Source organism: Vipera ursinii (genome assembly GCF_947247035.1).
Source record: "Vipera ursinii genome assembly, chromosome: 7".
NCBI lineage: Eukaryota > Metazoa > Chordata > Lepidosauria > Squamata > Viperidae > Vipera > Vipera ursinii.
The window spans coordinates 67,703,471-67,775,253 of NC_139521.1; the positions used below are offsets into that span (position 1 = coordinate 67,703,471).

Genomic DNA, 71,783 nt, shown 5'->3' on the forward strand with positions numbered 1-71,783 from the left:
ATACATACTGTAGAATGAAGGCTACTGCTAAGCTTGTAAGCCGCCCTGAGTCTTTGGAGAAGGGCGGGATATAAATGGAATTAAAATAAAAAATAAAATAAATAAAAATTAATAAGACCACACCTGGAATAGTGTATCCAGTTTTGTTCACCCCCATTACAAAAACAGATGTTGAGACTTGGGGGGGAAGCATGAAGAAGAGCAGTTAAGATGAGTAAGGCTATGGAGACAAAAAAAATATATGAAGGAGGGTTGCAGTTTAAAGAAAAAGGACTAGGGGTGACATGATAGTAGTATTTTAGTATTTGAGAGGTTGCCACAAAGAGGAGGGGGGTCAATTTATTTTCCAAAGCACTGGAAGGCAAGACAAGAAACAATGGACGGAAACTAATCCAAGGAGTGAAGTAACCTGGAATTAAGGACAAACTTCCTAACGGTGAGGACGATTAACCAGTGGAACAGCCTGACTTCCGAAGTTATGGGTGCTTCACCACTGGAGGTTCTTAAGAAAAGATTGGATGGCCACCTGTCTGAAATGGTATAGGACAGGGGTAGGCAACCTCGGCTCTTTTATGACTGAGGGACTTCAACTGGCTCAGGAATTCTGGGAGTTGAAGTCCATGAGTCATAAAAGAGCCGAGGTTGCCTACCCTTGGTATAGGACAGGGGTCGGCAACCTAAAAAAGAAAAAGAGCCACTGGGAACCGGTTCCATCACAAATTAAAAAAAGAGGGAGCCGCGTGCGTGTGTCCATGCACGCGCATGCGCAAAAAGGTTTTTTGCGCATGCGCGGACGCACGCGGCTGCCATTTTTTAAAAAATGAGATGGAACCGGTTCCCGGTTGCCCGATGGCGACGGCCCGTCTGCAAAGCTGCCGCTTTCGGCAGCTTTGCAGACGGGCCGTGGCAGCTTCCGCAAAGAGCGGCGCCCCTGCCCATTCCGAGAGGTGCGCGCGCACCTCTCCGAACGACCGGAGGTGCGCGCGTACCTCCGCGCGAATGGGCAGCGGTGCCGCTCTTTCAGGAAGCCCGCCGCGGCCCGTCTGTGAAGCTGCCGAAAGTGGCAGCTTAGCAAACGGGCTGCGGCAGCTTCCGCAAAGAGCGGCGCCCCTGCCCATTCCGAGAGGTGCGCGCGCACCTCTCCGAACGACCGGAGGTGCACGTGTACCTCCGCGCGAATGGGCAGCGGTGCCGCTCTTTCAGCTTCCGCAAAGAGCGGCGCCCCTGCCCATTCCGAGAGGTGCGCGCGCACCTCTCCGAACGACCGGAGTTGCGCGCGCACCTCCCCAAACCTTTGGGGAGGTGCGCGCGTACCTCCGTGCGAAGGGGCAGCGGCGCCGCTCTTTCAGGAAGCTGCCGAAAGCGAAGGGGCAGCGGCGCCGCTCTTTCAGGAAGCTGCCCGTTCGCGCGGAGGTACGCGCGCACCTCCCCTCCGGTCGTTCGGAGAGGTGCGCGCGCACCTCTCGGAATGGGCAGGGGCGCCGCTCTTTGCGGAAGCTGCCGCGGCCCGTCTGCTAAGCTGCCGCTTTCGGCAGCTTCACAGACGGGCCGCGGCGGGCTTCCTGAAAGAGCGGCACCGCTGCCCATTCGCGCGGAGGTACGCGCGCACCTCTCCAAAGGTTTGGGGAGGTGCGCGCGCACCTCCGCCCATTCGGGGAGGTGCGCGTGCACCTCTCCAAACGGGCGGTGCCACTCTCCATTTGGAGAGGTGCGCGCGCACCACTGCCCGTTGGAAGAGGTGCGCGCGCACCGGGCTGGGAGCCGCAAGAGACGGCTCAAAGAGCCGCATGCGGCTCCGGAGCCGCAGGTTGCCGACCTGTGGTATAGGATCTCCTGCTTGAGCAGGGGGTTGGACTAGCAGACCTCCAAGGTCCCTTCCAGCTCTATTCTGATTGATTAAATGAGCCAAGGTTGAGAAACACGAGCCTTGTGCAAATCCCTTGCAGCAGGCATCGCGTATTTCAACAGGTACAGAAGCCTGGCTGAAACCCCAAGCCCGTTTTGCTGCATTTCCCCACTTTTGCAGAAGCAAGGCTTAGACAAGCCCACTCTCGTCTACGTCTATGGCAGGGGTCAGCAACCTGAAACAGGGAAAGAGCCACTCGGAACCTGTTCCCTCACAAAAGGGAAAACTGGGAGCCGCAAAAAATGTGTGCGCATGCGCGTACATGCACACATGCACAGAACAGGGTTTGACTGAAGAGTGGAGCCAAGGCAAGATATGCACCTACCCTGCCCCCTCTGCTCTCATTCACTCACGTTTTGTTTGGAAAAGCTTCTCTCTCGCTCTCATTCACTCGAAAGGCCAGCCGCGGCGCCTCCATTGACTTCCATGGGGACGCTTGGCAATGAAGGGGCCGATTGAAACAGCTCCCGTTAGTGCTGCTACTGCTAAATTTTCCACTTGCTGCTTGGTTCTGATGAAACCGGAAAACCTCCGGATGCCACTGCTGGGGGTGGAAGAGGCTGCCCGGGTTCGGCCGTAGCGGAAGCCGACAGTAGCGGTGGAGGTGGCAGCAAGAGAGACGCTGGAGGTCTGCCGCATCTCCATCAGCCTCTGCCTCCCCCGCAGAAACAAATTCCTGGGCCGATCCCCCATGGTAGCAGGGTACCCCAAAGATGAGCAATCATTTCGGCGATGGTTGCTGCTGTTGGGGTAGCCTAGTGCACTCGCTGAGAGATGCTGGAGGTGCACTCCTCCTCCCCGGCACGCCCCATCTGACCGACCCACTCACCTTTCCAGCAGTCCTCCTGTCTCTTCCTCCTCTGGCGCCATGTGCAGTCCGAGGAAGAAAAGAGGTTCGTGGGCAGTCCCACAAACCAAATAACTTCAACCAATCAATTCAAGGTTTCGCAAGGTGTTTTTTTTTCCCATGAGAAGTTTGAATTGATTGGTTGAACTTTTTTAGTCCCACTTTTTTTTTTGTTTTTGGACTACACATGGCAGAGGACTGGGAGCCGCAAGAGATGGTTGAAAGAGCCGCATGCGGCTCCGGAGCCACGGCTTGCAGACCTGTGGTCTATGGAGATGCTCAGTCATCCAGGTCATAGTGAGGAGGACCCAGATTGTTGGGGGCAATTAAGCTGACTTTGTAATAATGCCGCTTGGGGTGTGTGTGAAAGCCCTAATAAGCAGGCATATACATAGAATGAAGGCTACTGCTAAGCTTGTAAGCCACCCTGAGTCTTCAGAGAAGGGCGGGATATAAATGGAATTAAAATAAATAAATAAATAAATAGTGGTCCCAAAAGGTGCTTTTTCACCAGGCAACCGGACTTTCTTGGTTTCTTTTTTCCCCCCACTTTGAAGACGTTTCGCTTCTCATCCAAGAAGCTTCTTCAGCTCTAACTGGATGGTGGGGAAAGGCAAGAACCACCCAGTCAGAGCTGAAGAAGTCTTCAAAGAGAAAACAAACAAACAAACCAGAAAGTCCGGTTGCCTCGTGGAAAAGCACCTTCGAGACGCTCTCTCCTAATCGGCACGTTCCCTCCGCCTCGCTTCTCAGCCTCCTCGCAAGCCGGAGAACGCATTTGCGCCAAACTCTCCCAGCGCAGCAGAACCCGAAGGCGGCGCGGAGCCGGAGCTCAAGGGTGCGCCTTTCTTCTCGTCTCTCTAGGGCAGGTCCTAACATCAGGAACCGACGCTTCCGATTGGCTCTCGCTGGAGGAAACTCCCCCGGTGACGTCACGGCAGGGTGTGGGAGGGGGGAGAATCCGGGCCCGCCATGGGGTTCGCGCGTCTGCTCGGCCGGGCAGCCCGGCCGCTTTGCTATTTCAAAGCCCCTTTGCCCGGCCCGGGAGGGGCGGGGTTGCTTTGCCCCGCGGCCGCGCTCCGGACCGTGTCGGGCCCCACTTCGAGCTGGGAGCCGCCGCGGCCCCCGGGTTCGAGGACCAGCCTGGCCGGGACGCTTTCCTCGGCGGCTTTGGTGCAAAAAGCTCCGCTGTGGCTCCAGCCTTACCTCCGTCTCATGCGGCTGGATAAACCCATTGGTGAGTTTGCCTGCAGGGGTGGAGCGAAGCATCCCTCCTCTTTTTCCTTGAGAATGAGAAGAGGAGAAAAAGGAAGCCGCTTGGGTGTATTTGGAGTAAACCGGATTAGATTGGGGGTTTAGTCGCTAACAACAACAACAATAATTGGAAGGGACCTTGAAGATCTTCTAGTTCAACCCCCTGCTCAGGCAGGACACCTGGTATAGGGCCTATCCCATTTCAGACAAATGGCTGTCCAGTGTCTTCTTAAAAACTTCCAGTGTTGGAGCATTCACAACTTCTGGAGGCAAGTCGTTCCACTGATTAATAGAATAGAATGAATAGAATAGAATAGAATAGAATAGAATAGAATAGAATAGAATAGAATAGAATAGAAGAATAGAATAGAATAGAATAGAATAGAATAGAATAGAATAGAAAATTATTAGGAATAGAGTAGAATAGAATAGAATTAGAATAGAATAGAATAATAACTTTATTGTCACTGAATGTACACTAATCGGCATACATTAAAATGAAATTTCTCACTGTCAGGATGTTTCTCCTTAGTTCTAGGTTGCTTCTCTCCTTGTTTAGTTTCCATCTGTTGCTTCTTGTCCTGCATTCAGGTGCTTTGGAGAATAGCTTGACTCCCTCTTCTTTGTGGCAACCCCGGTCCCACCACCGATGATTTCCTATCCCCTGCACAGCCCAGATATGAACCAAATGCGGATTTACTTGGCGCGTAGGACAGCAGAGGTAGTCCTTGATTTACAACCATTCGTTTAGTGAGTGTTCAAAATCACAATAGCACTGAAAAAAGTGTTTTCACATTTAACAAATTGTTGCAGCCTCCCCATGGTCATGGTCACGGTCAAGTCACTCAGAAGCTGGCATGTGTTTATGACGGTCGCACAGTCCTGGGATGGGATCCCCATTTGTAATCTACCCAGCCATCTTCGAACAAACAAGTTAGTGAGGGGAAGATTTTAAGATTTGCTTAATGACCACATGATTCACTGAACAATGGCTGGGATTCATTTAACAACTGTGGCCAAAAAAGGGGTTGTAAAATGGGGCAAAACTCTCTTTGACAAGTGCCTTATTTAGCAACAGAAATTTGGGGCTCAGTTGTGGTTGTAAATTGAGGACTATCTGTATATCGCGTGGTTTATTTTTTTAAAAAAAATTATTAGAATTTTTCCACACAATAAAAATATAGAAAATAAAAAATAAAAGTATCAAAAAAATTAAAGAAAAAAAGTAGAAAAAAAGAAAGCCACACTCAACTCTTGCTAATAAGTGAGATTTTTTATATTAATCCTTCCTTCTGTGTCCCTCTCTCATGCAAACGGCCATAAAGGCGGGCAGGTTGCTGAATCAGAATTTTACGTCCAGGTCAAAAGTAGCTTTTGTGGGGGGCATCATAACTTTCAATGGTTGCTAAGCAACCAGGCATAAATTGAGGGCTATATGTAGTTCCATAATCCCTCAGTATTAACAGCAATGGCTGAACCTCACAGCAAAAAACAGCTTTAGGGCACTACCCTCAGTTTAAAATAATTAAACCAAGAGAAATACAGGTTTGTTCTTAAACTTTCAGAGACTCCAAAGCTCAGAAGTGTGGTATTAGTCTGAGAAAGCCTGGAAACAATAGAAATGTGATAGAAAATAAGTTTTCTGTGATGATTTTATTTCATTTTTCTAATGCTTGTGGTATGTCCCTAATGTATAATTATGAAATATTTCTGAAAATGTAACCACATCAAGTAAGGAAACTTTAATCTCTTGCAACTGGATAGATGAAGCTTTGGATATTGAAAATATCTCATTCCCAGTGTTTTGTTTTGGTATTTCTTTGATTTATCTGGAGATTATATTTATTGTAGGCCTGTTACTGAAGTTGTATGACTTAATTTGGCCTCCAGAGGGAGTAAAATACTGTAATTGTCAAACTAACAGCTGATAGATAAATCCTGAACAATTTTTCTGGACCTGCTGGCACTTTTCTCTTTACCTATGTTAGTCTTCTCAAATGAAGCATCCACTCTATTGTGTTTCACAGTGAGATTGGTATAACGTTTTTCTCCATAGGAAAAATGCCATTAAAAAAAAGGTGAAAAGAATATTGAAGAATTAAACTAGCTTAAGACTTAGACGTGGTGGCTCAGTGAGTTAGGACGCTGAGCTTGTCGATCAGAAGGTCGGCAGTTTGGCGGGTCGAATCCCGAGTGCCGCATAGCAGAGTGAGCGCCTGTTACTCGTCCCAGCTTCTGCCAACCTAGCAGTTCAAAAGCACGTAAAAATGCAAGTAGAAAAATAGGGACCACTGTGGTGGGAAGGTAACAGCGTTCCGTGCGCCTTTGGCGTCCAGTCATGCCAGCCACATGACCACGGAGACGTCCTCGGACAAGCGCTGGGTATTCGGCTTTGAAACGGAGATGAGCACCGGCCCCTAGAGTCGGAAATGACTAGCACGCATGTGCGGTGGAACCTTTACCTTTACCTAAGACTTAGACTAAGGAGCTGGTTAAATGCATTCATTGGTATAAATTCTGCATCTCTTTTTCTCTGTTCCTTGTCTGACTTTTTATTTTTAGGGATTTGGCTGGTGTATCTTCCCTGTACCTGGAGTATATCCTTGGCAGCTGAACCAGGCTGTTGGCCATCCTGGGATCTGCTGTTACTTTTTGGTGCTGGCTCAGTTCTGATGCGTGGTGCTGGCTGCATTATAAATGACATGTGGGACGTGGACTATGATAAAAAGGTAGAAAAGATTCAGAGCTCATCCTATTTGCTAAGTAAATGATCGTTATAGAGTAAGTAAGTTCCTGTTCTTCCTCCCTCTTTCCCTCTCTAGAAATTCTCAAAGAGGTAAAAGTCTAGTAGCTAAGGCACTAGAGGCCACATAGTGAGAGATTTGGGGTTCAAGTCCCACACCAACTAAGTGACTTTGAGCCAATCACGAGGAGACTGTGAGTTCTAATCCTGCCTTAATTAAGCATGAAAGCTGGTTGGGTGACTGAGCCAATCACGAGGAGACTGTGAGTTCTAGTCCTGCCTTAATTAAGCATGAAAGCTGGTTGGGTGACTTTGTGCCAATCACCGGGAGACTGTGAGTTCTAGCCCCACCTTAATCATGAAAGCCAGCTGACTGGGCCACTCACTTTAACTCAGTCCAACCTTCCTCACAGAGTTGTAGGCAAAACAGGAGGAAGAAGTTTGTTGGTTATGTTCGTCACCTTGCGCTGCCAGTATTTGTACAACTAATAAGGGAAGGATGTAAATAAATTGAAGTATCTATAGTCACATCAGAGGCTTGAATAACCTTTGCCTTGAATAACCTTCCAATGCCAGCTACAGCTCTATTTTTAAGTGTCTATACAGTATCATTAAGGGACGCGGTGGCTCAGTGGGTTAGGACGCTGAGCTTGTCGATCAGAAGGTCGGCAGTTTGGCGGGTCGAATCCCAAGTGCCGCATAACAGAGTAAGCGCCTGTTACTCGTCCCAGCTTCTGCCAACCTAGCAGTTCGAAAGCATGTAAAAAGGCAAGTAGAGAAATAGGGACCGCTACGGTGGGAAGGTAACAGCATTCTGTGCGCCTTTGGCGTCTAATTATGCCGGCCACATGACCACGGAGACATCCTCGGACAAGCGCTGGCTCTTCGGCTTTGAAATGGAGATGAGCACCGGCCCCTAGAGTTGGAAACGACTAGCACGCATGTGCGGGGGAACCTTTACAGTATCATTAAGGTTGCTAAAGAAAAAATGCCTAGAATTTAACATCTCTCCGACATCTTTACATTGATTTACTCCAGCCCTGAATCCTTGTCTTTAAAGGTTCATTTTGAATGTTGAAATATATGATACAGCTAAAAAAATCTTGCAAATGGAAGCTTAGGTCTCTTATTTTATCACTTTCTCCCAACCTTTAAATATCTAGAGTGAAGAAACAACTCTGATCTAAAGTGTCCATGCCAGATCAAATTTCCAGCATCCTGTTCTTGGAAAAGATAATAGTCCTGGGTGGAAATTCACAAACAGTCATAAGTGTTCTTGCACTCTGTGTTTCCAAGCAATTAGCATCTGTATTTCTGGACACCTATAATCATCCTGACTCAATAGATAATTTGTTTATTTCACTTCTGATAGTTGCTGTCTTCAGGAGAAACTATATTGGTTTATTTAACTTGTTGTTTATTTAATAAACCATAGTTAAATAAAGCTTACATAGTTTCTCCTGAAGTCATCTAAAAACATATTTGAAATTTAAGCGATGTGAGTTAGAAAGATATAAAGACACAGTATCCTTCTATCATATTGGTTCAGCTTAACTTTGGTGAAAACAACCAAGGTTCAAAAACCATGATTTATCATTTTCTCTGGGTTTGGGCGTCACACAAGTTGTAGCTTTTTTGAAATAACAACATGTATTTGAATTATTTCCAATAACTGTATAGAATGAAAAAGGTAAAGGTGAAAATAGAAGCTTGATCCATATAATATGCTGTTTTGCAAAAACATTTTAACCATTTACTCACAATACAACGCCACAATGTTCTTTGTGTGCTTTGGATTATCTGAGTGTAAGCATACCTCGCATTATACACAAATTACATCACTGTAGGATTGCTCAGCTAACCATGGTTTTAAATATCCTAGTTTAAAATATTTAAATAGTCCATTTCCTGAGGAGAAAGAACACCATACACTCAAAAGCCAGGAAAAAAACATTACTGTAAATATGAAGGACCCTATAATGCTAGCTGCCAAAATGTATACCAAAAATTGGGTTTGTCTTATCTGCAAGTCTATACAATAATACTTTTTTAAAGTATTTAAACCCATATACCATACATGCTAGTATACAAACATAACCACAGATAAGCCCAACCCTTGAATTTTTAACCAAAATACTATGAAAAATGTATAAGTATAAGCCAGTTCTGAAAATGAAAACATACACATTTTCAAGAGTCAGCTTATCTGCAGGTGGCATATTTTTCACAGTATTTTAGTTAAAAATGTGAAAGCTGACTTATCTGCAGATGGGTTTTATAGGAGAGCATGTACTGTATGCATGAGCTATAGAATGAGTTGATCCTATAACTGGTAGATGTGCATGGTCAGTGATGGAATGCAGCCTCTGAAATAATTATTTTCATTTTAGGTGGTGAGAACTGCAAATCGGCCGCTGGCAGCTGGAGAGCTAACACATTTTCAAGCCCTTGTTTTTCTTGGTTCACAGCTTAGCTTGGCTTTGTGGGTCTTGCTATGTTTAAATTATTACAGGTAAGTTAATTATTTATTTATTTATTTATTTATTTATTTATTTATTTATTTATTCGGTTTATATACCGCCCTACTCCCAAAGGACTCAGGGCGGTTTACAAGGCAAAATTTAAAAACAATCCAATATAAAATTTAAATTAAATTAAATTAAGTCTAGCCGCAAAAATTAAAATCACAATTTGAAAACATTAAACCCCTCAGTCCAGACCAGATAGCTCAAAGAGCCAGGTTTTTAGGTCCCGGCGAAATGAACGAAGGTCGGGGGCAGTCCGGAGTTCCGTTGGCAGTTGATTCCATAGGGCAGGCGCGCCCACAGAGAACGCCGTCCCCCTGGGGATCGCCCGTCGGCAATCCTTGACCGGTGGTACCCTGAGGAGGCCCTCCCTGTGGGAGCGCACAGGACGATGGGAAATTGACGCTGGCAGCAGGTGCTCCCTTAGATAATCCGGCCCCATGCCATTTAGGGCTTTATAGGTCATCACCAGCACCTTGAATCTCACCCGGAGGGCAACTGGAAGCCAATGCAGCTCGCGGAGAAGAAGTGTTACATGAGAGTATCAGGAGACTCCCATCACAACTCGCGCGGCTGCATTCTGCACCAGCTGAAGCCTCCGAGTGGTCCTCAGGGACAGCCCCATGTAGAGAGCATTGCCGGGAGGTCACTAGCGCATGGGTGACTGTGCATAGGGCATCTCGGTCCAGATAGGGCCGTAACTGGCGCACCAGGCGAACCTGGGCAAAAGCCCCCCTGGCCACGGCTCCTATATGATCTTCCAAACTGAGCCGTGAATCCAGGAGGACGCCCAAGTTGCGGGCCCTATCAACGGGGGGTAACACCTCACCCCCCATAGTTAACGATGGAAAAGATTGGTTAGTCTGAGATGCCGGTATGCACAGCCACTCAGTCTTGGCAGGATTGAGACCAAGCCTGTTTCTCCCCATCCAAACCCGGACCGCCTCCAGGCAACGGGACATCATGTCGAGGGCATCACTGGGTTGGTTCGGGGTGGAAAGAAAAAGCTGGGTATCATCAGCATACTGATGATACCCTACCCCGAAACCACGAATGAGCTCACCCAGCGGCTTCATATAGATGTTGAACAAGAGGGGAGAGAGGACCGACCCCTGAGGAACTCCACAAACGAGAGGCCTCAGGGCGGACCTCTGCCCTCCTGTCAACACCGACTGCGAGCGGCCCAGGAGGTAGGAGGAGAACCACTGTAAAACAGTGCCGCCCACTCCCAATCCCCTGAGACGCCGCAGTAGGATACCATGGTCGATGGTATCAAAAGCCGCTGAGAGGTCTAATAGGACTAGGACAGAGGAACAACCCCTGTCCCGAGCCTGGCAGAGATCATTTACCAGCGCAACCAATGCCATCTCCGTGCTGTACCCGGTCCTGAAGCCCGATTGGTATGGGTCCAGATAATCAGTTTCCTCCAGGAACAAAGGGAGCTGAAGTGCCACCACGCTCTCAACCACCTTTGCAAGAAAGCAAAGGTTGGAGACCGGACGATAGTTGTTCAAAATAGCCGGGTCCAGGGCAGGCTTCTTGAGGAGGGGCCTCACCACCGCCTCCTTCAAGGTGGCAGGGAAGGTACCCTCCCTCAAAGAAGCAGTTATTACTGCCTGGAACCAGCCTCGTGTCTCCTCCCGGGCTGCATATACCAGCCAGGAGGGGCACGGGTCCAATAAACACGTGGCGGAACTCAGTCTCCTCATGATCCTGTCCACCTCATCTGGGGTCACAGGATCGAATTCACTCCAGGTAACATTCTCTAGATTCCTCAGTCTCTGCCCAGTCAGAATCCAAACCGGCTCAAATCTGAGCGATTTTGTCCGTCAGATGATGGCTAAACTCCTCGGCTCGCCCCTGCAAGGGCTCCTCCTTCACCTCCTGATTAAGGAGGGAGCGAGTCACCCTAAACAGGGCGGCCGGGTGGTTATCTGCGGACGCGATAAGGGCAGCGAAGTAATTAGACTTCGCTGTCCTCATCGCCGCGAGATAAGACCTCGTAAAGGTTCTTAACTGCAACCGGTCAGACTCAGACCGGCTGGATCTCCAACAGCTCTCTAGACCTCGTCTCCGACGCTTCATCTCCCGGATCTCCACAGAAAACCATGGAGCCCACTGGGATCTGCGCCGGGTCAGGGGTCGCAAGGGTACAACACGGTCGAGCGCCTCGGTGGCAGCCCTTTCCCAGGCATCCACCAAGGCGTCGGCCGGGCTGTGAGTGAGGGGGATAGGTATAGACCCAAGCGCCGTCTGGAACCATTCCGGATCCATTAGGCGCCTGGGGCGGAACCACCTGGTCGGTTCCACAGCCCAGCAGCGGGGGGTGGCATAGTGGAAGACCAACCGCAGGAAAGAGTTGATTGCATAGAACAGGGGTAGGCAACCTTGGCTCTTTTATGACTTGTGGATTTCAACTCCCAGAATTCCTGAGCCAGCCGTGCTAAGGGGAAAGGGAGAGTTTCCAAGCTGAGCCATGCTGGCTCAGGAATTCTGGGAACTGAAGTCCACAAGTCATAAAAGAGCCAAGGTTGCCTACCCCTGGCATAGGCCATTGATGACTATAGGGGCCTTAATTATGGTGTGTGTGTGTTTTTTGGAAAAGGTTGGGCTTTATCTTTTTCTATTTGACTGAAAGTCAGCACTGCTCTTGAGAATGTAGATTTTGAGTCAGCACAAGAGGATATTTGAGTTCTATCAGCTGGAAAGCAAATTATATTCACAACAGATGCCATCAGTTGTGACATCTTTCTGGATTACAGAAGTGCCCTAGCGGCGTTGAGGTCTCAGCAGCATCTTACAGTTTTGTTACTACAGGTAGTCCTCTATTTACGTTCACCAGTTGAGCCCAGCATTTCTATTGCTAAGCAAGACAGTAGTTAAGTGAATGTTGCCCCACTTTGTGACCTTTCTTGCCTTGGCTGTTAAGCAAATCCCTGCAGTTGCGTTAAAGTTAGTAACACGGTTGTTAAGTGAATCTGGCTTCCCCGTTGACTCTGCTTGTCAAAAGGTAATCACATGACCCTGGAACCTTCAGCCGTCATAAATACGAACCGGTTGCCAAGCATCCAGATTTTCATCACATGACCATGGGGAATGTTGCAAGAGTTGTAAGTGTGAAAAATGGTCATAAGTCGCTTTTCAGTGCCATTGTAACTTTGAGTTGTCACTAAATGAATAAGTCGAGGACCACCTGTATTAGTGAGCTGTTGCAGGGTAGATAAAGAATCTCAGTAGGCCACGAGATATTTGAGATCTATAAACTGACCTCTTCTTCAGTAGCCTTCTAGAAGTTAAAGCACTTCTAGGCAGTGTTCAATGGATAGCCACCTCCATTTTGCTTTTATCTTTGTTAGTTTACTGTACAGTTTCTTCCATCTTTTATTCTTTCATTGTAATGGTAGAAGAGAAAGACCTTTAAAAAAAGAGGGGAAGCAATGTTGCGTAGGGAACAGTCAGATACGAGAAGGTACAGCCCATAGTTGCATCACAGACAGCCAAAAAATCTCAGAAGAATCTCTTCCTAACCTCTCAGGCTGTAAAGGGAAACAGTGGGAGATTTGTACTTTCAGACTTGCAAGTCTAAAATAGCACTTAGACTTCTATACCACTTTGTAGTGCTTTACAGCAGGGCTTTTCAACCAGTGGTATGGGTACCACCTGTGGTACATTGGCACCTGGCAGGTGGTACCCGAGCATCTTAGAAAAGTGGTAGTGGGGGAGGGGAATGAGCTGAACTGGTGGCAGCACCGCACAAGCCTGAGCAAGAGATGGCTGGAGCTGCAGGGCTCAGCGGAAGCGCCAGGATCAGCACCAGGCTGCAGCTGGAGCTCGGCGTTGATCCTGGCACTTCTGCTGAGGCCAGAAGAAGCGCCGATCAGCTGGAATGTTGCAGCATCTCATTTCATTTCATTTCATTTATTATATTTGTATACCGCCCTTCTCCCGAAGGACTCAGGGCGGTGAACAGGGCACATAAAAATACAGAATACAAAAATTAAAAAAGAATTAAATAAGAGCCCGAGCTAAAAACAGTAGAGTAATAAAAATCCCCAATAAAAACCCCAGCACATCCCCCATCAGGCCAGGCCGGCTTGCTCAAATAGGTAGGTCTTCAGGCCACGTCAGAAGGAGCGAAGGTCAGGTGCCATCCGGAGCTCAACCGGCAGCTGATTCCATAAAGCCGGGGCGCCCACAGAGAAGGCCCTCCCCCTGGGGGCCACCAGCCGACATTCTCTGACCGGTGGCACCCTGAGGAGGCCCTCTCTGTGGGAACGCACAGGGCGGAGGGAAGTTGATGCCGGCAGCAGGTGATCCCCGAGGTACTCCGTACCCATGCCATGTAGGGCCTTGAAAACCATTACCAAAACCTTGAACCTCCAGGGTCTTGTGATTTACATTCAGATGCTTGGGAACTGATTCATATTTATGACAGTCACAATGTCCTAGGGTCATGTGAAGTGACCAAAACCTGCCGCAACCACCCAGCAGAGGGGGGGGGATAAAAACCAAACACCCTCCACCCCACCCCCGCTGCCAATCCTCAACAGAAATGGTTACAACAATGAAAACCTCGGACAGGAGGAAGAGCGCCGCCGGGCAGGCAGGCAGGTGTCTTGCTCGGCTGTGGCTTGGGGGGCACTTTTTACAGTGCCATTATAACTTTGAACAGTCACTAAGCGAACTGTTGTAAGTCGAGGACTACCTGTACTTTATCACTTTCCCTTTTTTTTCAAGTTTTTTTTAAAAATTCCATTTATATCCCGCCCTTCTCCGAAGACTCAGGGCGGCTTACTAGGTGACTGGTGGTACTTGGATGTTGCCATATGCACTGAGTAAAGACGTAAAGTAGAAGAAAAATGTTTCTGTTGAATGGTCAGCAAAAAAGCTAAATATGAGTAATCTATCCATTGGATTGATAGAAGTAAGTCTGTAAATAAATGTGTAAGTTTCATATTTTAGTAAGTGGTTTGTTTATGTGCTGTTCCTAAGAAAGTTAGTTCTATTCACAAAAATTCATTTACCATCTTAGTACCATCTTAGAGAACTCCAGAATGACTCAAGGTGACACCATGGTCTTCATGAATGAATGAATGAATGAGCAGGGATTTCACATTGATGGATCTGCCCAAGGAGATGTGAAGGGTACTTAATACCTATCCTGCTTCCATATTTGTTGCAAAATATGTCCTTTTCTTCTATCTCTTATAGCAGGAGTCTTCAAACTTGGCCCTTTTATGACTTGTGGACTTCAACTTCCAGAATTCCTTCAGCCAGCATGCCTGGCTGAGGAATTCTGGGAGTTGAAGTCCACAAGTCATAAAAGGGCCAAGTTTGAAGAACTCACATCTTATAGGCTACAGTAAGACATTAGGAAATATTGTATTGGAAGAAAGCAGTATATTTTTAATTTAAACTTTTCAATTTTTCACAGCATTATTTTAGGAGCTTCTTCTTTATTTCTTGTGGTGACTTATCCACTTATGAAGAGAATAACTTACTGGCCACAGTTATATTTAGGTAAGTTCAGCAATTTCCATTTTGTGTGACTGGGGTATACTGACTTAAGGTGGTTTGCTGAGAAAGTATCCATCTTTCCATCCATACATTCTTACTGAATTTTGAGTGTTTGCTCAGAAACTATTGATTTGATTTGAATGACCACCTGTCTTAAAACACCACTGTATGCAGCTCAGAAGACAAATTTGCATGAATTGAATTAACATGAGAAGTGATTTGTCATTCTTTCCTCCTCGAAGGCTACATAAGAGTTAAAAAAAAATTATTCTTGGACTATTGGCTACTTCCAAAACATTTTTATGCTGTCATATAAAGAGCCAGCTTGGTCAAGTGGTTAAAGCACCAGCCTAAAAGCCAGGACACAGTGAGTTCTAGTTCTGCTGTAGGCATGAAAACTAACTGAGTGACTTTGGGCCAATCACTACGAGACCGAGAGTTCTAGTTCCACCTTAGGCATGAATTTCTACTGGGTGACTTTGCATCTCTCTCTCTCTCTCTCTCTCTCTCTCTCTCTCTCTCTCTCTCTCTCTCTCTCTCTCTCTCTCTCTCTCTCTCTCTCAGTGAAGATATGAGGAGAAAAAAGTACTGTGTCTGTTCACTGCCTTGACTTATTTATAAAAAAGAATAAAGGTGGGATAAAAATCTAATAAGTAAATAAATAAATAAAAACAGTAGGCTGTGCCAGGCATTCTCCGGACTGCCCCCGACCTGTGCTCGTTTCGCCGGGACCTGAAAACCTGGCTTTTTGATCTATCTGGCCTGGACTGAGGGGGGTTTTAGTTTTAAATTTTAACATTGTTTTACTGTTGGGCTATTATTAATTTAATTCTTTTTAATTCTATTTTTATCTTAATTTATATTGTCTTTTAAATATTGCCCTGTAAACCGCCTTGCGTCCTTCGGGAATAGGACGGTATAGAAAACTAATTAAATAAAAAAAAATTTAAAAAAATAAATTCACAGGACGTGTCTTGCAGAGAGCATTTGGATGAATGAGACATGTCTTTTTGAAGCGGTAAGGCAACGTGTCCTCACATAATTTAGGCAGCTGCTTCTGTAGCTGCTCCCTACTGCATCTGCATGAGCAGCTATCACATACAGAAGCAACGCAGAGCTGAGAAGAAATTTCCTGATGGTTAGAACAATTAATCAGTGGAATGACTTGCCTCCAGAAGTGGTGAATGTTCCAACATTGGAAGTTTTTAAGAAGAGATCGGACAACCATTTGTCTGAAATGGTATAGGGTTTCCTGCTTGTCTCTTCCATCCTTTTCTATTCTGTTCTGTTCTGTTCTGTTCCGTTCCTATTCTGTTCTGTTTTGCTCTGTTCTGTTCCTTTTCTTTTCTATCCTATCCTATTCTACTTCTACTTCTACTTCCACTTCCACTTCCACTATTTCTATTTCTATTTCTATTTCTATTTCTATTTCTATTTCTTTCTATTTCTATTGGAAAGCAAGCCTCCCATCTCTTTGCAGTAGTGGATGGAAGACAGAAGTTGGCTGACTGTCTTCATAACAGTGTTTTGGCCAGAATGCTTTGCTGCCTTTTTTCACCCAAAGGCAGGACAAGAATCAACGGATGGAAACTAATCAAGGAGAGAAGCAACCTAGAACTAAGGAGAAACTTCCTGACAGTTAGAACAATTAATCAGTGAAACAACCTGCCTCCAGAAGCCGTGAATGCTCCAACACTGAAAGTTTTTAAGAAGAGACTGGACAGCCATTTGTGCAAAATGGTATAGGGTTTCCTGCCTGAGCAGGGGGTTGGACTAGATGACCTCCAAGGTCCCTTCCAACTTTATTATTATTATTATTATTATTATTATTATTATTATTATTATTATTATTATTATTATTATTATTATTATTACTTCTTCTCTTCAAGTCGCTGGTCAAGAGAAGTGGAATGAAAACAATTTACCTTCTGCCATGAGTCAGGCTTAGTGATGGGAGGGTCAGTACTGTACTTTGTCTATTGGAAATTACTTCCTCATTAAGTTGGACTGACTCATTTTCCTCAACAGGATGAAAGAAAATAATGCACCCTTGCATAAAATTGCAGCCTAATGTATATTCTTAATACTTCGTAAATTATGCACCTAGGAGTGCTTGAAAAATGGAAAACTCTGCTTCTTGGCTAAAGAATATTGAGTAAGCACTCGCCTAATCTTATTGATGTATAGGTAGTCCTCAACGTATCACCGTAATTGAGCCTGGGATTAATGAGCAAGGGGCGTTTGGGAGTTGTTGGAATTTTGAATCTGAGTTATAAGTAGCCCTGGGGAGGTCTGTTGTATCTTCAAAAGGTTGCTAAGCAACCAGTCACAAGTTGAGGACTACCTCTATTTGAAATCCACATCTCTACTTTGCATTAAGATGGGTGGTTATGAGATGAAAAGACTGAAACGGATATTAGAATTTGTTGAGGAATTCTGGGAGTTGAGCCTCGTTGGTGTGTGTGTGTTAGCGTGTATGTTAGCCAAAGATTCTTATGACTTGTTCTTCCTTATTTCCTTTAGGCTTGGTCTTCAATTGGGGAGCCTTACTTGGCTGGTCTGCGGTCCACGGTTCTTGCAGTTGGTCTGTTTGCTTACCCCTGTATTTGTCCAGTGTCTGTTGGACTTTGCTTTATGATACTATTTATGCACATCAGGTGACTCTTTCCCATTTGTTAATATAAAAGATGTTGAAATGAAAGAGTGCAGTTAAATTAGGTTGCTATGGCAATCTTGTTCCCGTCGAACTGGAAACACGGGCATTTGGATGGTAATCAATGCATGTTTGCAGCTGCTTTTGTTTGTTTTGGTTGGCATTGATGCCAGGAGCTACGCTAGTAGTCAAGGACTCCACCTGGACATTGGATGAACTTTGGGGTTGATTCCTGTTGATGTGCGGGAGAGATCTCATGTATGGCTCCTTCTTTATGGGATACCTAGGAGTCAGTTCTTTCTCCTGTCCTGTTTAACATCTACATGAAGCCGCTGGGCGAATGATGCAAAGATTTTCAGATGAGGTATCATCAATATGCTGACGATACCAGCTTTGTATCTCCACCCCGGGCCGCCTGCATGATGTTGTACATGCCCTGGCCTGGTGCCTGGAGGCTGCAAGGGTCTGGATAGGGTGCGATGACCTTCAGCTCAACCCAAACATATTTATAATATACACAGACTCTTATGTGATACTTTATCTCATGAGGATAAATAAAAGATGAATTAACTCCCTTAAGGACCAATATTTTACCAGAAATAATATTTAACAAAGATGAAAAGCACAGGCAGAAGTACAAGCCAAACTTCTTGTTTCTTTTCTGTCTTTTGCCTAACACAGTTTATACCGCAAAAGATGTATAGCGTTGTCTGCGGATAGCTGAGTTGTCTCTTGAGGTCATAAATACCGGATCTCACACCCTTGGGGTTAAGAAAGTAAGAACAGAAATTTGGAAAGCAAGACTTCTTGTGTAATAATATTTCCTAAGCAATCAACTGTAAATATAAACTGAACTATTTAATATTAATAAATGTAGTAATGGTGCCTTGGTATTCAAAGCCAATAGTATTACAGATAAGGCTATTTAGGCAATGCATCCCCTTTTGATTTTACTTTCTTCTCACCTTTTAAGCCTAAAAGTGCACTAAATGGTTATTCTGAATGCAAAAATGCACCAAAAATCCAATTTTGATACTGCAGAGGTGTTGTGACCTTGCAAGAGCATTTGTGAGCGGTCCTTGGCGCTCTCTGAGTTGGGTTGTTTTCTTGCAGACATTTCATTACCCAAACTATCCACTGCGATAATCAAGTTCGCAGATGATACAACTGTGGTGGGTCTTATTACAGGTGGGGATGAGACAGCATATAGGGCGGAGGTACAAAAACTATCCATATGGTGTAGTAACAACAACTTGCACCTAAACATCGGCAATACGAAAGAGATGGTGTTAGACTTCCGGAGAAAAAAGGAGGAACCTGCCCCACTTTACATCGAGGAGGACTGTGTGGAGAGAGTTTCCTCGTTTAAATTTCTGGGAGTCTACCTCTGCGAAGATCTGACCTGGAAAGTTAACACAACCCAGGTGGCTAGAAAGGCCCAACAGAGGCTTCACTTTCTTAGGGTCTTGTGGAAGAACAGGCTAGAACAACGGCTAATGACCCTCTTTTACCGGTCTACTATAGAGAACGTCCTCTCGTATGGTATTGTGGTTTGGTATGCTGGTCTGACAGCCGCGGACAGGAAAGTATTGCAGAGGGTAGTGAGCAAAGCACAAGACATTGTGGGCTGTCCCCTGACACCACTGGATGACATAGCCAGGGCTGGTTGCCTTGGAAGAGTGAGGAAAATTCTCAGGGATGACTCACACCCTGGACGGTATCTCTTTACTCTCCTACCATCGGGTAGGAGATATAGGAGTATAGCCAGCCGTACCAACAGGCTGAAAAACAGCTTTTATCCATGGGCTGTTAGGCTCTTGAACGGGAAATAATCTTATGCAGAATTGACTTGGGAGGCCGGTGTGTGGTGTAGTTGGTTCACATGGTGTAGTAAGATGGAGGGTTTGTGTGTTGTGTGTTGGGGGGAGGGAGCACGGGGGGAGGCTCAGCTAATCTCAATGTACGCATGTTGTACTTTGACAATAAAGGTTCATTACTATTATTATTATTACTAGATAACATCATCAGTCTAGGACTAGCACTGATGACGTTATATAGTTTGGGGGAAAAACATCTGCAAGAAAACAAGTGAGCTCAGAGAGCACCAAGGACGCCTCATTTCAACCCAGAGCTAAAATATTATCCTTTGTTGGTAAGAGCATGAGTTACACTAGAAATAAAGCCATCTTAAACTGCCTTTGTAGTTGGTGGTTTCGTTTTATTAACAACTTTACAACTTTTTTTGTTTTAGGATAAAAAAGATGATCTTGCCATTGGTGTGAAATCTACAGCGCTCCTCTTTGGGGAAAAGACAAAATACTGGCTCTCTGGCTTCAGTTGCACAATGCTGGGTGGACTAACACTGGCAGGAATCAATTGTGGTCAGACCTTCCCATACTATGCAGCCCTGGCAACTGCAGCCATCTGTTGCGGAAACCAGGTTAGATAAGTTTAATGTTGATTGAAGCTTGTGCTGCATTTCCAGGCGGCAGAGCAAGGTTCAACAGTGGAATGGAGGGATAGACGAAGCAAGAGCAAAGGGCCCAGCTGAAGGAAGAGGAAAAGGAATTCACAGAACCATAGAGTCATATAGGCTAGAATGGTCTTTGGAGGTCTTCTAGTTCAACTCCCTACTTGAGGCAAGAGTCCTGATATCATCCCAGACTAAGGGCTATCCAATAAAGCTAGTGCTTTAATGGTCGTCTGAGATAAAAGAGGATTAGAAGACCTGACAGATTCTAAAATTTGGATAGGGGCAGTATTGATTAGGGACGCGGTAGCTCAGTGGGTTAGGACACTGAGCTTGTCGATCAGAAGGTCGGCAGTTTGGCGGGTCGAATCCCGAGTGCCGCGTAGCAGAGTGAGCGCCTGTTACTCGTCCCAGCTTCTGCCAACCTAGCAGTTCGAAAGCACATAAGAATGCAAGTAGAAAAATAGGGACCACTACGGTGGGAAGGTAACAGCGTTCCGTGCGCCTTTGGCGTCTAGTCATGCCGGCCACATGACCACGGAGACATCCTTGGACAAGCGCTGGCTCTTTGGCTTTGAGACGGAGATGAGCACCGGCCCCTAGAGTTGGAAACGACTAGCACGCATGTGCTGGGGAACCTTTACAGTATCATTAAGGTTGCTAAACAAAAAATGCCTAGAATTTAACATCTCTCCAACATCTTTACATTGATTTACTCCAGCCCTGAATCCTTGTTTTTAAAGGTTCATTTTGAATGTTGAAATATATGATACAGCGTTCCGTGCGCCTCTGGCGTCTAGTCATGCTGGCCACATGACCACGGAGACGTCCTCGGACAAGCGCTGGCTCTTCGGCTTTGAAACAGAGATGAGCACCGGCCCCTAGAGTCGGAAACGACTAGCATGCATGTGCGAGGGAACCTTTACCTTTTAGTATTGATTAATCATTTTGGTCTCTTTTCCAGATATTCCATTTGGACATTAACAATCCTAAAGACTGCTGGGACAAGTTTTCTTCAAACCGCAATCTAGGGATTTTGCTTCTTGCAGGAATTATACTTGGAAACTTAAGGAAAGAAAAAGAAGAAAGCAGAGATGCATTAAGTAACAGCTAGTGCAGAAGAAAAGAATGCTATTTCACCAATAAAAAGGAATGAGAACTTTTTTTTAAATCCTCCCCTTTATATTTAACAGACATGGTGCTTTATATTAAAATTCTAGAATGGTGGCAGATCTGATTGTCTGGTTTTGAACATACTCTTAAGTATCTTGGCAGCAATTCTGAATAAATTGAGATTTCTCTGTCAAATGTTGAGATTAATTCTGCAAAGCTACATCTGAAGTTTTCCACTGTAAAATTATAAAATTGTGGGGGCATTAAACAGGTAAAACTAAGTAAAAAAAATCAGTTTTCCAACATTAAAATCGTACTACTGTGTAGTCAAAACTCTTTAGAAGTGTAAACAATAACATGACTGGTTTTATAGTATTGTCATTTATGACATTTGAGAGTTCTATATTCATATACCAATGATTTTAAGACTATAACTATTGGATAGAAGAGACATCTATGAAATTATAGGTCATATTAATTTGATAATTAATATGCACAATTAATATGCACAGCCTGAATATGCACAATTAGTGTGTGTGCAAAAGTGCTTGTTTTAATGCTTTTAGTTTCATCCAAATAATTTTTCAAAACTTGTACAGGTTTTAATCTATTGAAGGTCCATGAATTGCTAACACAAACTATGGTTTTTGTTTTTAAACCATATTAGCATGTTTTGCAAACTCAACTAATTATGATTTTGCTTGTCAGAAGCTGGGTGGGAAGGTCACAAATGGAGATCACATGATCTCGGCATGCTGCAACCATTGTAAATACATGCCAGTTGCCAAGCACCTCAATTTCAATCATGGGATTGTAGGATGCTATAATGCAAGGACTGGTTGTGAGTAACTTTTTTTCAGTGCTGTTGTAACTTGGAATGGTCGCTAAATAAATGGCTATAAATCAGTGAATTGAAAGGGGTGAATGCAAAAATATGTTGCTGGTCCAGTTTATACACCCCACTAAATCCTGTTTGTTTGATATGACAGTCATAATTAGTTGAGCTTTTAAGCGAAGCATGCAGTCATTCAGAAAATCTGGGAAGCTGGATTCATTTAAGGACTACATGCTTCACTTAAAAATTGCAGTGATTTGCTTAACTGGTGAAATAGGTCATAAAATTGGGCACAACTCATTTAACAACTGCCTTGCTTAGCAATGGAAATGGTCTCAATTGTGGTCAAGTTGAGGACCAGCTGTTAATGACATTGAAAAATAGGTTTTTTTCCTTGATAAAGGAATAAACTTGCCAAACATCTGGCTACAAAGGGGTTTTTGTTCTATTCTATTCTATTCTATTCTATTCTTCTGTTATCATTATTCTATTATTATTCTATTCTATTATCATTATTCTGTTCTGTTCTGTTCTATTCTATTATCATCTACCCGCTTCCCTCTTTCTTGGCTCTTGACCCCCACACTGGGCAGCTACATTTAATTATGGACAATGGCTTTTAAATATAGGTAGTCTGCAACTTAAAACTGTAATTGACTCTAGAATTATGGTCATAAGTCGCGCTGGTTATTAAGTGAGTCATCATGTGACTGCACTCAACGTTATGAACTTATTTGCAGCAGTTCTAAAGTGAATCCATTGTCTGCAATGGGCTTTTTTTTTTTTGTTTTCGTTTTGCTGGAAACCAGAAGTAAAAGTCAGTTCCTGACAAAAAGCATCATAATTTGCATTCACATGACCATGGGACACTGTAAACAGCCATCAGTACAGGCCAGTTGCCAAGCATCATAGTTTTTAAGCCAGGTTGTAAGTAGCCCTGGGGAGGTTTGTTGTAATTTTGAATGGTCATAAGTCGAGGACTACCTGTAAGCTGGATTCCAATCGCAAGTTTAAATCATAGCCTGAAATTAATTGCAAAATCCTGTTTCATCAGAATCCATTATTGTTAATTTCAAATTTGGGCATTATAGAAGTCAGTTGTAGTAGCTGGTTTGATTGCTCACCCAGAGAGAAGCAAAGGGTTTCTCATCCATATGCTTATTACATTGGTTTGGGTAACAGGAAGAAGCTGAATTTGTATTTTTTATAGTTAGTTTTCTCTCTACTTTTCTGCACTGCCCCTGGAGTGAGGGAGTCTCTGGCAATCATGAGCATGCTATTACTCTGAATTATTTGCTTCTTTAGGGTTTAAATTAAAAGCTCAGAATTAAAAAAAACTGAGCAGCTAATTCCATGTTATCTTCAACTTCTAGGAGAGGATCAAGTTACAAAAAAGATAAAAGCTGCTGCTGCTGCTTTTAATTTTTGTAATTTGATCCTCTCCCCAGGCCATATGTAAAACTACTGTAAATACTTCAGACATTCTTAAGTGTCTCCAGATAATTACAAGAGCCTTGGTGGAGCAGTGGGCTAATGCCTCCTTAAGTAACAGCAGCTGCCTGCAATTAGTGCAGGTTCGAGTCCCACCAGGCTCAAGGTTGACTCAGCCTTCCATCCTTCCGAGGTAGGTAAAATGAGGACCCAGATTGTTGGGGGCAATTAAGCTGACTTTGTAATAATGCCGCTTGGGGGGTGTATGAAAGCCCTAATAAGCAGGCATATACATATAGAATGAAGGCTATTGCTAAGCACATTTGATTTGTGCTTAGATTGTAAGCCGCCCTGAGTCTTCGGAGAAGGGCGGGATATAAATGGGATTAATAATAATTATGAATATATATTTGTAATGCCTAAATAATATACAACTTAATTAATAAAATGTAAATAATATACAAATTAATTAATTTCAGACACCACATAGGAGTCGCCTATGTGTGAGCTGGGCAGCTATATAAATGCATTTAATAAATCAACATTAAAAAAAACAAGTGGCTTAACATTTTATACCTTAGTGACAAAACATGACTGGCAAATTTTCCAGTAGCCAAAACCAGCAAAGTACAGCAGCCATCGAAAGGTTTTGTTTGTGCGATTTTGCATTCAAAAAAGCTGTCTTAAGTAAGCCTTTCCCCCCACCCACCCACAAAGAATAACTGCCTATCCCTCCAGTCACAAAACTATGCAGCCTAACAAGAGTAGTGTGAATTGCACAATTATTCATAGAAATAATATCTCTGTGAGGTGTGGCAGTACACTTTTAAGAGTAACCCTGAGGTAATTTCTGTGATATTAATTTCATTGAGGGTTTTTCCCCCCCAATTCTTTGTTGAGCTTTAATGATGTCCTCTGATAAATATGATGCCCTGCCTTTGATTCAGCTGACGCAGAGAATAAAAACACTTAATGCTTGCTAATTTTGTCTTTCTGTGCTTGTTTCACTTGGATTATTTGCCAAGCCCTGCTTTGAATGGGTGAAGCTGATGGTGAATTCCCTGCCTTTTACAACTGCCCTCCTGTCACATGCTCTGTGCAAAAAAAACCCCAACAAACAATAAACACAGCGTGACAAAGTAGTACCAACCCAGAACAGAATGCCTTTCTGTAGAGTGTGGCTTTTCAAATTTATTTTTTTGGCTTTTTGTTATTTAAAATCCTTTAATACATATTTAAACCTGTTCTTGTTTTCTCAGTATCCTTTTAACCACTAAAGGCAATGGCATTCTGAAATCTCAACATATTAGAATAAGCGAATAACAGAGCTGGAAGGGACCTTAGAGGTCTTCTAGTCCAACCCCCTGCTCAGGCAGGAAACCCTATACCATTTCAGACAAATGGTTGTCCAATCTCTTCTTAAAAACCTCCAGTGTTGGAGCACCCACAACTTCTGGAAGCAAGTTGTTCCACTGATTAATTGTTCTAACTTAGGAAATATCAATGGGGTGGACCAGTGACACCATTAAATGGTGTAGCTCAGTGCATATCTTTGGAGTATCCATAGTTTCATAACTCATCTCCTGTGTCTGTATCCTGATGGCATCAGATTTGAGAAAATCGGCAGCTTATGTATCATCACTTCATTCAAAAGTAAATTTTATATATAGCCTACGAATAAATATGTTGCCCTTCAAAATTGAGTCAATTGGGGTTTTTTAGAGTAAGATTTGTTAAGTGAGTTTTGCGCCATTTTACGACCTTTCTTGACACACTTGTAGTTGTTAAGTGAATCTGGTGAATTGACTTTGTCAGAAGTTCACAAAAGCTGATCACGTCACTCTGGGACACTGAATTTTGATTGCAAGACCGAGGGGATACTGCAATGGTCCTAAGTGTGAAAAACAGTCACTCATGCGCTTGTGATTTCTCGTCTAGACTACTGTAATGCTCTCTACATGGGGCTGCCCTTGAAGTCCACTCGGAGACTCCAACTGGTGCAGAATGCAGCCGCGCGAGTTGTGCTGGGAGCTTCCCGATACTCCCATGCTACACCTTTGATCTGCGAGCTGCATTGGCTGCCGGTTGCTCTCCGGGTGAGGTTCAAGGTGTTAGTGATGACTTACAAAGCCCTACATGGCATGGGTCCGGATTACCTACGGCAACACCTGCGGCCGGCGTCAACTTCCCTCTGCCCAGTGCGCTCCCACAGAGAGGGCCTCCTCAGGGTGCCTCCGATCAAGGAATGTCGATTGGTGGCCCCCAGGGGGAGGGCGTTCTCTGTGGGCGCACCAGACCTTTGGAACCGCTTGCCGGTTGAGCTCCGAACGGCCCCCGACCTTCGCTCCTTTCGGCGCGATCTCAAAACTTTTTTTTTGAACAAGCTGGCCTGGTCTGATGGGTTGGGGCTGGGTTTTATAATCGGTTTTAACTTTTAATATGTATTAATTTATTACGGGCATTGTAGTTTAATTACTTTTTAATTTTTGTATCCTGGTTTTTATTATGTATTGCCCTGTTCACCGCCCTGAGTCCTTCGGGAGAAGGGCGGTATACAAATTAAATTATTAAATTAAATTAAATTAAATCACTTTTTTCCAGTACCACTGTAAGTTTGAACGGTCACTAAATGAACTGTTGTAATTCAAGGACTACCGGTATCATCTTTTCCTCAAGAGTTCTTAATGGATTAACGTTTGGCTTTCCATTTTATACTTATGACAATACAAAGAACGTCAATGGAGATTCTCAGTCATCCAGGTCACGGTTGTCCCAAAGGTGCTTTTTCAAAAGGCAACTAGACTTTGTTTTTCCTTGTAGACATTTCGCTTCTGATCCAAGAAGCTTCTTCAATTCATAACGCTGAAGCTTCTTGAATGAGAAGTAAAATTCTTCAAGGAAAAAATGAAGTCCAGTTGCCTCCGAAAAAGCACCTTTCGGACCTTATGAAGAATATTCATTGAGAAAAAGTGATTGGCCAGTAAGTTCATGGCTAAGGCTGGAGCTCAGCTTTGGTGTCCACACTTCCAGTCTAACAGCTTAGCTTCAGCAGCATGCAGATATAATATTTGGTGAGCTTGGAAAAAAAACATGAGCAGGAAATGTAGGAAGCAGCATGCGCCTTCCCTGTGGAACCAGCTGCCTGCGGAGCTTAGGACTGCCCCCACCCTCTGTTCTTTCCGCCGGGACCTGAAGACCTGGCTCTTCAAGCTCTCTGGCCCAGGCTGAGAATATTTTTAATCTTAATTTTAACTGGGTTTTAATTTTCTCAGGGTTCTATTTAATCTCTTTTAATTTGTTTTAACGTTTGTATTGACTGTTTTTTAAATGCCCTGTAAACCGCCCTGAGTCCTTCGGCAAAGGGCGGTATATAAATCTAAATAAAATAAAATAAAATAAATAAAATAATCAATGGTCACAACATTTTTACCAAGCCCATCCAGATTATCAAATGGGACATGTTTGAAGGAGGGATTGTGTTTGTCCTGCCTAAGTAGTCATTTAACAATTACAATTCAGTCGTTTCTTTTCTTCCTATCAGAAGCTGTTTTCTTGCAGAAAGGAAGTTGAACCATCTCAACAGTTCCACTCTGGGGGTTTGAAGATGGGGCCGTAAGATATCTATAATGCAGATAGTCCTCGACTTATGACCATAATGGAGCCTACCCATTGATGGCCCCAAGTCAAGATGCTTATAAAGCAGGTCATTACATGACTGCACCAATTTTACATTTTTTTGCGATGGGTCATTAAGCCAAACTGGCAGTTGTTAAGCAAATGCAGTGGTCATTAAGCAAACCCGTGGCTCACTATGGGGCATTTTTTTTGCAAAAAAGATCACAAGAAAATGCTGGTTTGGGGCAAAAAAAAAAATCTAAATTGCAGTCATGCGACCATGGGAAGCTGCAGTCGTAAATTCAGACCTGTTATCAATCGCCCAAAATATAGTCATCAAGGGATGGCCATCAGCATTTATATATATAAATGACATATAATATATATATATATATATATATATATATATATATATATATATATATATATATATATATATATATATATATATATATATATATATATATATATATATATATATATATATATATATATATATATATATATATATATATATTATATGTCAAATGTTAACTATTTAGATTACCTTGCTAGGCTCCAAACATGGGGCAAATCTTTATTTCCTGTTTTCAGCCTTATCTCAAAGGCCATCGAACAGGCTGTAGCCACACCGGACAGTTCATATATTTGTGTAAATTACTAAATTTATTTTAAATTTAAATTAAATTTAAATTAATTACTTAATTCTTTGTTAGTAATTTACACACACACACACACACACACACACACACACACACACACACATATTGAGGGTGATTTGTAATAAGAACTGACTACCCATTTGCCTTTGGTTTATATATCTTCTAAAGTTTACACAAGTGGAATGGACTTAAGCGTAAGTTTATCTTAAAACTGAGTGCTGGAAAACATTCAAAGGCAGTTTGCAATAAATATTTTAAAAAATGTGTTTAGTGATATCAGATCTTTGTCATTATGGCTGAACTTTTCAAAAGACAATTTACTTTGAAAGTGGAATATTTCTTTTAGACCATAAATTGATTTTTCATGTTAAATATTGGTCCCTGTTAACTATTTTTTTTATTAATATGCTATACAGATGACAGGCTAACAATTTATAAATAGATTTAGTAGTTGAGTAATTTAAAATTCTTTTGGCCTGTTTTGCAAGTGATGGGAAATTAGTATTGTCATATTATATTAATCAGTTTTCAAGTAGGAAGGATGTTATGAATATGTGTGTAAGAAATTCTATTGTAGCATTACAGCTGCCATCTTGATTTCTTTGACCAAACCCTGCGGAGATCCACTCCTCATTCTACAAGAACAATAATACAAGAACAATAAAGCCTCATTTACTAATGACTTTCGTGTCATTAGTAAGGGAGCTGTAGAGATGCAATATAGCAAAGCTGACCCATATTTTTAAGTCAGCTGCTGAGAACATGTAGACTATATTTCTTCAGGAAGGGAGTATTACAGTTTAGTTTTGTGTACTTCTATTCTTATTTGAGGACATTTAAAAACAGATTAATTGTACCAATGTATTTTAATGTTAAATTTATCAGATTAAATTAATTTAAAGTTAGATTCCGCCCCGCAATAGCAGAACTGCAGGATAAATGTCTCTAAATATGGGAGCACATTATTGCTGGTGTGTAATACCGTAGTGAATGTGACACCATTCTATTTTTGTCATTATGCAAGAGAGAATCAACATCTAATTTACTATTTTGTCATGCAGGACTAATGACTGTTTTTGTGCATTATCAGGTTAAGATCAATTAAAGTAACCATCAATTATCTTCCCAAATATAAGCAGCATTTCATGATTTAGCATCACATCAAAGGATCTTTGCCTCTTTCATGTGCAGGTGACATGTTGGTTAGCTTGTCTTTAGAGAAAGAGACTTCTCTTTGAGGGATAAATACAGCAGAAAGGTACGTATGAAGGGGTTTTTTTCCCCCCAGTTGATCACTCCAAAGGTTCTAAATTTATTTGGGTAAATACTAAGAAGGTAATGTTTAATTAAGGGATGTGGTGGCTCAGTGGGTTAGGACGCTGAGCTTGTCGATCAGAAGGTCGGCAGTTTAGCGGGTCAAATCCTGAGTGCCGTGTAACAGAGTAAGCGCCTGTTACTCGTCCCAGCTTCTGCCAACTTAGCAGTTCGAAAGCACATAAAAATGCAAGTAGAAAAATAGGGACTACTACGGTGGGAAAGTAACAGCGTTCCGCGCGCCTTTGGTGTCTAGTCATGCCGGCCACATGACCACGGAGATGTCCTCGGACAAGCGCTGGCTCTTCGGCTTTGAAATGGAGACGAGCACTGGCCCCTAGAGTCAGAAACGACTAGCACGCATGTGCGGGGGAAACTTTACCTTTACTAATGTTTAATTTACAGCAGTGAATTAAAAGGTAGGGTAGGTTGGGGAAACTAATGGAATAATCCACCAGAAAGTTATTTCTAGACAACAACCTTCAAGACTTTTGAAATTGTTCTGTTGATAAATATTAACATACAATCCTGAATCAAATTGTTTTGAGATACTTTATAATAATCTCAGATTTACTTAGAAGTAAACTATATTTAAGAGGTATTTTTTCCAGGCTAGTGTTTATGTGCTTTCAATCATGGTCTCCTTAAATGAATGAGCTGATTATGTTTAATTCTTCAGCACTAACAAAGACAATTTTTTGTTGAGATGTATGTTTAATCTTCTGTATTCCGAATGTGCATCAGAAGATGAATTTGCCCCAAATTTAGAAAGTGAATGAAATTATTTTATCTTAGTGATTTTGAATGTTAATGGTATAGGTTCTCCTGCTCGAGTGGAGGGCTGGACTAGAAGACCTCCAAGGTCCCTTAGAATTCTATTCTATTCTATTCTATTCTATTCTATTCTATTCTATTCTATTCTATTCTATTCTATTCTATTCTATTCTATTCTATTCTATTCTATTCTTCCATTCCATTCCATTCCAATCCTATCCTATCCTATCCTATCCTATCCTATCCTATCCTATCCTATCCTATCCTATCCTATCCTATCCTATCCTACCCTATCCTATCCTATCCTATCCTATCCTATCCTATCCTATCCTATCCTATCCCATTCTATCTTTTCATATCCTATTCTATCCTATTCTATTCTGTTTCTGCATATGCCAAGTTGATGTATATATTGAAAGATATGGTAGAAGTCTACAGAAAGATATTTTATGGGGGAGCATTGGATGTATGATATAATGGCTCTTAATTCAGAACCTGGTGCACTTAAGAGAATGGTAGATCCAGATTCAATAGGGACTTATTTAAAAGCCGGTATGCTTGCTTCATAATCCTGACTACCCCTCCTCCAAATTCTGCTTCATGATCTGAAGCTGAGCCATTTAATCTTGCCACTGAGAACAAGAGGGCAGGGAGTAGGCACAAATTGGAGCTTATCTACTTGTGTTTGAACTTCTAATAATAACTGGCTCTGGAGGTTAGCACGAGGACAAAACATATATCAGCACTGTCTTACCTGTGAATTGGGTTTAACTTCCTGATATCTGAAATGTTGAACAACCTTGGCTGAAACACTTGTGTGCTGGCTTTCTTGGGCTTCTTTCATAAAATAGTTTAGTCTAGAGCAGGGCTTTTCAACCAGTGGTACGGGTACCACCTGTGGTACATTGGAACCTGGCAGGTGGTACGTGACCATCCTAGAAAAGTGGTAGCAGGGGAGGGGAATGAGCTGAACCAGTGGCAGCACAGCACAAGCCTAAGCGAGAGATGGCTGGAGCTGCAGGGCTGTCAGGGCTCAGAGAAAGTGCCAGGATGAGTGCTAGGTTCCAGCTGGAGCTTGGCGCTGATCCTGGCACTTCTGAGCCCAGAAGAAGCACCGATCAGCTGGAATATTGCAGCATCTCCAGGGTGTTGTGATTTACATTCAGATGCTTGGCAACTGATTCATATTTATGACGGTCACAGAGTCCCAGGCTCATGTGAAGTGACCAAAACCTGCTGCAACCACTCAGCAGATGGGGGGAATAAAAACCCAACACCCCCCCACCCAACCCCCGCTGCCAACCTTCAACAGAAATGCTCACAACAATGAAAACCTCGGATAGGAGGAAGAGCGCTGCCAGGCGGGCAGGCAGGTGTCTTGCTCGGCTGTGGCTTGGGGGGCACTTTTTTCAGTGCCATTGTAACTTCAAACAGTCACTAAGCAAACTGTTGTAAGTCGAGGACTACCTGTACTTCCTCACTTTTTTCCTTTTTTGGGGGGGTCATCAAGTTTTTGACATCTTGCTAGGCGATTGGTAGTACTCGGATGCTGCCATATCCTAAAAGTGGTACAATGGGTGAAAAGGTTGATTCTCAGTCATCCAGGCCATGGTTATCCCAAAGAGTGCTAACGAACAGAGATGCCTGCAAGGAATATAAATCCTTCCATCCTCCACCATTCATTCAGAACTGAAGAAGCTTCTTGGATGACAAGCAAAACGTCTTTTGGAAAAGCACCTTTGGGACTGACATTAAGTGCTTTAATTCCCACTGATTTCAACATGATATACGTGTCTGCTTAACCCTCTCTTGAAATTGGTGGGAATTAAATATGTTCATTGTTGTCCAAGTGGCGATTTCTGTGTAGTACTAATGATGAGAGCGTAGGATGATGAATATTTACCATCATCCTTTGAAAAGAAAAAAAGTCATTATCAAGAAACCCGACCAACAAAAACAAAGTCTGCATCAAATCTCCATACGCCATTTTAAATGCATGGGTGTGGATTTAGAAATATGGAAGATGATTTTAGTAGAAATGTAATGCAAATCCCATCATCGAATGGAAGACTGCAAGCATGTTTGTGCAGGTGCTAATTTTGTGGGACAGTCCTTCAAACAGAAAGAACAAATAGAAAGGAATATCTATAGCTCAGGATTCAGCTGTGGGGTTCATGATTATCTCTTGGTTGTTTGTTTACAGATGTTCAATTAGCCAACTAGTGTAGATAACATCATCAATGATCAGTGCTAATTAAAATATTAGATCAGCCCTGATTTAAAAGAATTAAAATCAAAAGCATTTTCCCATGGGAAGAATTCTTTTCAAACAATTCTAACATCTTATTTCAATTTATCTGGATATTTAGTCCATGTGTAACTTTCTAAAATCAAACTTTTAATCACCGTTTTACAGGTTAATTTTAAAGAAAATAAAGTTCTCAAACTTGTAGTAAAAACTTCTTTGGCTAAAGATTGAGAGAAACTCACCCAATGCTGTAAAATGTGCTGATCCAAATAACTAAAAAGCAATTAACAAGCTATTTCTGAAAATTATTAGAAAAGGAAGTACACAAACTTTCAAAAATGTCAACTGGTCAACGTTCAGCTTGAAGTATCCAAATAAAAATCCAGGATCATTTTATTTCTGAAAAGCTTACTGTTTATTAAATACATAGCATGGTTACAGCAAGGTAAAACTAACTCTAAAATCCCAAGGCATCAGACCGTAGCATATAACAGTGACTTTCCCAGCCAAACCCCCAGGTGCCCACGTAGCTCATGTAAACAAGTTCTCTTTGTTATGTTATAACTGTCTGCTATCTTCTTCACACCTACTAGAAAATCCTTGAAAGTTTTCCAGACTGCCAACTCTCAGCAAGATTCCGTAGAACTGGAGAGGTTTCATTTCTCTAACTAACCCATTTGAAAGCAACACCTCCCCCGCCCCTTACTCTATTGGCAAGATGAAAATAGAGAGGCACTTAGCTGCCAAATTTGTACTCTTGACACAACCAGGGTTTGAGCAAAATGCCTACTTCCCCTTTTCCCAGAACATTAAAACACTAACTTGTGGTCTCTTCAAGAGCAGCAACTGTCCGGAGCACTTATGGGTAATCTCAAGTCCTTTCCTTGTCTGGAGAGGAATTAGCTACTCACCAGCATTCTAGAGAGCTGCCTTCATGCCACCCTTTCTTCTCCAGAAATTCCATGTAACATTTCATGTATTAATTACTTACTAAAATATATATTCTCCTTTAGCTAAAAAAAATTATACTTGATACACTACAACTATGAGGCACCAAACACTGCAACACATTGATGCCTTATTTCTTTTAAGAAGTGTAAGTAAAAATTTAGTGTTGGGGTTGCTTTTGAGATAAATGTTGGGGGGGGGAATTAAGATGAATCCACTAGAACAGAATTGGTTGTCCATTAGATAACCAATTTTGGAGTAAAATTTCATTGTTAAGATGAGTTCAAAGTTAATGAAGGACTTACTCTGGAAGTGTAGGTACATTGGAATATTCAAACAATTTTTCTCCCCAGTATTATCTTGGAAAAATGATGATGGAGAAACTCCGAACTCATAATATAAATTGAGAGCAAACCCTATTCCTTACTAGCACTGATGATGTTACCCAGTTTGGTAATGAAATGTCTACAAGGAAACAACCAAGCTCAGAAATCACCAAGGATCCTTCATTTCAATCTTGAACGACAAATATTCTACTTCATCAGCTCCTAACTCCATTTGCTTCATCAGCCAGAGGGCAATCAAGATATCCATGGGTACATTTCTTGCATCACAGTTTAATTCTTTCAAGATAGGGCGCTGCTCTTAAAGAAGAATGTAATGAGGTCAGAACAGTGATAATTAGAATTCCACAACAGGAAAAGCTAACTAGAAAAAGGCATCTGCACAAGTAGATGTTTCTAAATAAAGAGTAATAAATGTAAGTCTCGGGAAGGAAAAAGCAGGAAGGTGAGCAGAAAAAAACCCCGAACAAAACTATTCCGAAAGCTTAATGAAATTCTGAAAATAAAAATGAAGAAATGTAAAGCAGGCACACTGCCCAGAAATGTTAATCTGCTGTCAGAAAAGCAAAAGTTCAGAATGAGTGTTGTCAGCACTCAAGAGTCTTGACCTCAAAAAGCAATTTAGTAAAATGTATTTAAATGCAGTTAGTGCGTCTGTTTTTTTTTTCAATCTAGGCAAATGTTATGGTAGAGAATAATTCCATTCTTCCCAAGAGGAAAAAAATATGCAGCAGCTCTAGGTCTCTTCACTAAAATGTCATTCCTGCTGCTTTTTCCCAGTTTTACTAGGAAGTGATAGCTTAAAAAAATGAAAGTTGGTATTTTTCTCTGTTAACCAGCGGTGACTCAACAAACCACTGTTAGATATTTCTTTTAAATCTTACTCTTCATCTCTTCCTGACAAGGAAAAAGAATTTTACCCCCTGCAGCTATTGGTTACAGCATCCTGGCAACTCAGTGTGATCACTAGCTGGAGACGGACCAAATACCCTGTAATAATCACACTTACTCAATACTTTGCACATTGAAATCCAATGGCAAAATAAATGAAATGAGGCAAATCGGGAGCTACACAACTACAATCACTGACAACAGTCTTTCCCAATCTGGTGACTGCCTGATGGTTTGGACTATAACACTCAAAGTTGTACAATTCAGTAGACTGGAGCCAGTTTTGAAGGAACTTTGCATTGGCCTTTCAGACCAATGGGTTCAAATATTCACAAAGCAGGAGTGACAATACAGTTGTATTTTGAAGACACAGAAGACTTTTAAAGCTTACATTACATTAGTATCTATCATGCAGCTGAAGCTCAAATAATTTGGCCACCAAATGAGAAGAGAGGAATCCTTGGCAAAGACCCTGATATTGGGAAAAATTGAAGGCAAAAGGAGAAGAGGACACGAAAGGAAGAGATGGTTAGATAATGTGGGGAACATGGGTCTGGGCAGACTCAGGGAAACAGTGGAGGATGGGCTGGCATGGTGGTGGTCCATTGGGTCACAAAGAGTTGGACAGAACCTAGCGACTAAACAACAACAATTGTCATGCAACCAGATACCCGTAGTAATTTTCATTCTGCTAGAAATCCATGGAGAACAATCAAGGATTCCTCCATAAATGGATTTGGAGTGGCAGCCAATCTCATCTGCTGTTTCCAATCTTTTGGAACCACTTGTAGGACCAAGAAAGTATTGGGTGTATTCCATGAGTCAGTCTAGTTCATAAGATTGCCAATAAAGCGAAGCAGTTTTTGCATTTTCCAGAGATCCACAAGTTCTTCACAAGACAGTCCTGTGCTCTTCAACAGGAACAACAAAAAAAGAAAGCATCTCTAAAAAAAAAAAGCAGAAACTTGGAAAAAAATTAGGAACTGAGATGAAGAAGCTGGGTCTTCTTTCTTACTCAGCCAAATCAAAGACAGAACCTGTGACAGGGAGAGTAGTTCTAGAAGTAGGTCAATGAAGTTCAAATTATTCTAGTAACAGAGAGGAAACATGATAATTGACAAGTTCACCAAGGGGGCATTCTCTCCTATTCCTAAAATCGTGATAGGAAGAATTAATAATGGTGAATCTCTTCATGTGTTAGGAATGTAAATCTGTTCAGCCATATCGCTCTATAGCATACTGATGGATGATCTCTCTATCTATGGTTAAATGTGGATGCTAAAAAAATGGGGGAAACAGGCACTAAGACTAAGCCCTCCACTGTACGAACTTTGTACACTGGAGAGGCTGCAAATAAAAGTCTCAGAGGCCAGTTTTCAATCCTGGGGCATCGTTGGCCATCTCTATCCTAGCTATGTGTCATTAAGTTTATTCAGAAATTTTGGGTGAAAGAGACATGGTAAATGTCCAGTTGCATTTTGCCAAATCTTTAATGGGTGTTTACTTTGTCACGCTAGATTGGAGCATCTTGCCATAAGGCGTACCATGGAGTTGTCACCTATTGTCACTCAACCACAACGTCACTGTGCCACAAAGAGTTTTGAGTGGCAGACAGAACTCTGTGACTGCGGCGATGACTGTAACATCTGTGAGTGAATTCTTACGCGATGGGGTTTATCTTCTTTTGTAGCTTTGTTCTTGAATTGTCCCTTCCTTTAAACATTCATTTAACTGTGAGCCAAAAAGACTTTCTGCATTCAATACCTGTCAATGTGTGATGGAATCAGAAGGCCAGAATAAGTTTGATTAATTATGTGTCATTAAGCAAGTGTCAGTTTTGAGCAACCACATGAATTGATTTTTTTTCCACGGTAAACTGTCTCCAACTTGGTCTTTCCAATAATGTACCCGTAGCCACTGTAACTGAGTCTATCCATCTTCTTCAGTGTTTCTCAACTTTGGCAAAGATGTGCGAACTTAACTCTCGGAAGTCCCCAGTCACCATGTAAGAAGGATACAGGGCCCATCCTGCTGATGAACTGTGGGATGATAGCTTGCAAAACTTCTCATAGGTGATTGCAAAGTAGGAATTCTTAAGCAACACACCCACTGGTGTGACTTACCTCTTGCTAACAAGTAATAATTCCATATATTAACAAGCAAGAGCTCTAAGTCATGAACACTGTGTTGATTTAGAAAATGGTGACACAATGCAGTTGGAAATTTCTGGTTCATGTGAGGCTATGATGAAAGTCTATTGTTCCTTTAAGTATGCCTTCCTAAACAACTTCTCCAACGTTGAGTCTTCAGGAAGGGTGGGGATGTCAACTCTTATAATTCTGAGAAATCATGTTTAGAGCTATTAGCCATGTCTACATATTTCGTAGTCCTCACCCTTCTGGAATGCACCAGCTTGGAGAATTCTGTTCTAAGAGCAAGCAGAGAAGCTTTCCTTTCACTCGAGATTATAAAGATAACCTTTTTTTTTATCGCTTCCTTAGGTCTGTGTGGAACTTTCTGCTACTGTTGTTTGGGATGCATAATTGCCAAAGACATGGATGAATGCTGTTCCTGTGGTCCTACTGTGGCCATGAGGACACGCTACCGGACGTTGTACAGGATTCCGGTAAATTCATTGACCGTCATGATGTTTCCCTTTTTTTAAATTAATTTCATTTCTTAAAAAAAGGTGGTGTTCTTTTTTGCAAAGTAAAAACAATACAAGTTTAAACGTAAAAGTGATAAATAAACAAGCAAAAAAAAAAGAAAAATCAGAGAAAGAAAAATAGAGGTAGTCCTTGACATATAACCATTCATTTAGTGAGCATTTGAACTTAACAACGACACTGAAAAAGGGACTTACGAACATTTTGCACACTTACGACCGTTGCAATATCTCCACAGTCAAGTGATCAAAATTTGGACACTTGACAACTGGCTTATATTAATGACGGTTCAAGTGTCCCGGGGTTCATGTTATCAACTTTTCCAAACTTCTGACAAGCAAAGTCGACGAGGAAGCCAAATTCACTTAACAACCGTGTTGCTAATAACTGCAAGCGATTGTCTTAACAACTGTGGTAAGAAAGGTCATAAAATGGGACAAACTCACTTAACAACTACCTTGCTTAGCAACAGAAATGTTGGGTTCAGTTGTGGCTGTAAGTCAAGGACTATTTGTATATTATATAGGTTTCTAATGTTGGCGTTTTTTTTTTTACAAAAGTCCTAAATGCATTTATATTTTATCCAATCTCTCTAAGCTTCCATTGTGGCTCCCCTCTTTCCATATTCTTCCCTTTCTATTCACTAAAATGAATCATACGTTCATTTTTTTCTGCTTTCAGCGAAAAGCCCATAAAGGATTACCATTTCCTGATCATGTTGTTTCCCTTTCTCATAACATCCAGGAACTTAGTTTGTTAATTTGCACTTTAGTTTATTTATTCTTCAAAGCTCAAGGGTATCCTTAGGATATGGCCAGAAGTTTTGTTTTCAAGACTGACACAATTATTACAGTACGCATTTTCTCTTTTTTTATTGTTACTTTAATGGTTGATTTGGAATGTACTGTAAAGTTATTTGGGGGCCAGAACTGTCAGGTACTCAGGATAAACAGCAATGAACTTTCATCTTAAAGATCAACAAATATACTCATGCTTATGTATGGGTAGATCATTGTCCATACAATGAAGTGTATTTTGATCCATAGTAGCTTACTTAATGAGACATTTATTTATCTTTAAGGTGACACTTGGTTCCTAGGTTGTAAAATATTCCTGTGGCCATTTTTATGAAAATTATATACAGTGAGGAAAAGTTACTGCGGTTGACATATGGGAAGTGCTAGAGACAGAACGGGTTGATAGCCTAGTGTTCAAATTTCTTTAAAGCCTAAGGACGATGGCCTGGGCAGTCAATACTCTTAGACTGGTACCACTAAAGGAAAATATTTGAAGCTCAGGGTTGAAATTTGGGGTCCTTGGTGCTCTCTGAACTTGGTTGTTTTCTTGTAGACATTTCATTACCCAGGCAGTGATGATGTTAGCTAGTTTGGCTTACGAAACATCTGCAAGAAAACAACCAGGCTTCTCAATGGGTGGTTAGAGAACAGGACAACTCTACAATGGGATGGTTAGAGATGTATTAAGAAGAGGGCAGATGTCTTGTTAGAAATCCTTCCACTGTCCCTATCACAGATAGGGAATTGAAGAACAAAGTGTCCCAGTTTTCTGTGCCCTCCAACCTCACTCTGACAAGAAATTAACTACCATGTTTCCCCGAAAATAAGAGCTGTTTATCGGTTACACACACACACACACACACACACACACACACACACACACACACACACACTCCAAAAGAGGCACCAGGTCTTATTTTCAGGGGATTCTTACCTGCTTACCTTAGGACCGCCACAGCCAGGCCTCCTCTCCCCTGACACCTACCTCACCTCGCCAGCCCACTTTTTCTGTGGCCGGTCACTGCCACTTGGGTGTGTCACCCCCGGCTTCTGTTTTACTGTCCAAGGCCTTCAGGAAAGGTCTCTGACAGCAAAACAGAGGCCGGGGGATACCTCGTGCATCAGTCCAAAGCTTGTTTCTCGGCTGCAGAGGCCTTTCCTGAAGCCTCTGACGGTGAAATGGAGGCTGGGGTGCCGTGCACATCAATCCAGGGCTTGTTTCTTGGTTGCAGAGGCCTTTCCTGAAGGCCTTTGGTGGCAAAATGGAGGCCAGGGCTGACGCCCGTGAGCAGAGGTGAGTGGTGCAGAAGAAGTGGCCTTGCGAAGCAAGGCAGGTCTTAGGGTGTGGGAGGCCTGGCTGCAACTGTCCTAAGGTAAGTGGGTGCAGGGCATGTGCGGCAGCTCCACCCCTTGATTTTACCTTTGCGCCTCGTCCCACCTCGTGCAACCAGGTGCATTGGAGTGGGCAGGGTCTTAAGTAGCACTTATTTGGGGGTAAGGTATATATTGGGCGCACGTGTAAAAATCAAGCTAGAGCTTATTTTTGGGGTAGGTCTTATTTTGGGGGAAACACGGTGTATCTACCATGAGACACTACAAAATGGTTCCACTCTAAGAGGCACCTATGTATTTCACTATAGGTTTCAAAGTTCTTAGTTTCAGGTGTACAAATGCCACAGTCATGCCACTGGTGATTGTTCCTGCCATAGGCGTAGGCACAGCATGCTCCACCCAATGTAATATTTTACATGCACTTTGGAATATGAACATATAATCTCCCTTGAACTGAGCTTGACTTCTGGAGATCTCACGTACTTCTAAGAAAAATTGTTGGGTTCTTTTGATAGCCACGTGTAACTGGTTTCCTATTTCCTTCTTGTTGGACACCCACCAAATTATTTCCTTTACAAAGTGCAGGATGAAGGAGGGATCGCCTGGTGTCCTACTTTCCATCTTTGTTTTGTTACTGCTACACAAAGGATCAAAACTAGAATAATAAAAGGCCACTCCCTTTGGAACTATGGTTTTGTTAGCTATTATCTGATAACATATCAAGTACTTTGACCTATTAATCGCTTCATAGTTCATGTCTCTTTCCCTGCTTTTGAATTTTGCCTCACGTTAACGAAGTCTTTGAGATGTTTGCTCATGCCTAATAAATATATATCTAACAATAATTTTTGCTAGCTGATCTGAGTGGGGTGCGCATTTGCTATGATCTGCATGTAGGAATTAACTGAGAGAATACTGGGGGCAAACTCAACTGGGAATTATCCAAATGACAAGTAGGACTAGGGTGACATGATATCAATCTTCCAAAATCTAAGGAGCTGCCACAAAAAAAGGGGGGGTCACGCTATTCTCCAAAGCACCTGAAGGCAGGACAAGAAGCAATGGATGGAAACTAATCAAGGAAAGGAGTAACCTTGAACTAAGGAGAAATTTCCTGACAGTGAGAACAATTAATCAGTGGGACAGCTTGCCTCCAGAAGTTTTGGGTGTCCCAACACTGGAAGTTTTTAAGAGGAGACTGGACAACTATTTGTCTGAAATGGTACAGGGTTTCCTGCCTGAGCAGGGGGTTGGACCAGAAGACCTCCCATGTCTCTTCCAACTCTGTTATTCTGTTAAATGTCCAAGAATTCTGGGATGTTATTTGGGCTTCCTCAACCAATCTTCAGCCAACTTAATCCAGGTCTACTCAGCTTTTCTGCTATCCGCCAAGATTTGTTAGATGTTGCTTTCTGTTGTGATACTTTGCTTATCTCAGAGCTTTCAAGCATGTTCCGGCTTGCTCAGTCCATCTTTCAGCAATGTTTACGGTACGCGTTGACTCAAAACCTGTTCCAAAGTACAGTATCTGTTATATCCCATATCTTCTGCTTTGTCTTACATTCTGCCCAGTTTAATGAGGCTGGACTGTGTCTTTTGTGTGTTTCCCAGAGAAACAAGCGTCAGTCACACCTAGGAATATGACAGGGAAGAAAGAAATATCCAGAGAAATACTCTCAGAGCCAACTTTTGGGTTGTCTTCATTGTCTACTGTAAACCATAGTTTAAAATACAGGAGTGGACTCCAGATTGTGATTTATCTCTCTCTTTTTTTCTTTTTCTTTTTTGCTCCTCAGGGAACGATCTGCTCAGACTGTCTCACAGTCACTTTTTGTTGTCCCTGTAGCCTTTGCCAGCTCAAGAGAGATATCAAAAGGAGGAAGCAGTTAGGGATTTTCTAGGTAGGTTTCCAGATACTTACTATCTGCAGAGATTGGGTGGCTGGGTAATAAAAATGAGTAATTTTCCAGTGTAACCCCTGTCATTTTCTGCTAGGTTGGTCAGAGAGAAGCAGGACACTTGAAGAAAGACGGATTCACGCCCAGCTTCTTAGGACCTCAGTAGATCTCCTGGAAAGTTCTGCTCCATAGACACTCGATTCTCATGACCAGCAGGATTCCCACAGGGCTTGTTTGCTTTGGGCTTAGCGCTTTGTGATTTGCATTGTGGTTTGCAGGTTGTAATTTATACTGTGTCAGCATGTGGTTTTTACTCAGCCTTATTTAATAAACCAGACTAATGTGTAAGACTGTTGTCCAGAGCTAAGTGTTCGAATTCTCTTTGGGTACGACATTTTAAGTGTACAAGGATGGGAAACTTTGGAGAAAAGCCATTGGAATTAGCTATCGACCTCACTTGTTACTGTTTGTTCAAGATGCAGACATTCATCACAGAAATGCATCTTCAATGTGAAAAAAATAATAATTAAGGTTCATGTAGGAGGTGACCAGGCTGCACCCAAGATAGACTACACTGGTTATTAGTACTTAGCAGTATCATAGTAAAGGTAAAGTTTCCCCCGCACATGCGTGCTAGTCGTTTCCAACTCTAGGGGCCGGTGCTCATCTCCATTTCAAAGCCGAAGAGCCAGCGCTTATCCGAGGACCTCTCTGTGGTCATGTGGCCGGCATGACTAGACGCCAAAGGCGCACGGAACGCTGTTACCTTCCCACCGTAGTGGTCCCTATTTTTCTACTTGCATTTTTATGTGCTTTCGAACTGCTAGGTTGGCAGAAGCTGGGACGAGTAACAGGTGCTCGCTCTGTTACGCGGCACTCGGGATTCGACCCGCCAAACTGCCAACCATCTGATTGACAAGCTCAGCGTCCTAACCCACTGAGCCACCACATCCCTAGCAGTATCATATGTCCCCACAGTAGAAGACAACAAGCTCTCATTCAGCTATGGTCAAGGATGCTGAACAACTAGGCCCTCCCTGTTCACCAGGATAATGCACAGCCCATCACAAGATAGAAATCCAATAGACCAGCATAGAAAACAGCAATTCATTTAACATCTGTTTAACCCCAAGAGTGCCTGGAGAGAGGAATGGTCCAAGGTGTCTTTTTGTGATCCCTCATTAGTGATCCCTCTGCCAAACCACCTGGTTTTGAACTCCCTCACTTTGTCTGGTCAAAATTGAACAGAATTAGATGTGATACTGGAAGAAATGCCTCTGCCCTGTATCAGTGGGGATGGAAAGATTCCTCTTCTTGCAATTGTGGTGCTTATACGCAAACCTATTGATCATATTGTGCAAGATTGCCCAATCTTGTGTTGTGTTCTCTGAAGATCTGTACGAAGCAATGCCAGAGGTGATTGCCTGGATAACTGAATTGGACATCCAGTTATGAGGCCACTGCAATCCCTCCCATAAAACTTTTATTTATAATTACATGGACTGTGTATATATGTCTACTTCTCTTCTGTCATATTCTCATCATACGCTAAATATGATGGGAAAAAGTGATGAGCACCAAATAAATGTTTCCCATAAGGAATAAGGTAGTGAGTCACAAGTCAGCCAACCCAGACATGTCAAACACAAGGCCTGGGGGCCGGATCCAGCCCACGAAGTGGTTTCATGTGGCCCACGAAGCCATCCTGGAAACAGTGAGGGAATGGCCCCACTGCCTTGGCCCTGGCCCAGAGACCCTCCTTCTGCCAGAAACCCTAAGATCTGTCCCACTCCTGCCCAGGCCCCCATAGGCACCCTTGATGCGAACGATGTAGAGCTGGCCACGCCCACCCAGTAGGCCACGCCCACCCTGGCCATACCCACCCGGCCCCCTGAGGGCAACCGCAATGCTGATGCGGCCCTCAATGAAATTGAGTTTGACACCCCTGTTCTAACCTGTACATTGAGTACCAAACAAATGATGACGGAGGGACAAAATTTTCACATCAAAATGCATTGAGTACCAAGTTCAGTGAGTTTCAAAGCAGTTGAATACCAAGGTACCACAATGCTTCAATCATGTTCCACCTCATACGCATTCTTTCCACACCATAACATCCCCAAATGTCAGTCTTTCCTCATAGGGAAGATGCTCTGGCTCCTTGGTCATCTTAATTGCCTTCTTCTGAAGCTTCTTTAGCTCCACTATATTCCTTTTAAGGTGCAGTAACCAGAACTGCACCCAATTTTCCAGATTGCGGTTACAATATTGATATTCACAGTATAAGGGCATAACGTTATGGACATCTCTATTTTCCGTGTCATTTCTTATTATCTCTAACATGCTGATGGTTCTTTTTTTATAGCAGATGCACATTCTGTTAAGACCTTCATTGAACTGTTTACAATGGCCCCGAGGTCTCTTTCCTCACCAGTCACTGCTAGGCCTGATCCAGTTGTTGTTGTTGTTGTTGTTGTTGTTGTTGTTGTTGTTGTTGTTGTTATTATTATTATTATTATTATTATTATTATTATTATTATTATTATTATTATTAATTTTATTTGTATACCACCCTTCTCCCGAAGGACTCAGGGCAGTGAACAGGGCAATACATATTAAAAACAAGATACAAAAATAAAAAACGATTAAACAAATGCCCATGAATAAGTTAAAACACATTAAAAAATAGATTAAAACAGATTAATAAAACCCAACCCCATCCCATCAGGCCAGGCCAGCTTGTTCGAAAAGGTATGCTTTGAGATTCGCGCCGTATGTAAGTTAAGAGTTGGGGCACCAAATAGTATGTAAGTTAAGAGTTGGGGCACCAAATAGTATGTAAGTTAAGAGTTGGGGCACCAAAATGCATTGCTTTGCCCTCGCTCCATCTCCTTGGCAATTAGGACTGGCTCACTCACATGTGCTGAATGTCAATTAGGGAAGGTAGGCAGAAAGGAATGGAAGCTGGAAGTGTAGACAGTTGAAAGAAAGCACTTAATTGTAAAATGCTGTTGCACGTCCCATTTACTAAAGTCTGGATCATTCTCCATTACAGCATGAACCTTTTGCCCACTTTCCTCTAACATTCTCCAGATGTGATGGACTTGTACTCCCATAATCCCCATGAAGGTCACGTTCTTTGAAGATCAAGGAAGTGGAAATGATGGCACTATGTTGCTTACAGCTATTTCTTCCACTGTTGGAAACGTCGAGTTAATGTACTGCTGTATTTTTTAAAAAACCAAAATAATAAAAGTAATATTTTTTTTCACATAGCAAGAAGACTTCCTATCCTGGAGGTAAGCAAAATCAACAAGAGAAAGTTTCTATTGCATTTTTTTCCCCTTTGTGCTTTATTAAAAATAAAATTGGTGGAAACGAATCTTCTGACAAGAAGATCTTTCAAAGACTGAAAGTCAGCTAGCATGTGAAAAAAATTCTCACGAATTGTGAATGAATTTGGGGATCACTTAATAAATTACTAGTCAGGCAAAATTAGACTTCCTTAAAATGTTACCAGCTGTTCTTGCTGTTTTACCCCACAGGAAGCTCAGATTATACAGATTATACAGTCTTTCATGACCAGCATCAACGAACCAGTGATCAGCTTTGGGGTTGAATGATGAGTGAGCTGCTTTGTGGTGCTCCACCATAGCACATTGGCCTGTGAGCTGGCAAAAGGTACCCTGCAAAACAGTTCATTCTGCCTCTGAAGATACTAGCCACAGTTGCTGAATAAACCTCAGGACAAAAAACCAAAACCAAACAACAACCACAGAACAAAAACAAAACCTTAAGGCAAGAGAAGAAGCAATGGATGGAAACTAATCAAGGAGAGAAGCAATGTAGAATTAGGGAGAAACTTCCTGACATTGAGAACAATTAATCAGTGGAATGACTTGCCTCCAGAAGTTGTAGGTGCTCCAACACTGGAGGTTTTTAAGAAGAGGTTGTACAGCCATTTGTCTGAAATGGTACAGGGTTGCCTGCTTGAGCAGGAGATTGGAGGAGAAGACCTCCAAGGTTGCCTTCCAGCTCTGTTATTCTTTTAAAACCCTGGACCTCAGTCAACTTTCAGCCTAGAAGCTCATCCCTGCTTCCTAATTTAGATTGGACTGAATTGCAACTAGCATTTCTTTGGGTAAAAATATTTGTCTGCATCCCATATCCCCTTGGCTCATCAGAAAAGATAAAGTCCTGCCCATCCTAAAGCTTTAAATATATGCCAGTGGTGAACGTGCAGGACATCAGAAAAGCGTGGAAGATGAGTTGGGAAAGGAAGCCAAGAAAATGCCAATTTCTTCCAATTCGGTCTGAGAAACGTTTTCAGTCTGGCTCTTTCCTACAGCTATTCTCCACCTCACCTTAAAACAAACATATATTGAGCAACACCTTTGCGGAGCCATATCTTTACACCTGAGTGATGCACAAGGCCCTGTGAAGTAATCAGCTTTTTTATTGTATACAAGTCAAAGGCACTCCTGTTCCTCTAAATATGCCAGATGGTTTTTATTGTTCTCCTTTAAGTTAACTTCAGCTGGGGGTGGGGTGGGGTGGGTGAACCCTTCCATGGCTAATTGCCAAATTTTTATGTTAGCTTATTTTATTGGTATAGAATCCAGAATATGTACTGTACCTGACTTCCAGAATAAAAAGAATAAAAGCTACACAGAAACCATTGGGATTCAGCTCTTGCTAGGTTCATGTATTCTTTCCTTTCTCCTTTGTGAATTTTCTCTGGAAAGTCAAAATCATGAAAGAATGGTGGCAAGGTGATGCTGTGTTCCACTGTTCCATTTCAGACCACCCTATAATGTGTGAGAGTTGGACACTAAGAACAGCTGATCAAAGAGGAATTGACGCCTTTGAACTCACCTTGTCAAAGAATGCAATACGCTTTGTCTGGCATGATCTGTTTTTGACAAACCCACCTTGGCTTTTGCTTATGACTTTGTTTGGCTCTAGGTGTTCACTGATTCATTGATTGATTATCTTTTCCAGAATCTTCCCAGGTATTGAGGTCAGGCTGATAGGTCTGTAGTTTCCCAGATCCATTTTTTTCCTTTTTTTGAAGATGGGAACTACATCAACTCTTTCCCAGTCCTCTGGTAGTCCCCCGGTATTCCAGAATCTTTGAAATATATAGTGGTTTCGAGATCATGTCTGAACTGTAGTGTGGCATAAATTATTACATATACTATGGACAGCAAAAGCACCAACAGGGAGGTGCTAATCATTTAAGAGCAGAAATATTACTAGAACCCAAAATCTTAAGACTATGTCTGATTTATTTTGGCCATGTTACGCATGCGAATCCATTGGAGAAGGCAATGATGCCAGGAATGGTTAGTGGAACACGAAGAACATGCTGGACTGATAAACATCAAAACTGATATAAAGATGAACAGCTAACAATGGAAAGAATCAGTTCTTGGCAGGGTACCACGGAGAGACTTGCCTATAAAGTCTCCGAGAGTCAGACAGGACTAAATGGTTAAAACAACAAAGGGAAGGAAACTAGTCATATACAAATCAGAGTTTAATCCAAAGGTTGCATCTGAGCTGCTAAAGATTCCACTTGCTGCAAGACAGCCATAAAGGGCATCTTTATTTGTTCTGCCCTTGTGTGAACACAGAAATGGTTCTCAGCAATCATGTGATCGAAAAAAAGGGGAAAGAGCCAGACCAGGAAACAGAAATAACCCAGTTTCTATGTGAAATAACATATTTTGAAATAAGTCTCCTTGAGATTCAAAGAAACACATAGGTGAGTTAAAACTGCTTGGTAGAATCATGGTATTACTATTTGCCTGCTTTACATATTCAGCCTTGATGTGTGTAATTAAATATTTCAAAAATATAATACAGGTAGTCCTCAACTTAAAATCACAACTGAGCCCAACATTTCTGTTGTTAAGTGAGTTTTGCCCCGTTTTACAACTTTTCTTGCCACAGTTGTTAAGTGAATCACTGCAGTGGATAAGTTAATAATCCAGTTATTAAGTGAACCTGGCTACCCCATTGATTTTGCTTAGTTGCAAAAGAAGGTGGCAAAAGGGGATCACATGACCCCGGGACACTGCAACAGTCATAAATATAATCCAGTTGCCAAGTGTCTGAATCTTAATCATGTGATCACGGGGATGCTGCAAAGGTCTTAACTATGATAAACAGTCTTAAGTCACTTTTTTCAGCGCCATTGTAACTTCGAATGGTCACTAAATGAACTGTTGTAAATCGAGGACTACCTTATCCCCCTACCATCAGCCCAGACATCTCGAGTAACTAAGATCAGATTTTTTTAAAAAAATATATGCTGTAACTAAGCTTTAAGAAATTGGGTCTGTCTAGTTCAGGGGCCAGCAACCTGAAACAGTGAAAGAGCCACTCGGAACCGGTTCCCTCACAAAAGGAAAAATTGGGAGCCGCAAAAAATTGTGTGCGCATGCGCATACATGCGTTTGACTGAAGAGTGGAGCCAAGGAGAAATATGCACCTACCCTGCATATTTGAATTGATTGGTTGAACTTTTTTAGTCCCACTTTTTATTTTATTTTTTTGGATTGCACATGGCAGAGGACTGGGAGCCGCAGGAGACGGCTGAAAGAGCCGCATGCGGCTCCAGAGCCGCGGGTTGCAAACCTGCGGTCTAGTTTAATGAAGAGAAGGACGAGGGGTGACATGATAGCAGTGTTGCTGCAGTGTATGCCTCCCAGCATACACAAAGGGACAGCACAGTAGGAGGCTGATGGTGCAGATCAGCAGAGGGGTTGGACAGCTCCGGGTGATAACTGCTCACTCAGGATAAGCCTAATGACTTAAGCTGTTGACAGCCCCAGGCATGGTCAGCCTGGTGGGAAGCCAGGATCCACACCCATTGTCACCTGCACTGGCAGGAAGCCCAGGTTTGAACTGATTGGATGCCATCCACCTGGGCAGGTATAAATAGACGCCAGGCTTCCCTGTTTCCCCAGTTCGTTCTGTTCAGAATAAACTCATCTTTACCCCAGCTCTGTGTCCGTCTCTATGTGAAGCACGCGACTTTACAGTTGCAATATCTCTGGGGCTGCCCCAAAGAAGAGGGAGTCAAGCTATTCTCCAAAGCACCTGAAAGCAGGACAAGAAACAACGGATGCAAACTAGTCAAGGAGAGAAGCAACCTAGAACTAAGGAGGAATTTCCTGATAGTTAGAACAATTAGCCAGTGGAACAGCTTGTTTTCAGAAGTTGTTGATGCACCAACACTGGAGGCTTTTAAGAAGAGACTGGACAGCCATTTGCCTGAAATGGTAGAGGGTTTCCCGCTTGAGCAGGATTAAAAAAACCTCAAAGGTCCCTTCCAAGTCTGTTATTCTCTTATATTCCTAACAGCATAGAGAGAAAAGAGCACCAAGAATACTTCTCATAAATGGTCTCCCAAGATCCTTCTGCATCAGAGAACCCCTCCATGCTTCAGATGGCCATTCTGCTATTCAGCCATTCATGTTTGCTCTGCTCTTTCCCCTTTCTTCTTTACATAGATGTTTCCTTCCATTCTGACCAGTATTCCTGAAACTGTTTAGCCATTCTAATATTGGGACACTTCCTCTTTGAAAACCACCTCATTCTGCGGTCTTATCCTGTGTCACAGACTCTGTCTTTAGCTTTTGCAACATCGAGAAACCAGAATTGCATCCCAATGAGGGGCTGAAACCCAGTCTTTGAAGTGCTTCAGATCCTGTCTCTGGAAGTTTCTCCCTTGTTCAAAAGTTCCACCAATGCCCCCAATTGTATCTCTTCACCTCTCTCCTATTTACCCTAAAGACCGCAAAGCTTTTAACATTGGATGTTAGTGATACTGAAATTATGTTCTTTAAACTTATGCAACACCTTCTTTTAACTCTCAGGTCTTTGCTTTCATCAGAGTTTCCTCCCACAAGGATAGTTGGGAGTGGTCTCACAATTGTAGGAAATGCAGCAACAATTCTCAAATGCTTCCAGCTTCTGCTAAAGAAAGGAGTGGGTTGTTGTTGTTGTTGTTGTTGTTTTCTTCTTTTGGGTTGTGCACCAGTTCCTGTACTAGTAAGGGATGGACAAGTTCTCTATGATTGTAAACACTTTATCATTTAAGATTTCCTCCAATTTATATTATCTTTTTTGGAAACACATCACAATCCTTAGTGTTCTAATGGGCTTTCCTTCACAATTCAGCAGGCAAATACTGTCATTGTTGTGGTCACCTTTCCAAGACACTAATTTGTTGATCTCAGGATGAAAGGATTAAAAAGTACCAATAAAGGAGAATATCTGTAGTACAGGGTCAAAATGAGGAGTCCTTCGTGCTGCTGCTTTCTTGCAGACTTTTCATTACCCAAAGAGGTAACATCATCAGTGCTGGAACATCGCTTCACGAGCACTGATGATATTACCTAGTTTGGTAATGAAACAACTGCAAGGAAACAATCCAGCTCAGGAATTAAAAAGTCCAACACATTATAAAATGTCTCAACTAGAATTCTTCATGAAGTTTAACATCTTTTCCCATGGAACAAACTGAGATCAGGATTTGTCATTATGCTAAACCAGGGGTAGGTAACCTTGGCTTTTTTATGACTTGTGGAATTCAACTCCCAGAATTCCTGAGCCAGCCATGCTGTCTCAGGAATTCTGGCAGTTGAAGTCCAAGAGTCATAAAAGAGTCAAGGTTGCCTACCCCTGTGCTAAGCCATATATCTTAATTAGCTCACCTATATTGCTTTATAATTCACTAGCTGCTTTGGAAAAAGTCAAAGAGATCCAGTGTTAAGAAACATGAAATATACATTTTATGATGTAAACACAAAATTAATCAGACAATATCATTTTTGTGTTGACTGGACTCATCAAAGAAATTCTGGATGGAGTGACTTGTGTTGACTGGACTCATCAAAGAAATTCTGGATGGAGTGACATCTAGGAAGACCCTTTAGGAGCCCTTTAGATCTTAAAAACCTTTTTAAAAATTATTTTCCTTGAAACTTCTTCAATAAAACATTTGGTGACTGTTGGAGTTGGTTAATTAACTTTTGTATCATGATTCCCCAAGACAAGGTTTGACACATCATTTCAAATCATGCTTTGTTTAATCATAACTCATTGAATGAGTTGGGTAAAGTCAGGTAAAGATATAAACTATCGTTCACAAAACACATGTTGATGGTACTCAGCTGTACTTCTTAACCCTGAGCGGAACTAGAAATGACATTGAAATGCTATCTCTATGCTTGGAGTGTTTGAGGGTCAGAATGAGGAAAAACAGGCTTGGCCTGAATACCATCCCAGATTGGATGTCTACTCAAAAGCAGTCATACTCCATCTTTACCTCTGGACTGGGTAACACTCTCCTGGACTGAAATATCCCAGAAGCCCTTTTCCAAAAGGCAACTGAACTTTCTTGGCTTTTTCTTGGAAAACATATTGAAGAAGCTTCTTGGATGAGAAGCGAAACATTTTCAAAGAAAAAAAACAAAAACCAGTTGCCTTTTGGAAAAGCATCTTTAGGACAACCGTGACCTGGATGATTGAGAATCTCCATAGACTTGGACTGAAATAGTTCATAACTTTGAGATTAATCCAGATTCTCCATTCCTGCTCAAGGAATAGGTGGCAGTTGTGTCTAGGACAGGGCTCTTCAAACTTGGCCCTTTTATGACTTGTGGACTTCAACTCCCAGAATTCCTTAGCCAGCCATGCTGGCTGAGGAATTCTGGAGTTGAAGTCCACAAGTCATAAAAGGACCAAGTCTTGGTCCTTCTGTGACTCTTGGTCTAGAAGGATTTCACGCAACTGCATCTTTCTTGTCAGTTACAAACATGCCTGGATCAGAAGGTGCTGCTCACAGTCAAAAAATTTTGGTCCCTTCTTGACTAAACCATTACAATTTGATCTACATCTTGAAGACCAGCTGGACACTATAGGTCCAGAAGGACACAGCTCAATGATTTAACTGAGCCTTACAGTGTGCTTGAGTAATACAAAGTTGCACTGATTGTTAGTTGACGTCTGATGTTGGTTGTTGCCTTTAATAATAATAATAATAATAATTTTATTTATATACCGCCCTTCTCCCGAAGGACTCAGGGCGGTGAACAGGGCAAATATATAAAAATACAAAAATACAAAAGTTAAAAAAAGAATTAAATACAATGCCCAAACTAAAACAGTAAATAAATATTAAATATTAAAAATATTTAATATTTTTAATTAAAATATTAAAAAACAGCAATAAAATCCCAAACCCATCCCCCCACTAGGCCAGGCCGGCTTGTTCGAATAAGTGCGTCTTCAGATCACGTCGGAAGGAGCGAAGGTCAGGCGCCATCCGGAGGTCGACCGGCAACCGATTCCATAAATCGGGGCGCCCACAGAGAAGGACCTCCCCCTGGGGACCACCAGATGACATTCTTTGACCAGTGGCACCCTGAGGAGGCCCTCTCTGTGGGAACGAACAGGGCGGAGGGAAGTTGATGCCGGCAGCAGGTGATCCCTGAGGTACTCTGGACCCATGCCATGTAGGGCCTTAAACACCATTACCAGTACCTTGAATCTCACTCGGAAGACAACTGGGAGCCAATGCAGCTCACGGAGCAGAGGTGTAACATGGGAGTATCGGGAGACTCCCAACACAACTCTCGCGGCTGCATTCTGTACCAGTTGGAGCCTCCGAGTGGTCTTCAAGGGCAGCCCCATGTAGAGAGCGTTGCAGTAGTCTAAACGAGAGGTCACGAGCGCATGAGTGACTGTACGCAGGGCATCCCGGTCTAGATAGGGCTGCAACTGGTGCACCAGGCGAACCTGGGCGAAGGCCCCCCTAGTCACGGCCACTATGTGATCTTCCAAAGTAAGCCGTGAATCTAGGAGGACTCCCAAGTTGCGAGCCCTATCTACGGGGGGTAATAGCTCACCCCCCATAGAAAGAGATGGGATATTCTGAATATCCCGGGATGCCGGTATGCACAGCCACTCAGTCTTGTCGGGGTTGAGTTGAAGTCTGTTCCTCCCCATCCAGACCCGAACCGCTTCCAGGCAACGGGACATCACGTCGAGGGCATCACTGGGGTGGTTTGGGGTCGAAATAAAAAGTTGGGTATCATCAGCGTACTGATGATACCCAACTCCAAAACCACGAATGATCTCACCCAGCGGTTTCATGTAGATGTTGAATAGGAGAGGCGAGAGGACCGACCCCTGAGGAACTCCACAAGCGAGAGGCCTCGAGGTCGACCTCTGCCCCCCTGCCAACACCGACTGCGAACGTCCCAGGAGATAGGAGGAGAACCACTGAAAAACTGTGCCTCGCACTCCCAATCCCCTGAGACGCCGCAGTCTTACATTGCTCAGAACCTACTTATCTTTGGGACTATTTCCCCCCAGAAGTTTTGCCAGTGCAATAAGATCTAGTAGGAAAGGCATCCTTCAAGTCTCATCCTTGACAAATAGAGGCCATCAAGGACCACAAGAGCATGTGTCCTTTTCTGTAGGAGACCCTCTCTTTTGGAATTGTGTTTTACCCAACAAGCCACCAGGTTGGCATTCAGAAAAGCTTGCCAGACCTGACTGTTACAGAAAGCCCTTGGGGATTTTAAAAAAATATAAAAAATTACTCCCACTTTTCCATTTTAACAAATAACTCAAAACAGCAAACATATCTAATGCTTCTTTCTCCTCCTACTTTTCCCACAACAACATCCCCCTGAAGTAGGCTGGGCTGAGAAAGAAGGACTGGCCCAATACCATCCAGCCAGTTTTCGTATCTAAAATAGAACTGGAACTCACAATCGCCTGGTATCTAACCAGATGGCTTAACCTTTGGACCAAACTTGACGATATGGCAGTCCCTTCTCTGCACTCTTTTCTTTAAGATGTCAAAAGCTACAGAGTTGATCATTATTCAGTTTGGTATGTTGATTTTTTTCCCCCGCTTGAATTCCTTCTGTCTTGTGCTCAGAGCTTTTCTGTAACTGTTTTAATGAATGGCAGTAAGAAAATAAGTAACTGAGCAAATCTGTCCAAAAAATCATTCTAAAGAGTATTGTCGAGCAGCAGAAAGAAAGACAGAAAAACAGAAGTCTCTTTTTTTTCAGAGAAGTCTGATGTGTTTGAACTGGACAAAACTGGACCAAAGCTTTACATTTAATTGACTGTGAAGGACTCTATTATGGGGGTTGCATTTTCACAATTAAGTGTAAAGTTTTGGTCCAGTTTTGGACAATGTAAAAATGATGCTGAGACTCTAGAACAGTGATGGCGAACCTTTTAGAGACCCAGTGTCCAAAAACGTCCCCAGCCCGGCCCGGCCCCATCCCGCCCCCTGCCTCGCCCACCCGCAGGGCCACCCACCACCTCCACAGCCCGCCACCGCAGATCACCCAGGTGGCTCAGCAGCACCATAGCAACCATGCCCTCCCCCCGCACCCTGCAGCATCAACTGCACATGACGGGGCACGAGGGCGGTGTCTTTTCCCCACTGCCCAGCTGCCATGTCCTTTGCTGCATTGCTCCATGCAGGCTGTGCCCCGGGGGCGACTCTCCTCTAGGGGCCCTGCTGATGAGGAGGGCGCCATGGGGGAGGCGGAGCTGCGGCAATGGTGTGCGTGTCCACAGAGAGGGCTCTGAATGCCGCCTCTGGCACACATTCCATAGGTTCGCCACCACTGCTCTAGAAGGAGTGCAGAGAAGAGCAACAAAGATGATCAGGGGACTGGAGGCTAAAACATATAAGGAACGATTGCTGGAATGGGGTATGTCTAGTTTAATGAAGAGAAGGACGAGAGGGGACATGATAGTAGTGTTCCAGTATGTGATGGGCTGCCACAAAGAAGAGGGGATCAATCTATTCTCCAAAGCACCTGAAAGCAGGATAAGAAGCAACAGATGGAAACTAATCAAGGAGAGAAGCAGCCTAGAACTAAGGAGAAATTTCCTGACAGTTAGAACAATCAATCAATGGAACAACCTGCCTCCAGAATTTATGAATGCTCCAATACTGGAAGTTTTTAAGAAGAGATTGGACAGCCACTAGTCTGAAATGGTATAGGATTTCCTGCCTGAGCAGGGGGTTGGACTAGATGACCTCCAAGGTCCCTTTCAACTCTCTTATTCTGTTGGGAGAGGTATGAGAAAAGGTAGCAATTAATAAGAAGCAGAAAAACCAACGTTAACACTACCTATTAATGCTGCCTGGCCCATTGTAGGACATAATGTCCTATTTCCTTTTAGAGGATATAAAAAAAATGAATCACATTGTTAAAATGCAGCGCAGTTTTTTTCTCCTGATAAGATGACTGCATTTTTAACTGCTAGTTTGTATATTGAAACTCAGCCAGAAAATTGTAGGTCTTCTGTTTCAGGGCAGGAAATCTTAACTTGTTCTATTTTTGTGCAGAGTAAAGCTAGAGAGCCATTCCAGTGGGACTCCAGTACAATCTCGTCATCTCCTGACAACCCCTTTTTCCTTCTGATCCCACTCTTGTTGCTTTCATCGTATCACACCTCATTTGCAGACCTCCGGCTGGTGGGCCAGTTGCACCAGTATCTGAACCAGGAGGCTCTGGTCTCAGTAAATGACATCCTTGTAAACTCCAGGTTAGACTGCAGCAACACCCTCTACATGGGGCTGCCCTTGAAGACCAGTTGGAAACTGTAACTGGTGCAGAATATGGTCACGCAGATAGTAAAATGGTGCCAGATCTATGGCACATGTAACACCACTCCTATGTGAGCTGCACTGGTTGCCGGTGTCTTTCTGGGTGCCATTCAAACTGGTAGTGGTTATCTACATGGCTTGGGAGTGTGGTACCTGAGGGATTGCCTTTTTCCCAAGAGTCTGTACCCATCCAACTAGGTCAAGCAGAATGGGCAGTGGCCCCTTTTCTCTAAAACATCCTCCCTTCGGAGAGAATGGTCCCAACCCAGTTAAGCCTTTCGTAAGGCCTTAAAAACCTGGCTATGTTCCTGAGCCTGAGGCACTGAATATGACAAGGGCCTCATTTCCTGGCTACCGTATATTCCTAACGGACCAAATATCTTGCTCTGGTGTATCACGAATTGGATGCTTTTAATGTTTGTTTTTTTTAAAAAAAACCACAAAAAACTTGTTTTAATCTTTTTATTATTTCAAAACGTTTTTTAAACTTTTAATTCTGTGAACTGTAAGCTGCCCAGAATTCTTGACTGAGATGGGCAGCCATAGAAATTGAACAAACCAACTAACAGACAAACATCACCAGCCCATATAAGACAGGATTACACTAAGATTATCCAGTGGTGCAGTAGAACTTTTCTCCCTTAGTTTGTCGTCATTGAGAGCCAGTCTCAAGATATGTCAACTCTGTTGTGACCCATTTCCTTGGAGAGAAGTCAGGTCCCCACTGCATCTGGACGCAGGGGAAACAGGGGAAGGATAGGGACTGGAAATAAGGACAACAAATTTCATACAGGTGTTACTTTTCACAGACCCAAGGTTCGGTGGAGGGTTAGGGTCAGCAAAAGAAAAGGACCATAGAGAAGAGCCTTATTGATATGCTTAAATACACTTATATGTTCACCAATCTCACAAATGCAATTCTGGACAGCTAACAAAAATTAAAATTGTAACCCAAAGTGGGGGAGGGGCGGAATGTCACATGATTTTCAGACTCTAAGCCAAGTTTGTATGGTTTGTTTGGAAGTTAAGTATCTGCTTTTTAACTGTCCCATAGACTCAATGGAGTTTCCTAGAAATGGTCATAAGAATTCCTTCCTTCCTTCCTTCCTTCCTTCCTTCCTTCCTTCCTTCCTTCCTTCCTTCCTTCCTTCCTTCATTTCCCTTCCCTTCCCTTTCCTTCCCTTCCCTTCCCTTCCCTTCTCTCCATCTCTTTTTTCTCTAGCTACAGCCCTCCATGAAATGTCTGTTTATTTCCTGCTTTTATTTATTTGGTTTTCCTTCCCTATGAATACTGTTGGAGTCCCAAGGTCTAATGAGATCTGACCTATCTTCTTGCAAAACAGTGTTAACAGCAGTTCCAACTTCCTGCTAGAGAACCAATTACGGTATCAGAAGTTAAAAAGGTTGGTCAGTCCCATAACTGTCTTTATAGTTACTGTTAACTTCAAGGAAGCAAGGTCTCCCATTCTCTTCTAAGCACAAGGTAAGTGGCATGCATAAATCCTATGTCAATCTTTTTAAAGATTGCTTTCTGTCAATGTTTCAAAGAATTTGAGGGTTGACTAGAATTCTCCCTGAAGAGAAATCTACTTACAGGGTAACAAAGCTGACTTTATAAAAATTGTAAAATTAAAGACAAGCCTGGGACTGATTTTGTTTTTTCTACACTATGTATCTTTTTAAAGGCACAGGCATACAAATCCATACCAGGAGAAAGTGGGCTTCTCAAATGTTTTTGTGTAAGTTAAAAAAAAGTTAGATGGGAAAACGTTTTACGTACTGTAACAGCTTAGCCACAAAAGAAGGGCATGGTGTACAAAATGGAGGAAGAACAGGATTGAATTTCAAGTAATGTTGGACTAAAGTCACACCTGTGTCATACCTCTGTGTGTGGAATTTAAGTGGAATTTACTTGTTTGGCCAATTTTTTTTTATCCCATTTATATCCCGCCCTTCTCCGAAGACTCAGAGCAGCTTACAATCTAAGCACAAATCAAATGTGCTTAGCAATAGCCTTCATTCTATGTATATGCCTGCTTATTAGGGCTTTCGCCCCCCCCCAAGCGGCATTATTACAAAGTCGGCTTATTTCCCCCAACAATCTGGGTCCTCATTTTACCTACCTCGGAAGGATGGAAGGCTGAGTCAACTTTGAGCCTGGTGGGATGCGAACCTGCAATAATTGCAGGCAGCTGGTGTTACTTAAGGAGGCATTAGCCCACTGCTCCACCAAGGCTCAGAAATTGAAAAGGCAGATAGTGAGAGGGGTGACAGATGTTTGCAAGTTAGTCAAGTGAACCTTTGTCATGTGGCAGTTCAGTCCATGTGGGTTCACTGACAGGTGCCAATCAGCCCCGATGTACCAATTGTTGACGGGACAATGAAACTGTACACTAGTTTTGGGATTCTGTTTTAGGTTACGGGTAGGGTCCATGCTGAGAGATCCCTCAGGTTGCCGCCATGAGCTTACCCTGTTTAGAAAAGGATCCGTGTTCGTATCTGCAAATATGAAGCCTTGCATTAAAGAGAGCAAGTTTGATGTAGTGGTTAAGGCATCAGGCTAACACCCCCCCCCCCAAAACATGAGTTCTAGTCCTGCCTTAGGCACGAAGCCAGCTGGGTGACCTTGGGCCAATCACTTTCTCTCAGCCCTAGGAAGGAGACAATGACCAACCTCTTCTGAAAAACTTGGCTAAGAAAACTGCAGGGACTTGTTCAGGCAGTCTTCTAGAATTGGACAAGATTGAAAAGGTGGGGGGGTGGGGGGGTCGGGCGGGAAGTAGCTATGTGGTTTAGGAATTTGTGCAAACCAAGGCTGTTAGTTAGAGCCCGTGCCCTGTGCAAAACTAGAAAACGGATTCTCTCTCTTGACTAAATTAAACATGTGGTTGTCAGAAGGCACCACCTTTGCCCGTTCTCAGTTCCTGCTAGCAGTTCCAATAAAACTAGCCAGACGATCAGCAAAGCTCCAAGTATGTTTATTCAATCCAAAATTGTAGCTTTGGAAGGGTGGTCCTACTCGACCTGCCTTGCCATCCCCTTTCTATGGGTCTTTTTGTTTAAAGACGTAGCCGATCAGTATCAATAGAACAGAATGAATGTGTTTGCTTATTGAACCACAGTTCCAATTCTATCATCATGGTCCTTTTCCTCCCGTGTAAACCTCCCTTCTTTTCATATTCTGTTAAATCATGTTTCCTTATCTTAAAAGTGAAAGCAGGTCTCTTTTTAAGACAACAACCATTTGTCTGAAACGTTATTGGGTTTCCTGCTTGAGCAAAGAGGTGGGACTAGAAGACCTCCAAGGATCCTTCCAACTCTGTTATACTATTATTCAAATGCCTCCATATTTAAATATATGTCTCTTTATCTGGAGTTAAGGGGTCTTTTATCTTTCCTACACCTGTGTTTTCTATACATACTGTATGTCTTCCGTTCTAGTTTCTAATGGAGAAGTCAGCTTTTATAAAATGGCATTTCTACTGCCTGTTCCAGGGATAGGCAACCTTGGCTCTTTTATGACTCGTGGACTTCAGCTCCCAGAATTTCTGAGCCAGCATGGCTCAGCTTGGAAACTCTGTCTTTCCCCTCAGCTTGGCTGGCTCAGGAATTCTGGGAGTTGAAGTCCACGAGTCATAAAAGAGCCAAGGTTGCCTACCCCTGGCCTATTCACTACCGCTTATATTTGGGAGCTGTCCTTTAGCTTAACCAGGGGCAGTAGTAGACAACTAACTCCAAGGATTCCCATTTTAATTTTCTTCAAAGCCTTGATAGCCCATATTATTAAACTACAGGTAGTCCTCGACTTACAACTGTTTAGTGACTATTCAAAGTTACAATGGCACCGAAAAAAGTGACCATTTTTCACACTTATAACCCTTGCGGCATCACCGTGGTCACGTGATCAAAACTCAGAGGATTGGGAATTAGCATGTATTTGTCCCAGGGTCACATGATCCCCTTTTGTAACCTTCAGATAAGCAAAGTCAACGGGGAAGCCAGATTCACTTAACAGCCAGGTTTAGTACTTTAACAACGGCAGCGATTCACTTAACAGCTGTGGCAAGGAAGGCCATAAAATGGGCAAAGTTCACTTAACTATGGTCTGTCTTAGCACTGAAAACTACAATCAATTGTGTTTGTACTGCTGTGGTCATAGAGCTGTTGTTGGGAGGTATAGCTCAGAAACATGCAAAGATCCTATCTTTCTTTCTCCGACCATTGTGGAAAATTAAAATGCAGCTGCTAGACCCAAGTCAAGAAGACTTGAGTCTCCACACCACTTGGGGGTCCCAAGAGCCAGACCGAAGCCAAACCGCTGCTCAAGAAGGTCACAGAGTAACATTAGTCACTCAAGTCTTCCTATCAACTGCTCTCCTCTAAAACATTTTCTCTAATACCATTCTTCTTCCTCTTCTACCATCAGTTTCACTACTCAGCTGATCTTCTCTGATTGTAGGTACTTATTTGCTATCTCTTTTTGTTGGCTTCCTCTTTTTTTTATTAGGACAATTTCTTTCTGCCAGATGGCAAGATTTCACATATCACAACCAGAACTTCTTGAAAGTGTTCTGTCCCGGTCAGTTCTACTCTTAATTTTCTTTTCCCAGTTTTGTTCCCCCCTCCCCGCCCCAATCCACATATGACTTGACATTCCAAATTTTTTCAACCTTCCATCTCTCTGCATCTTCATTAAACGTTTGCTAGGAAAGACAATGCTGGACGTATCTGGAGGACGTCTATGGAAGTTTAGGAAAAAAGCCTTCTGGGGATTCGTGAGGTTTTTATTTCTTTCCTGCTGAAAAAAGTCCCACATCATTACTTGATTCTCATTCTTGTCCATCAGTGGCTTGTCACTGCTTTCTATTCTGTGCTTTCCTTTTCTGATCAAGGGTTTCAAACTACAGGTAATCCTTGATTGATGGCCACAATCAGACCAGAATTTCCACTGCTAACTAAATAATATGGATTTTTAAATGAATCACATCCAACTTTATGACCTTTTTTTTTACCTTGGGCAGGGGTAGGCAACCTTGGCTCTTTTATGACTTGTGGACTTCAATGCTGGCTCAGGAATTCTGGGAGTTGAAGTCCACGAGTCATAAAAGAGCCAAGGTTGCCTACCCCTGGCCTAGGCCTAGGCTGCTTTATGACTCGTGGACTTCAAATCCCAGAATTCCAGAGCCAGCCATGCTGAGGAGAAAGGGACAATTTCTAAGCTGAGCCATGCTGGCTCAGAAATTCTGGGAGTTGAAGTCCACAAGTCATAAAAGAGCCAAGGTTGCCTACCCCTGGCCTTGGGTGTTGAGTGAATCACTACAGTTGTTAAGTGAATCATGTGGTTGTTAACTGAATCCAGCTTCCCCCATTGACTTTGCTTGTCATAACCCAGCTGGGAAGGTCAGTCACATGATCCCGGGATGCTGCAACTGTCATAAATACATGATAGTTGCCAAGTGCCAAATTTTGATCATGTGACCATTAAGATTGTAAGTGTGAGGACTAGTCATAAATCACTTTTTTCTGTGCTACTGTAATTTCGAACAGTCATTAAACAAATAGTTGTAAATTAAGGACTATCTGTGCAAGGTGGATTTCAGCTTCTCTAGGCTCATTCTATATTGCCTAATATTTTTAGGTGTCCCAAAGCAGGAAACAGGAAATCAAAAACCCACAAAAACCTAGATTTTCATTTGGGATATAAATCTTTCTACCCTGTGATACAGGTAGTCCTCCACTTACGACCACAATTGAGCCCAGAAATTCTGTTGCTCAGTGAAACAGAAAGTGTTAAGAGAGTTTTGCCCCATTTTACAATGTTTCTTGCCACAGTTGTTAAGTGAATCACCGCAGTTGGTAAATTAGTAACATGGTTGTTAAGTGAATCTGGCTTCCCCATTGACTTTGCTGGTCAGAAAGTCGCAATAGGGGATTGCATGACCCCTTGGGACACTGCAACCGTCATAAATACGAGTCAGTTCTCTCACCAGCAGAATTTTGATCATGTGACCGTGGGGATGCTGCGACGGTCATATGTGTGAAAAACGGCCTTAAATCTCCTTTTTTCAGTGTCGTAAGTTTGAATGGCCACTAAATGAACGGTTGTAAGTGGAGGACCACCGGTATAACTCTTGACCTCTTGACCCTTGCTTGTCATAGGAAAAAATAATTCAGAAAAAACCAGTTGTCTTTATCAGCAAAGGGGAAAAAATATTGAAGGTCCATATTAAAGCAGTCCTTTTATGAGAAAAAGAAAAGTTCTGAGTTTCCAAAATTTCTTCATCAAGGAACATAATGAAACTATGCCCAGCATGACTGGATAGGAGAGGAAGGAGTTGAGTTCCTGGCTGGGGAATTGTGGAAGTTGGCGTTGCCAAGGTTGAGAAATATTGTTCTAAGATGTGCTAGAGTAATTTGCAACCATTAAATCTTCCTAGCTACCGAAGTCATGGAAGATTTTAATCCATCTCTCCTCAAAGCTATTACTCATGGGATTATCCATTGCGAGCGATGGACCAACAGATTCCTTGTCAAAAAATAAAATTTCCCAACTTTCCTCCCCAAACCATAAAACCTAAAGTGGCACTAACCTCACTTTTTAATCAATTATAAGTTAGGTTCTAATTGGGATTTAGTGCTGAGCAGAGAAATTCTGCAACATGTCTACTATGTCTAAAATGCGTTTGATTTTGAATTATTTCACTGAAGAGAGTTTTGGAAAAACGTTCACAGATGAATACCATATTTTGGCATTCATGGGTTGGACAAGGGTTGTATAAATAATTTGCGTTTCACTGTCTGGACATCTCTGCCATTGCAAACAAATTCTTTCGTGTCCAATATAATTCCTGAAAAAGATTAGAAATAGAGTTTAGAACAGAGTTCCCCAACCTTTTGGGCACCAGGGACCGGTTACATGGAGAGAGGTTTTTCTGTGGACTGGAGAGTATGTGGTTTTGTGCGCTGCCTGCATCCCACGGATGGGGCTTTGCTTGTTTGTGCGGACCGGTTGCTGGCATGCTGCGGCTTGGTACGGACCCGGGGTTGGGGACCCCTGGTTTAGAAGACTTATAGAGTTCAATTTTTCCTGGCAAGAGTACTACAGTACTTATTAAAGGAAGACCCATTTCTTTGATAAAGCGGAAATATTCAGTTAAATTAAACCTAATTTCCCTTCCCGCCAATTAGTTGGAGAATTTTCCAACGCCATTTGTAAAACAATCAGAGACAGTTTTGCAAGATGGAAAACTGTCATTTTTATGGCAGCCCATTTACTTTATTCCTCTTGTTTGCAAGTTATAAAAGAAATTAACTTTTAGCAAAGTGAAAGAGATAGAGCACCGGGAGTACAATAATTTATGATTTATTTCAAGCAATAAAGTAATTACTCTGTTGTGCATTAGGGCAGGGAAGGAACTTCCTTCATTAAGTTTGCTATGATTACAGCATTTTGAATACTTTCAAGGTTAAGATTTTCCCACGTGAAATAGCCATATCTACTTTGAAATCTTGTATGGAGTATATAATGATTTGATATCTGTATTTTTCGTCTAATAAATTGTTCAGGATCATTAATTATTATTTACTTGACTAAAACACTAGAGGGATGGAGAAACAGCAGAGAAGTGGCATAATTCCCAGGTAATCCTTGACTTACAAACACAGTTGAGATCAGGATTTCCACTGCTAATCAAAGCACTTGTTAAGTGAGTCATGAATAATTTTATGACCTTTTTGCCAAGATTATTAAGCAAATCAATGCAGTTGTTAAGTGTATGATGCCTTCCTTAAGCAAATCTGTCTTCCACCACTGACTCCGTGTGTCTCATATGCCGGATGGGAAAGTAGCAAATGGTGATCATGTAACTCTGGGACACTTCAACTGTCATACATACATGCAATGGTTGCAATGGTCATAAGTGTGAGGAGCAGCCATGTCACTTTTTCCACTGCCATTAAAACTTTGAGCAGTCACTAAACAAACGGTTGCAAGTTGAGGAGTACCTGTATGGGTCTAATCTTCAGAAATTTCAGGGGATTCAAAAAAGTCAAGATGGTGAGCTGTGACCATGCAATTAAAAAAAAAACTGCCCCTTTTAAACCTGCCTGATCATCTGGGATCATTTTGAACCTCTCTTCGCACACTACCCTGAATGTTTGAACAGGGTCAATAATCTTCATAAGAGGTAGTAGTCTGGTATAAATTCTTATCTCATCTATTTCTCTCTTTTATTTCTCTCACTGGTCACCATATCACAAAAAAGATGTTGAGAGTTTGGAAAAAATTCAGAGAAGAGCAGCTAAGATGATCAAAGGCTGTAGGACTTGGGCTTGGCCAGTCTAAAGAAAAGAAAAAATAGGGGAGACATGATAGCAGGGTTCCAGTATCTGAGGGGGCTGCCACAAGATAGAGGAGGTCACATTGTTCACCAGAGCACCTGAAGGCAGGACGAGAAACAATGATTGGAAACTGATCAGAGAGAGAAGCAACCTGAAATTAAGGAGAAACTTCCTAACAGTGAGGACAATCAACCAGTGGAACAGCTTACCCCCAGAATTGTGGGCGCTCCATCACTGGAGATTTTTAAGAGGATACTGGACATTCACCTGTCTGAGATGGTGTAGGTTCTCCTTCTTGACAGGGGGCTGGACTAGAAGACCTCCAAGGTCCATTCCAGCTCTATGCTATTCATTTGTTAAATCAGTTTGAGGAAAAATAACTTCATTCTCAACTGCAGTGTGGAAAAATGCCAAGAGGTCAATGTATGGCCCTCTTGAGAAATTTGGCACGTCCAGTTTCAGAGTAAGGATGCTGTAAGAAAGATTGAAGTGACACTTGCTGGGTGTCAGGCTTGTCCCAACTTGGTTCTTAGGAAAAAAAAGACCCTTGACTCCATGGTTGAAGTGAAAGGTTCATTTTTACTGAGCTCAAGCGGTTACAGCATAAGCAAAGCTGGATCTGAATATTCCCATGCAAAGCTTCTGTTTTTCCCTCATCCTTTTCCCCCCTCCCCTTGACCAGTCAACTAGTGTCCAGTCACGTTCATTTTAGAAGTTTTGAGAATGGCTTTGAGCTTTTGGGATGGCCTCTTTGATGTAGTTTTGCATTCCACTCTCATGGTCTGTTGGCTGCTTTGTTCCGGTTTGACATCTCTGGTTCCTGTCACCCGTTCATTCCCTCCATTCCTCCCCTTGTCAATTTCCCCTTTCCCGTCCTCTCTCCTCCCCTGCATTTTATGGCAGGATACCAGTGAAGTGAGTTATACTAGAGAAGGCAAAACTGACACTGGGTTTTGGCTAAGGAAAAGAAACCACTTCCTGGACTTGTGGGATTTAATTGTTTTTGGAGATAATAAGCAATTTTTAATCATTTGGCAGCTCTCATTTTTTTAAACCTCCTTTGATAAACAGGACATCTTACCGTTGGCTAGGACTGTAAAATGAACAAATGAACTAAAAATAAAAGACAATGAAACTTGGAACAGTAAATAGAATTACAGAGTAAGGGAATAAAAGTATAACAAAGCCAATCTGTACATAAACAATCCAGAAACCTTTCTTGGCAAGTTCATGCAGAGTTCAAGCACTCTGTCTCAAATCCAGAGGGAAAACCAGGTCTTCAAGACCCTGTGGAAGATTAGCAGGGTCAGCGCATCTGAACCTTGGAGAAAATAGTCCCAAAGGTGCTTTTTCAGGAGCCAACGGGACTTCCTTGTTTTTCTTTGAAGACATTTCGCTTCTCATCCAAGAAGCTTCCTCAGCTCTGACTGGATGGTGGGGAATGGAAGGATCCCTACCATCCAGTCAGAGCTGAAGAAGCATCTTGGATGAGAAGTGAAATGTCTTCAAAGGAGAGCAAGAAAGTCCAGTTGCCTCCTGAAAAAGCACCTTGGGGACAACCATGACCTGGATGACTGAGAACCTCCATAGACACTTGGAGAAGATAATGTCCCATGGGTCAGCCTTTGAGACATAGAAAGCATATTTCCTGGGTTTTACAGGTGATAATGTTCATAGAAGGGACTTGAAGCCTGTTCATCCTCCCAGATCTCATGGAACAAGTAGCCTCACAAATAACTCTGCCTTGTGCCACGAATCAATAACTGAAATGTCCCAAAGGTGCTTCTTCAAAAGGCAACTGGACTTTCTTTGTTTTGCTTGAAGACATTTCGCTTCTCATCCAAGAAGCTTCTTCAGTTGTCCTTTAGCTCTTAAAGAAGCTTCTTGGAAGTTTCAACTGAAGTTGTTCTTCAGTTCTTGAAGAAGCTGCTTCGATGAGAAGCAAAACATCTTCAAACAAAACAAAGAAAATCCACTTGCCTTTTGAAAAAGCACCTTTGGGACAACCGTGATCTGGACGACTGAGAATCTCCATTGGCAATAATTTGAATAGATTTCAAGGACAACCTCATGTAAAGTGCACTGGACTAGTCCAAACAGAAGGTGACCAGGGTATGAGTGACTGAGAGAATGGCACACATTTCGCACACAAGGAAGACCTGTGTAAAGGTTCTCCTGATCAGGGTTGCCACCTACTCTTCCATCAGACAATAAATAATATAAGACATAAGACAATATATACCAGTTCTGTTCTGGGGTAGGGCAACCTCATCAAGATTTAAAGGAAGAAGATCCCCAGAACCAAGAGGCCCCAGATCACCAGGTCAGAACTAGAAACCTGGAAAATTACAATCACTCAGTCTTACTTGAGTTGAACCAAAGCCTCTTCTTCTCCATCCAGATTCCCACAACCTCCAGAATCTTAACAGTATCACATGGACAACCTAGGACAGAGATGTGTGGCTGATTATCATTGGTATGTTGATAGTATCTGTTCCCATACTGATGAATGACCTCACCTAACAATTTCATTTACGTATTAATTAGAAGCTGGGAGATAGTAAAGCTCAGAAGGATCTTAGAGAAGAAGAGAGTAGTGCTACTTCTCTCTCCACTACTAATATTGACTGGAACTACCCCTGAGCAGAACCATTACAGCACCATGCCTCCCACTCCGAAACCTCAAAGCTGGTCTAGAAGGAAACCATGACCAATATCAAAAGCTGTTGAGAAATCAAGGAAAGATGTCCTTGGTACTCTCTGAACTTGGATGTTTTTCTTGCAGACATTTCATTGCCCAAACTAGGAGCCCTGGTGATGTTACCTAATTTGGATAATGAAACGTCTGCAAGAAAACAACCAAGCTCAGAGAGCACCAAAGATCCCTCGTTTCAGTCTTGAGCTACAAATATTCTCCTTTAAATCAAGAAGAGTTAGGATACACTATCCCCATCCTGATCCCACCAAAGGATGACACACCTGCAATCAGTGCTATCTCAGTACTACAAAGTAGACAATGTGGGGTTGATCCTGGTATGGGAAGAGGTTGAATGATTGGTCTCAAAGCTGAATCCTGAGCTACAAATATTCTCTTGTATCGATAAATGGTGTGTTTTATTTAATCTCCACTTTAATTCCGTTTTAATATCTCCAGATTATTTCTACTGTAAACTGTAGTGCAAACTTTCCTTGGAAATATCAGCAATAAAAAGATGTGTCCTTTGGGTGCAGTAGGTTGGTTCCTCCTGCAGAAATTTATGTTTCTTCAAGATATCGCCTTTCCCAGACATAAGAGTTATTCTGTACCTATCGTCTAAGTGGACCTAGAAATCCAGCAAAATGAAAATCCTAGACATCGTAGTACACTGATATACCCATATCAGGTGTGTACACAAGCCACTTTCCTACAAGATCTTGCTTCTTGTTCTTCTGGCTGTGGTGGTTTCATATTTATTTAGGTGAGGTTTTCTTCATGATTTTGAAAATGCTGCTGTAATTTGATACAGGATTGATTCCAAAGAGTTTAAATGAAAGAAATACTAAATAAACAAAGGTGGTTCACAGCTCAAAGCACATTGCATTTATTACATTTCTAGGCAACTGGTTCTTAGCAGCTGTTTTCCATTCCCACAAGAAACTCACACTGGATATATTCTTGGGCTATAGCCAGGTTTCTTGACCTTTAAGCTGTGCAGACTGCAACTCCCAGAATCTCTTGGTCAGCATACTGGAGGATTCTGGGAGTTGAAGTCCACTCAGGTCAAAGTTGAGAAACACTAGGATAAATTAAAATAGTCATAGTATGGTTTAAACCCAACACATTCCTCATACAGGTATAGCCACTACTTCTGCAACAAACCCTCTTTGGATCTTCTTAAAAGGGTCTGACGTGGATTGCTTGGACTGAGCTAACAGGGGTCTCCAAACTTGGCAATTTGAAGACTGGTGGACTTCAACTCTCAGAAGTCCTCAGCCCGGCTGAGGAATTCTGGGTGTTGAAGTCCACAAGTCTTAAAGCTGCCAAGTTTGGAGACCCTTGACCTAACACGTGAGGATGCTGGTTGGAATTATTTATTTAATTTTAAAATATCTTGTTCTTTCTCTTCTTCTGAATTAGGAGCCCTCAAGATGAATCCTCAGGTTGTTATGAGCCAGCCACAAATGGTGATGGTCCAACATCAAAGTCCTGAATGGCAAACAAGCTTACTCGATTGTTTCAATGATTGTGGAGTGTGTAAGTAACTATGTATACATCGTCAGGGTGGAGACAGTTGTAGACTTGTTGGGACTTGAGTAAATCTTGGACCAAACCAGAAGATTACTATGGTGGAAATAAATTTTCATTGGCATTGTGATTATGTTTACTAAAGGTAGGGCTACTGTACTTGGCTTGGGAACAGTAAAATCAATGTACGGTATTCTCTGGAAATAAATTCCATTTTTAAAAGTATGATTAAGTGAATTGCCACCATGCTACAAAGGGCAACTTCTGTTTTAACCATATTTATTCCTACAAGCATGCTTTCAGTTGGATAAAATGGGCCTTGTGTCAGGTGTGCAAATTATGATTAGCACAACCACTTATATGTATCCCAGATAGATGTGTGAACAGAGGCTCCTTCCAGAAAAAAATATATACCTTAAAATTTATTTATTGCATGAATGTGCTCTAAAATTTCTCAATAGATTTCCATTACTATGGGAATCAGTTCCCCTTTTATGCAATTTTGGAAGAACAAGGGGAAATCCATCTCATTCTCCAATTTTATCTTGACTTGGCTCCTGTGGACAAAAGATAAATAAAGAAATGGCATGGCCTTTTACTTCCACTTATGTTTTTTTAACGTTATGCCTCTAAGAAAACTACAGGAATTTTATACCCATCGGGAGATCTAAAAACTGAAGGCAGAGAAAAACAAAACCATTTGTAACCGCCTTACACACCTTTTCTCATCCTGCTATCTCCTCCAGAGCAGACATGGGGAACTATGGCCTTTTTATGACTTGTGGGCTTTAACTCCCAGAATTCCTGAGTCCCAGCCAGCTTCTTGGCAGCTGAGATCGACATATGGTAACTGGAGAATTCTGGGAGTTGAAGTCCACAAGTCATAAAGGGGCCATAGTTCCCCACGTCTGCTCTGGAGCAATATTTCTCAATCTTGACAACATTAAGAGGTGTGGATTACAACTCCCAGAATCCACCAGTCACCATATGTCTATCTCAGCTGCCAGGAAGTTGGCTGGGAAATTCCAGAAGTTGCAGTCCACCCCTCTTAAAGGTACCGTGATTATGAAACACCAGTCTAGATGCTTTGTGACTCCCTGCATTGTCAGCTCTAATTCCTGGCTTAGAATCTCATGACTTAACAAGGTCAAGTAGTTTCACAGCACTAATTACATTGCCAAAGATGCTTCCGATCCAGGTCTTTTATCTCTCCCTTGGGACTCTGGTTGATCCTGGGAAATTCAGGAGTAAGCCACAAGGAGTGCTATATACTTCCAAACATCTGATTCCTAAAGGGTTATTGCCATTTTTCCAGGTATCCCATGCACCTTGGGGGGGCAATGATGTTACATGGTTTACTGAGATGCACCCATAAATGCCTCTGCTGCTGTGTTCTGGATCTTCTGTAATTTCGAAGTAGTCTTCAAGGGCAGCCCCATGCAGAACACATTGCAGTAGCTCATATGGAAGGTGACCAAGGCATAGGTGACCCAGAAGAGCAATGCCCTGTATGGGAAAGGCTGCAGTTGGCATACCAGTTGAATCTAGATAAAGGAACCTTGGATACAGCTGCCATCTATTCAATGAACAGAGCAGAAGGACACCCAAACCTGCATTCTAGTTTTGTCTAGAGGTCTGTTATGGCTAATCCTCGGTTAACAGTGACAATTGGGACCAGGATTGATGTTGCTAAAAGATGCAGTCATGAAGTATGTTAGCCATGTGACCATGTCACTTAGCAATGTGGCATGGCAAGAACCTTTCTGCTGCTTTCCTGCTGGCTTCCCCAGTGACTTGGCTCGTGGGAAGCTGGAAGGGAAAGTCAAAAATCGCAATCATGTGACTGTAGGAACTCTGAGAGCTGGTTGTAACTACCACTTGTTCAGTGTTGTCATAAATTTCAGTGGCCGCTGAATGAGACATTTTGTTTCATAAAGAGCATGTGGTACTTACCTGGGAGAGGAATCTCTCTATGGGGTGATCTTACCATGTATCGACACTAAACTTTATCCAGATGGCATTTGCAAAGATCTCTCCTTCCTTTTCCTAGGTGTGTGTGGATGGCTTTGTCCCCTGTGTTTGGGTTGCCAAGTTGCTGCAGATATGGATGAATGCTGTCTCTGTGGCTTAAGCATGGCCATTAGATCTGTCTATCGGACAAGATACGGCATTCCGGTGAGTAGAGGATTTCTACAGCACTTCCTGTTTTCATTTGGATTTTGCAAATACCTTTAACCTGGTTGTCTATGGAGATTGTCAATCATCCAGGTCATGGTTGTTCCAAAGGTGCTTTTCCAAAAGGCAACTGGATTTTCTTGGGGTTTCCCCCCCCCCCCCGCTTCTCATCCAAGAAGCTTCTTCAGTTCTTTTCCTACAGTCCAGTTGCCTTTTGGAAAAACACCTTTGGGATGTTAACCTGGTCCTTGAATTAACCTTTTTCTGAATTTGTACAATACTGTACATTAAATGGCAAAAGTAGCAACGGATAGATTTGCACAGCATTTTGAGGAGAGAAACCACGAACAGCAAAGAAATGCAGAATGATATGTGATACTACCCATTTCAGTTTTTCATTGTTACGGTTTTTTGTAAGTTTTTTTTTTCTGACTCAGATCTGATTTGCTGGATTTGAATTTTTTTACACCAAAGGTTTCTACCAAAATGACATGTTGGTATTTAGTTGATATTTCTAGCCCTTGGTGGCGCAGTGGGCTAATGCCTCCTTAAGTAACACCAGCTGCCTGCAATTAGTGCAGGTTCGCATCCCACCAGGCTCAAGGTTGACTCAGCCTTCCATCCTTCCGAGGTAGGTAAAATGAGGACCCAGATTGTTGGGGGCAATTAAGCTGACTTTGTAATAATGCCGCTTGGGGTGTGTGTGAAAGCCCTAATAAGCAGGCATATACATAGAATGAAGGCTATTGCTAAGCACATTGGTTTGTGCTTAAGTTGTAAGCCGCCCTGAGTCTTCGGAGAAGGGCGGGATATAAATGGGATTAAAATAAAAATAAAATGGGATTAAAACTTACACCCACCCAGTTTGTGTACAGAATTTTCCTAATGTAATGTGTTTTATGTAGACTTTCTCTAAGTTTACCTCTTTTTTCATCAGTGAACTATATTGCCAAATTAGGAAAAGGGTAAAATTCATAACGATAACTTTTGACCTGTGCGTAGGTGTGAAAATTCATAAATCAGTCAATTGGCATACACGTACTAAAGAAAAACCAAAAGAACTTTCTTCCTCATCGCTAAAAGATTAAATATCTCTGCGCAAATCAAACTTTCCTTTTTTGGGAGTAGGAATTAATTAACTAATTGTTAATTAATTCATTAACAAACTAGAGGAGTCCTTCTAGAACTGTGAAATTCAAGTCTCAGCAGTGATTATCTTGTCTGGGGACTTCTGAAAATCGAAATCCATATATCTAGATCAGGGGTCACAACCTCCCAAGGATATATCCAGTGTGAGTTCCTTGTGGGCATGGAAAACAGCTGCTAAGAAGCAGTTGCCTAGAAATGTAATAAATGCAATGTGCTTTGAGCTGTGAACCACCTTTGTTTATTTAGTATTTCTTTCATCTAAACTCTTTGGAATCAATCCTGTATCAAATTTCAGCACCATTTTCAACATCATGAAGAAAAGCTCACCTAAATAAATAAATATGAAACCACCACAGCCAGAAGCAAGATCTTGTAGGAAAGTGGCTTGTGTACACACCTGATATGGGTATATCAGTGTACTACGATGTCTAGGATTTTAATTTTGCTGGAGTTTATGTCTGGGAAAGGCGATATCTTGAAGGAACATTAATTTGGCTCTTTTATGACTCATGGACTTCAACTCCGGACCGCCCCCGATCTGCGTTCATTTCGCCTGGACCTGAAAACCTGGCTTTTCGATCTATCAGGCCTGGACTGAAGGGGTTTTAGCTTTTTAAATATTGTTTTAATTGTTGGGCTTAATTAATTTAATTTAATTTAATTTTATATTATCTTTTATATTGTATTTTATGCTGCCCTGTAAACCGCCCTAAGTCCTTCGGAATAGGGCGGTATAGAAATCTAATTAAATAAATAAATAAACTTCCAGAATTCCTGAGCCAAGGTTGCCTACCCCTGATCTAGATCAGGGGTGTCAAACTCAATTTCATTGAGGGCCGCAAAAGCATTGCGGTTGCCCTCAAGGGGCCTGGTGGGTGTGGCATGGGTGGGCGTGGCCTACTGGGTGGGTGTGGCTAGAGTGGGTATGGCCTACTGGGTGGGCGTGGCCAGCTCTACATCGTTGGCATCAAGGGTGCTTATGGGGGCCTGGGCAGGAGTGGGACAGATCTGAGGGTCTCTGGGCCAGGGCCAAGGCAGTGGGGGCCGTTCCCTCACTGTTTCCAGGATGGCTTCGCGGGCCGCATGAAACCACTTCGCGGGCCGGATCCGGCCCCCGGGCCTTGTGTTTGACACGTCTGATCTAGATGATAAGCAGTCAGAAAAGGGTGTTTCACAGACTGAAATATTTACGCATTACATATTTGGCATGTGAACGGCTTGTTTGTTTATAATGTGACTCTCTCTTTGACTTGCCAAAGAATCGTTGCGCTGTAAACCTGTTTTTCTGCTTACAGGGATCTCTTCTTGGTGACTTTTTTGCAACAGCGTGTTGCCCTCTTTGTAGTGTTTGCCAACTCAAGAGAGACATCAATCAACGAAAAGACAGGGGAATCTTCTAGGAAGGTTTGTTCTCTTCATTGGACATAATGTGCGAAGCCTCAGGCACG

The 71,783-nt window shown here is 42.5% G+C and overlaps 3 protein-coding genes across 3 annotated transcripts in view; all 3 read left to right on the forward strand.

The window, feature by feature from the left end:
* Positions 1-3,721: 3,721 nt before the first annotated feature.
* Positions 3,722-21,223, forward strand: COQ2 (coenzyme Q2, polyprenyltransferase). The gene is made up of 7 exons (XM_083367540.1): positions 3,722-3,990; positions 6,570-6,736; positions 9,141-9,262; positions 14,710-14,795; positions 17,316-17,449; positions 19,697-19,885; positions 20,880-21,223. Exons 1-7 carry the CDS (start codon positions 3,726-3,728, stop codon positions 21,027-21,029), a joined length of 1,113 nt encoding a protein of 370 aa, XP_083223666.1. The 5' UTR covers positions 3,722-3,725; the 3' UTR covers positions 21,030-21,223.
* A 7,570-nt stretch (positions 21,224-28,793) lies between these two features.
* On the forward strand, positions 28,794-41,097 carry LOC310643379 (placenta-specific gene 8 protein-like). The gene is made up of 5 exons (XM_083367756.1): positions 28,794-28,829; positions 35,608-35,738; positions 36,592-36,716; positions 40,682-40,786; positions 40,881-41,097. Exons 2-4 carry the CDS (start codon positions 35,636-35,638, stop codon positions 40,784-40,786), a joined length of 333 nt encoding a protein of 110 aa, XP_083223882.1. The 5' UTR covers positions 28,794-28,829; positions 35,608-35,635; the 3' UTR covers positions 40,881-41,097.
* Positions 41,098-55,825: 14,728 nt separating this feature from the next.
* LOC310643005 (placenta-specific gene 8 protein-like) overlaps positions 55,826-71,783 on the forward strand; it is a 17,793-nt gene continuing 1,835 nt past the window's right edge. The window contains exons 1-4 of the mRNA XM_083367027.1: positions 55,826-55,929; positions 66,904-67,020; positions 69,062-69,186; positions 71,631-71,739. Of these exons, the coding sequence (XP_083223153.1) occupies positions 66,915-67,020; positions 69,062-69,186; positions 71,631-71,735 (336 nt within the window). The 5' untranslated portion in view covers positions 55,826-55,929; positions 66,904-66,914 and the 3' untranslated portion in view covers positions 71,736-71,739. The remainder of the gene's footprint in view (positions 55,930-66,903; positions 67,021-69,061; positions 69,187-71,630; positions 71,740-71,783) is intronic.

Coding starts and splice junctions, on each gene's coding strand:
- LOC310643379 (XM_083367756.1), top strand. CDS start 35,636: ATGGAGTTGTCACCTATTGTCACTCAACCACAACGTCACTGTGCCACA. Junction 35,739..36,591: donor CGGCGATGACTGTAACATCT/GTGAGTGAATTC, acceptor TCGCTTCCTTAG/GTCTGTGTGGAACTTTCTGC. Junction 36,717..40,681: donor GGACGTTGTACAGGATTCCG/GTAAATTCATTG, acceptor TTTGCTCCTCAG/GGAACGATCTGCTCAGACTG.
- COQ2 (XM_083367540.1), top strand. CDS start 3,726: ATGGGGTTCGCGCGTCTGCTCGGCCGGGCAGCCCGGCCGCTTTGCTAT. Junction 6,737..9,140: donor ACGTGGACTATGATAAAAAG/GTAGAAAAGATT, acceptor TTTTCATTTTAG/GTGGTGAGAACTGCAAATCG. Junction 14,796..17,315: donor CTGGCCACAGTTATATTTAG/GTAAGTTCAGCA, acceptor TATTTCCTTTAG/GCTTGGTCTTCAATTGGGGA.